Source organism: Cervus canadensis, chromosome 12, assembly GCF_019320065.1.
Source record: "Cervus canadensis isolate Bull #8, Minnesota chromosome 12, ASM1932006v1, whole genome shotgun sequence".
In the NCBI taxonomy this organism is placed as follows: Eukaryota; Metazoa; Chordata; class Mammalia; order Artiodactyla; family Cervidae; genus Cervus; species Cervus canadensis.
In genome coordinates, this window is record NC_057397.1 from 59,952,750 (window position 1) to 60,024,838 (window position 72,089).

The window sequence follows — 72,089 nt, forward strand, 5'->3', positions numbered from 1 at the left end:
AAAAAAAAAACTTATTAAAGTGCTTGTTGCTTTATTGAGTTGTGTTAGAAATGCTTACATTTCATTCCGAAGCGGGGAGTGGGAAGCATTCTCAGTGCTTCCTTAGAAAACAAAAGGAAACCTAGGTCATAGCTGTCAGGCAGGCAGGAGGGGTTTAAGAAATCAGGTAGGGCCAGTGTCTTTCCTGTCTCTGCTGTGTGCCCATGAGCATGTTGCCTGACCTCTCTGAGCCCCACTTCCTCAGAATATATAATAGTACCCTGTAGAGGTACTCTAATAATACCTTGTAGAGGTATCCTAAGTATTCAATGAGAACATGGATATAGTGTGTTTAACATGTCACTTGCCTGTTAAGTTCACAAGAAAAAGTAGCTATATTAGTAGGGTTTCCCTGGTGGCTCAGATGGTAAAGAATCTGTCTGCAGCGTGGGAGACCTGGGTTCGATTCCTGGATTGCGAAGATCCCCTGAAGTAGGAACTGGCAACCCACTCCAGTATTCTTGCTTGGAGAATCGCATGGCCAGAGAAGCCTGGTGGACCATGGGGATGCAAAGAGTCTGACAGAACTGAGCGACTAGATGATTCTTATAGTAAAGTCACAGCAGAAAAAACACAGCTGCTCTCCTCTTGCATCCATACTGCCAAGGAGTGGGCTGCATTGCTGAGGGTCTGTATGTATTTTCAGGTAAGGTCTAACCAATTTTCTCCTGGATCTTTATTTTTACACGAAGTGGCACTGAATGCAATATAAACTAGATGCCAATAAAAATGAACATCCCCTCCTGTTCACAGCCCTTTCCAAACCTAGTAGGAAAGAGAAAGCGACCACGCTCCACTCTTTTCTCTCCTGCCACCGAGGAGCCGTGATGATGTTCGCTCAGAGTACGGTTACCTGGGTGACTGAGTCATTATCCTGTTCCTCCCTCCTCTTCACACTCACCCCTTTCTCACCCCCATTATTTCCAATGAAAAAAGCTTTTAGAAGAAAAACTTCATCCACAATTTTATAATAGTCATCAATTTAAAACATTTCTTTTCTTTCCTGAATGCAATATATTTTCTAATATTTTTAAGAAAACAACTTTTCTCTAAGGCAGAGAAAGGGAATAAAACGGCACATGATAAAAGAGAAAAAAGGAAGGCCTGGGGAAACAGGAAACCCAGCAGGATTCACTGGGCCTGGTTGGACTTCCTGGGGGTGAGTTTCTGAGGGTTGAGTGACTTTGTCTGGGTGGGGACTGACCTATTAAAAAAAAAAAAAAAAAGGGATCTGCTTGGCCAAGTTGGGCACTGGATGAAATTTTGGACCCATAAGGTACACTGTAGGACTCTTAGAGTCTTTGTGCCTGTGTCATCTGAATAGATGTTATCACATATAAAACTGAACCTTGTTATTGCTATTTTTAATAAGAATTACGTGTATGTCTTATTACTTGGGTTGGGGAATTTTTACACATGGTAGATACACCATAATCCGGATTGAAGTATAGAATATTTTTTCAGTTCTCCAGAAAGTCTCTTCTTGCCCCTCTCAAGTGAATATCCCCAAGACACACCACAAAGCCATTATTCTGATTTCTGTCACCATCAATTAGTTTTGCCTATTCCTTGAACTTCATATATATATGTGTGTGTGTGTGTGTGTATTGTTTTTTAGCCACACTGCACAGCATGTAGAACTTCCCCATCCAGGAATCAAACCTGTGCCCGTGCAATGGGAGCATGGAGTCTTAACCACTAAACCACTAGCAAAGTCCAGAACTTTTTAAAACTGTAATCATATAGCAGGTACTCGTTTGGGTCTGCTTTCACTCGATGTTATGTTTGTGAGATTCATGCATGTTGTAATGGTTCTTCTCATTTGCTTCTCATCTTCTCATTTGCATTTGTTCTGTAATTGTAATTGTTCTTCTCATTTGCTTTTTTCCATCACTGTGTAGGACTCCAGTTGTGTGACACAGATCACAATGTATGTATTCTCAGTTGCTGGCATTTGGATTGTTTCCAGTTTGGGATTACTATGGATAAAGATGCTACTTGTGTCTACATGTCTTGGGTAGATTTAAGCACTCATTCCTCTTGGATTCTTGGGTGATAAAGACACACATTCAGCCTTCAGGAAATCCTGCTGAACAAGTTTTCAAAGTGTTTGTCCCATTTTATACTTACATCAGGACTCTATACTACTTCCTACCTTAACTGAATAAGGGGTAACTGTTAGTTGGGGTCTCTCTGGTGGCTAAGTGGTAAAGAGTCCACCTGCAATGCAGGAGACAGAGGTTCAATTCCTGGGAAGATCCTCTGGAGAAAGAAATGGCAACCCACTCCAATATTCTTTCTTGGGAAATCCCATGGACAGTAGAGCCTGGCAGGCTACAGTCCATGGGGTCACAAAGAGTTGGACTCAAATTAGTGGCTAAATAGCAAGAGCAACTGTTAGTTATGAAACAAAATGTTCCTTTGGTTGCTCTGCATTCTCAGCTTCATGTACACATCAAGATTCCACCAGTTACTATTAATAACAGTTTGTACCTGCTATTCCCTCTGCCTGGAACACTCTGCCACATATTCCCTGGCCAGTTCCTCCTCATATTTGGGTTGTGGCCCAAAGGACACCTCCCCAGTAAGGCCTTTGCCTGACTGCCCCATCCGTGTGAACACCTCTGCCTCCCCAACGGGTCACTCACTATTTCACCCTCTGCTTCATTTCTGGCACTTACCCCGTTTGTTCCTCAGTTTAATTATTGTCTATCTCCCCTCACTAGGAATGAAAGCTCTGTGAGGACTAGGTATTATCTAGTCCTCAGAGTTTACTACAACCAATACAACCTATGAAAGTGAAAAGTGTTAGTTGCTCAGCTATGTGTGACTCTTTGAGACCCCATGGACGGTAACCTGCCAGGCTCCTCTGTCCATGGAATTCTCCAGGCAAGAATACTGGAGTGGGTTGCCATGCCCTCTTCCAGGGGATCTTCCTGACCCAGGGATTGAACCCAGGTCTGCTGCATTGCAGGTGGAGTCTTAAACATGTGAGCTACCAGGGAAGCCCAATTCAGCCTGTACAATCAATAAAATAAAATACTGTAGAAGTGACCATGTGTAACAGTCAAGATTAGGGAATAAAGATATGGCATCTGCCTAGCTCTCTGGGGTCACCGGCTGTGAGAGAAGTCATACTGTGAGGACATTCAAGCAGCCTGGAAAAGCCTTTGTCTCCTGCCAACAGCCTGCATCATGTGAGAGAACTTAGGAGTTAACACCTCTGGCCCCAGTCAAGCCTTCAGATGACTACATCTTGGTGGATATCATGAGAGACCTGAATCAGAGCCACCCAGATAAACCATTTCCAAATTCCTGACCCACAGAAATTGTGAACATGTTCATACTGTTGTGGCTTTAAGCTGCTAAGTTTTGAAGTAATTCTTACACGGTAATAATGAACAAATACCAGCACTCAGCAAGTATTTGTTGAACAAATGAATGAATAACTGAGTGAGTGAATTAGATTAAGAGCCACACATCATTAAGAGGCCACACATCAGTGACCTCACGCCATCTGCTATTTCCTGGTCAGAATGCACCTGTCATGGGCCTCTCCACTCTCCTTAAGTTTTAGTTTAAGCTCATGGTCTTAGAGCAAGGTTTCTCAACCTGGGCACTCTTGTTATTTGGAGCCAGAAAAGTTTTGTGTGAGGGGAAGTCCTGTTCATTGCTGTAAGTTTTTTAGCAGAATGAATCTCTAGTCTCCACCCATTAGAAACTCCTTCCTCCAATGCAAATGTCACAACTAAAAATGTGTCCAGACAATGCCAAATGTGCCCTGGGATGCAAAATCACCCCCATTTAGGAACCATTGCTCTGAAGTAATCAGTGAAGGGAGGTTAGAAGTACTCACAATACTGGTTGGGTTCAGGGTTGTACCAAATTTTACAATATTTTTAAGATATTTGATTGATAAAATCTAATCAATGCATAACCCATCTTTTTCCAAAAAAAATAAATAAGAACTTAATTAAGCAAAGTACATCAATTTTACAATATTTTTAAGATATTTGATTGATAAAATCTAATCAATGCATAACCCATCTTTTTCCAAAAAATAAATAAGAACTTAATTAAGCAAAGTACATCTATACATGAAACAATTCTTCATAAGTAAATGGCCCATTAATACATACTGTTGCTAGGTATGAAAAAAACACAACACCATGACCAAGCCAAGTTCAACCTCTGGCTTTAAATAAAATATTGAGAAGGTGATTTGTCTCACGAATTTCCCTTTGGAAGAGGAATGGAAGTTACTCTTTCTCTCTCTCTCTGTTTTTTGTTTTGGAAGTACAATTGACTTACAATGTTATGTTAGTTTCAAGTATACAGCAAAGTGATTCAGATATATATATACATGTATATATGTGTACACAAATATACACACAAATATATGTGTATATATATATTCAGATGCTTTTCCCTTATAGATTATTACAAAATATTGGGTATTGTGTCCAGAAGTTACTCTTAAAGTAGAGCAGTACAGTATAAGAAACCAGTCTTCCTCAGATTCACCTATTTCCTGTTCCCTCTCACCTGGAAGCTTTCTCAAGAGAGCCAAGCAACTTGCCTGCCTACTTCCTTCAGGTATCTGCTTAACTATCTCCTTATCAGAAAGGACTTCTAAAAACCTCCCTCATGGTCCAGTGGTGAAGACTGCACTGCTCAAGGCGTGTGTTCCATCTGGATGCGGGAAGCTCCACATGCTGCAAGGTGTGTCCAAAAAAAAAAGGCCTTCCAAGACCAATCTTTTTCAACAACACCTCTCACCCACCAAAATCCCACACTCTTCATCGTGCAGAGCCATTGCCACCATCAGGTACACTGTAGATTCTGTTTTTGTCTGCCTCTGCATTGGTAAAATATCAGGTCTCCTGTATCCTTATACCTGCAAGCGGTGCCTCACATCAGGTAGGTGCTCAATAACAATTTGTGGAAGGAATGGATGTGGTGGGTCAAAGGCCATGAAGGACTCAGAATGCTCCCCTGAGATGGGACTGGGTGAGGAGGAGCGCTGCCCACATACTTTGTGTTGTACATTTTGCATTTTGAGTCATGTGAAAATAATTACTTAAAACAATCAAAAAGTGAAAGAAAAAGGTGGCCAGTTCCCTTCTTTAACCAAATGGGACAAATCAACCTTGCTCCAATGTCTCAACATTACTTTACATGACGGCCATGTGCAAAAGGTTTGTTCACCATTATCGCATTCACCCTCAGTGCAAAACTGGCTGTGCTGTCATTGTTTGCACAACAAAACCTGATGGATTGTTTTGGATTCTCATTCTTCATTTGAGAGCCTCTTGGCTTCTTTCAAGTCATGCTTTGGTGTTTCTTCAGTTCTTTCAAGTATTTTTAGCCATATAAAAGTAAAAATAAAAAGCAAACCTATCACTATGTGTCATCTACAATTTTGAAGGACAATTATTTCAAGCATATTATAGGTACTTAACTTAATAGCTACTTTCTGAGAAAAGAGAAGTAAAAATTCAAATTTTGTAAATCAATGAATTTAAATGCATCCTGCAGACATTCTAAGATGATCCCATGGTGAATATTATTATTGAAAAACTGAAAAAGAACCTGCAAAAAATGAATACAAGAACAGAAGAAAGAAAAAATTCCAATATTGAACCCAAACCTGGTGATTAGTTCCCATTTTCTTCACATGATGGTTATTCAAGTGTCAAGCCCATCTTCTGTGTTTTCCTTTACATATCTCCTCTCTAGATAAAAGTCAACAGTACTTTCCACTGTTCCCAGGGTGAAATAGCAGCATCACTGGTAGGTGAGGGATCTTAGGAGACTTTTGCAAACTCCATAGCAGATCTCACGGTGAGACCTGAAACACCTCAGGACTAGGGAAGGAAGACACGGTTATAGGTTATGTTTTCTGGGAAGCAGATGCTGAGAGAGTTGAGGGTATAAGAGGTTTATTGGAAGGTAAGATCTACAGTCCCTGGGTTGAGAAGATCCCCTGGGGAAGGGACTGGCTACCCACTCCAGTATGAATTTTTGGGGAGGGGGGAGCTGCCCAAGTGACGCTTGTGGTAAAGAACCCACCTACCAATGCAGGAGACAGAAGAGAGGCAAGTTCTATCCCTGGGTCAGGAAGATGCCCTGGAGAAGGAAATGGCAACCCACTCCAGTGTTCTTGCTTGGAGAATCCCATGGACAGAGGAGCCTGGCAGGTGACAGTTGGTAGGGTTGCAAAGAGATGGAAACGACTGAAGCAACTTCAGTTCAGTTCAGTCGCTCAGTTGTGTCCGACTCTTTGTGACCTCATTGACTGCAGCACGCCAGGCCTCCCTGTCCATCACCAACTCCCAGAGTTTACTCAAACTCATGTCTGTTGAGTCAGTGATGCCATCCAACCATCTCATCCTCTGTCATCCCCTTCTCCTTCCACCTTCAATCTTTCCCAGCATCAGGGTCTTTTCAAATGAGTCAGTTCTTCGCATCAGGTGGCCAAAGTATTGGGGTTTCAGCTTCAGCATCAGTCCTTCCAATGAACACTCAGGACTGATTTCCTTTAGGATGGACTGGTTGGATCTCCTTGCAATTCAAGGGACTCTCAAGACTCTTCTCCAAAACCACAGTTCACAAGCATCAGTACTTCGGCGCTCAGCTTTCTTTATAGTCCAACTCTTGCATCCATACATGACTACTGGAAAAACCATAGCTTTGACTAGATGGACCTTTGTTGGCAAAGTAAATATCTCTGCTTTTTAATAGGCTGTCTAGGTTGGTCATAACTTTTCTTCCAAGGAGCAAGCAGCTTTTAATTTCATGGCTGCAGTCACCATCTGCAGTGATTTTGGAGACAAAAAAAAATAAAGAAGCGTCTTAGCAGCAGTCAAGATCTATAAAAGGAAATGGGGAGAAAGCTGAATTGGGCAGGCAGAGCAGTCTGAAGGCCATCAGACTTGACTATGTCTGCCAACCCCACAAGGAGCTCAGTCACAGGGACTGCCTGCTAGAGGCGTCTCGAGTTGAGGGGACATGGCTAGGCTAGCACTGCCATCTTGCTCAGCCCTTGGCTGAGGAGCCCCCCAAGAGGACTGTGACCTTGACTCGAAGAGCTGAGGCAGGTCCTGAAGGAGCTGACAGCTGCAGGCTGTTGGACAATCACCCACCCCATGGCTGGTCAGTGAGTCATTTCTTGAAGAGGGCTCTAAGCAACACATGTCTCTGCCTCAGGAGGGAAGGGATGGGAGAATCTGACAGACGTTCTTCGAAAAGTCCTGGCAACTCTTCGTGACCAGTCAGATCTACAGAGAGAGGTTAAAGAGAATCCTGACCACTAGGAGAGCATGGCCATCAACAGAGGTGGATTGGTTGGGATAAAACCTCTTCTCACCAGACCCACAGCAGCCTTTTACTGAAAGTAGCCCTCTTATTTTCTGCCTAAGTTGCCTGTGCCCTCTATACTGAGTGACCAGCCACGCTCCTTAGCGGCAACGTACAGGGCTCACCAGGGGACTGACCCACTGTCCCCGGAGGTTACATGCAGGGTGGAGGTGGCTTGATGTGAAACGGTCCCATGTTGAATGGGGACAAACTAACTCTAGTTAGTTTCAAGGAGGGGTTGAAGCAGGTGCTCAGGCTTCATCCTGAAGGACACCGAGTGTTTTTTTCTTCTCTCCCGCTGCATGGAGCTGACCAGAGGGCAGCGGACGTCCAACCTGTTGTTGCCTAAAGAGGCACTATGTCCTTCGCTACCCAGTGTCCTGGTGAGAAACTCTGTCATCACAGGCAATCTGGAGATGTCACTTCCTTAAAGAGTCTGTCCTTTGAACTGCAAAATGACAATGGTGATGGTTATTTCTTCTTTGTAAAAGAGTGAGTTTGAAAAGATGAGATTTGACCCTGAAATTCTAACAACTGTCCCTTAGGTTTGGGTTTGAGCAACTTTTGCAAACTTTGAGCTCATCCAACTTGCTCCTCACCTCCTGTGGTGGTTTTTCCCACAGCAGGAGCTATCACGTCTCTAAATTTTGAATGTCAGGCTGATCTGCCTGCCGCATTCTTTACTTGCTGTGGGTGATACGAACAACTGACACCAACAGTTCACCATCTAATAAGCAGGACATTATCTCAAGCAGACCTTATTTAAAGTCATTCTGTATACATAAAACTGTTTACAATACTATTTTTAATACCAAGTCTCTGTAACTTCCCTGTATGTAAAGCCTTAAAAGCCTGATTTCAAACTGGAATTGAGCTACATACACACACACACACACACACATACACACACACACATACACACACAGACACACACACACACACACACGGCACTTGTATGTACAGCTTAGAATCAGGCAGATGGGTTCCGGTTTGATAATTTCTCGCCTCTCCTATAGGTTTGAGATTCTTTGGCTTTCAGGTCATGGAATAAAAATCATCTATTCCCAGGCAGAAGCCAGATCAAAATGGAAAAGGGCACCCATTAAGAGGTTGTGTTATAGGGAATTTTAATTTTTAAAACAGTAATTGAGATTGTACTTTGAAAATTAAAGTTTTAAAGAGCTTAAAGGTGAAAAAGAAAAGAAGAAATAAGAAAAAGTTATGAGTACTACCTAAACTCATTCAATTTCTTTTCAATATGTTAGTTAAAAATCAGTTATACCAACAAATACCAATATTCATTCTCTACACTAGTTCTTGGGAATTTATTTTTAATTGAATGATATAATGACTTGGAAGAATCAAGCTTGTAGATTTTAGAGCCTGTCAGGGAGAAAACTTAGAAATGCTAAACAGATCACATTTTGTTCAAGTTTATACGTGCTACCACTCCAACAACTTAGATGAAAATATTTGCAATGATATCTGCAAACATAGATGAGGGGTTTAAAGCAAGGTGAGATATAAATTATGCAAAGTGTAGAATGCAAATAAAAATAATGATGGGACATAGGGGATTGTAGGGGTTAAAATACCAGTGTCAGAATCTGGCTTTGTGTCAGAAAGTCAGAATTCAAGCTTTGCCCCTTACTTAATTTAAGGATCTTATTTTAAGAAAGGCAAACAACTTCACCTTTGTGTATCTATACTTGCTATAAAATAAGAATAAGGAGAAGATACAAGATGTCAGCCTCCAGGACTGCTCATGTGGCTAAATGCTCCCCAATAAGTCTAAAACCAGTGCCTCTATTCCCAGGGTAAGCTGCATCTTTCATATCAGACAAGTGGATTACCTACAGCAAGAGGAAAACCAGGCTATTAAAATGTTCCTGGTATAAAAGCATCCTGCTCTGGTCATTTCTTCAGTCTCCATTTTCTTGTGAAGGCTCCCACGTATAAGTAAAAATTCAATAAAATTTGTTTCCTTTTCTCCTGTTTAAAAAAAAGAATTAGGAAACCTACCTCATGTTAGTTTTGTGAGAATTCATATATAAAGCACTTGGTGCACAATTTGGTACACAGTAACTGTCCAATTAATGAAAACAATCTACAATAAAACACAACCTAAAATTAAAGTCTTATTACAAGAGTCATTTCTGATTTTTAAGTGGTTAGCTTGTAGACTAAGATCACTGAAAAATGAGAATAAGAGTTGTTATTTATTGAACCTCTACTATCAGCCTAGGAGAGTGGCAGACATTATTTGACATATCGCTAATTTTCACATTATATCTGATATTATTATCTCTATTTATAGATGAAGAAACTGAGGATCAGAAGGTCAGAGAGGTTCTAAGTGACTCTATAACCTAATCCCTATTCACTCTGCCATACTGCCTCTGAGTTAGGATGCCACCAAATAGTCTATAAATAAAGTTAATTTATTTTTAACAATGTAACCAACTGCTGACATCATTCTTGTCAGATGTGCTTGGTGGACTCTGGCATCAAATCTACTACTGGTTTTCAATCCACTGGATGGAAACAAAAAGCAAGATGGAAGACTGCACTACTCTCCATCTGTCTCCAGTGGTCTCTACCCTACTGCCATTCCTAGGAGGGGCATGCCACAAGGCACATCTTGGCATCGTTGAGAGGCTTTTCAAAGTTAGAAGAAAGAATGATTACCTTTGAGAAGGGTCAGAAAAATTACTAAGAAGAGTTATTTGCTAACATGCAGGCTAGAAGAATTTAAGTCCTTCACATTCTGTTAGCAATATGTGCTTCATCGCTCAGTTGTGTCCAACTTTTTGCAACTCCATGGACTGTAGCCCACCAGCCTCCCCTGTCCATGGGATTCCCGAGAATACTGGAATCGATTGCCATTTTCTTCTCCAGGGTACCTTCCCAACCCAGGGATTGAACCCAAGTTTCCAGCATTTCCTGCATTGCAGGTGGATTCTTTACCGATGAGTCATCAGGGAAGCCCCTTCTGTTAGCAATATGATCACCAAAATATCATTTTCACTTTAATTCAACAAAAGATGAACAGTATATATTTTTAAATTATTTTGCTGTATGTGCTTACGCTGTGTGTGTGCAAAGTTGCTTCAGTTGCGTCCGACTCTGTGCAACACTATGGACTGCAGCCTCCCAGGCTCTCCTGTCTGTGTGATTCTCCAGGCAAGAATACTGGAGTGGGTTGCCAGGCCCTCGTCCCAAGAATCAAATCCGTGTCTCTTGCATCTCCTGCATTGGCAGCAGGTCCTTTACCACTAGCATCACCTGGGAAGCCCATTCTGTTGTATATCTTCTTTAAATAACTCACTATTATACACAATAATCCAAATATATACACCAAATAAATTAGGAAAGTAGTTCTCTCTTTTTTTAAAAAAAAATGAGGAACAAATTTTGTTTTCTTAAAGACCTAATATACACTTTGAAGCTGGGAAGGACCACTTCAGCGTTCCTTTAAAGGTAACCTCCTTCAAAATACTTATTTGATTTTTTTAAATATGTACCTAAGAAGACCCAGCCTCTTAAGTCATTAGGGAAACGCATTTTAAAACTACTATGAGATAGCACTACCAGCCCACTAGGGTAGCTGTAATCAAAGAGACTGACAGTACTGTTTCCAAGGATGCAGAACAACTGAGATTTTCATACGCTGCTTGTGTATGAAAAGTTTGGCAGTTTCTTATAAAATTAAACATATACCTACCATAAGAGCCCTCAGTCCCACTCCTAGATATTAGCCCCCAAAAATGAAAGCAGATGTCCACACAAAAACTGATATATCAGTGTTCATAGAAGCTTTCTTCATAGGGGCCAAAAGCAAAAACACAACCAGATGTCAAACAATGGGTGAATGGATAAAGAGCCTGTGGACTATCCATACAATGGAATACTATTCAGTAATAACAAGGAATGAACTAAACTCTGTGTGTGTGTGTGTGTGTGTGTGTGTGTGTGTGTTAGTAGCTCAGTCCTGTCTGACTCTTTGCAACCCCACAGACTGTACCTTGTCAGGCTCCTCTGTCTGTGGATTCTCCAGGCAAGTATACTGAAGTGGGTAGCCATTCCCTTCTCCAGAGGATCTTCTCAACCCAGGGATCAAACCCCAGGTTGGAGGCCCACACAAATGTGCCCAGCTGATTTTTTCACAAAGGTGCACAAGCAATTCAATGGAGGAAGGATATCTTTCCAAAAAAGAAAAAAATGATGCTAGAGCAATTGGACATCCAATGTTGTTGTTGCTCACTCACTAAGTTGTACCTGACTCTTTGCAACCTCATGGACTGCAGCACACCAAGCGTCCCTGTCCTTCACTATCTCCCAGAGTTTGCTCAAACTCATGTCCATCAAGTTGGTGATGCCATCCAGTCATCTCATCCTCTGTCAGCCTCTTCTCCTCCTGCCCTCAATCTTTCCTAGCATCAGTCTTTTCCAATGAATCAGCTCTTTGCATCAGGTGGCCAAAGTATTGGAGCTTCCGCTTCAGCATCAGTCCTTACAATTAATATTCAGGACTGATTTCCTTCAGGATGGACTGGTTTGATCTCCTCGCTGTCCAAGGGGACTCTCAAGAGTCTTCTTCAACACCACAATTCAAAAGCATTAATTCTTCGGTGCTAAGCCTTCTTTGTGATCTGTACACAACTACTGGAAAAACCGTAGCTAGGCAAAAAAGAGAAATGAATCTCAAACTAGTGTCATAGAATTCATGACAAGCATACAAAATAGGTAACAATTTTAGAACTATTTATGCCACTACTAGAGGAGAAGGAAATGGCAACCCACTCCTGTATTCTTGACTGACGAGTCCCGTGAACAGAGGAGCCTGGTGGGCTGCTGTCCATGGGTTCACACAGAGTCGGACAGGACTGAAGCTACTTAGCAGCAGCAGCAGCAGCATGCCACTACTGGCTAGGATTACATCTGACTGCGTATGACAGACATGCTTAATCTTATTAACAAAAACAACAGAAATGCAGGTTAGGACTAGTACAGCAGTTCCAGGAAGCTGTGAGAACCCCAGGCCCCTTCTGCTTGGTTGCTCCACTTTCCTTGATATTCCACTTCGGTCCAGGCTGTCCCAGCCCTCACTGTGTCCACATTCTTGGCAGTGAGCATCCTTTCCCTTTCTGGACACTTCCCAGAACTCTCACATCAAACATCCCTTATATCTCTCAGGTGTCACTTATTTCCAAGGCCCACTTAACTGGGTGGGCAGTAAGAAATGTGGTCTTTTACTCCAGGGAGCATTGTGCCCAGGTGACTATCAGAAATTCTACTAAGTTTCTAGAAGAAAGGAAGAAGGTGTATAGGAGCAAACTTGCAAACTCTTCCACAGACCACATTTAAATTTGTTTCTTTGATGGTTCTCAAGCTTTTATCTTCTTAAAATATCTAAACAAAAAATATGATGATTTTTCTATGAAAATACAAAACACCCAATGCTCACTAACTGATTCATCACTCATTTAATACATATAACTTTACTTTCTCAAGAAACTCAAGGGGGAAAAAACCCCTAATTATTAGTAGAAAAAAAATTCTTACTTTGCCAACAAAGGTGCATATACTCAAAGCTATGGTTTTTCCAGTAGTCATGTATGAATGTGAGAACTGGACCATAAAGAAGGCTGAGCACCAAAGAATTGATGCTTTGAATTATGGTGCTGGAGAAGACTCTTGAGAGTTCCCTTGGACTGCAAGGAGATCCAACCAGTCTGTCCTAAAGGAAATCAGTCCTGAATATTCATTGGAAGTACTGATGCTGAAACTGAAGCTCCAGTATTTTGACCACCTGATGTGAACAGCCAACTCTTTGGAAAGGACCCTGATGCTGGGAAAGACAGAAGGCAAAAGGAGAAGGAGTCAGAGGATGAGACGGTTGGATGGCATCACTGACTCAGTGGACATGAGTTTGAGCAAACTCCAGGAGACAGTGAAGGACAGGGAAGCCTGGCATGCTGCAGGTGATATTTTAATTCTAATAGCCTCTTTTAAGCTTGTGTCTTGGGTCTGAATAAAGTAAATATTTCAAAAATGACAATGTCCATTTTATTTTCAATATTTATACATAAGTGGATTATCCAGGTCTTCTTTCTCTTCTCCTTTGACTCTCCTATCTCACTTTATCACTAACCAAATCTCTCTTGGGGTCCTTTGCAGAGAAATGAACATAAAGAAAATTTACTCAGTTTTTCTTAATAAAGAAATACTTCCTACTATTTCTAGGTTTAAATAAAGAGAATTTATCAGTGAATTTCATTTATTCAGGTTATTATTCATACATAGCAATATTACTAATCTCCAACATGCTATTCTCTTTAGAAACTCCATTTATTTATTTAGTTATTATTCCTCCATTCAACCAGTCTTTACCAATTACCTACAAAGAGTGGCTAATATATTTGTCTTTCCCACCAAAATGTGACTCTATTGAGGTCCAGCAGTGTCTTTTTTGTTTCCATCTTCCCCCTCTCAGCACCTGTTACATCTGGTATTTATTTAAGTAGCTACTCAACAAACATCTATTCAAGAATGAAAGAAAGAACAAATGTGGTCTTTCCAGAACCCAGATCCATTGGTGGTGTTCTGTTTTCCCAAAGACAATGAAGACCATCCATGATGATGTTGAGTGTTTCACTGACATTCCAGAATCCCCTGGTCCTTACAATATTTATTTGCCCTTCCAGAAAGGCCCTGAGATGTTTCAGCAAAGAACAGTAGGGTACCATACAAAAGCCTGTCTTAGAACTCACTCTCCATTCTCTGACTCTCTTCAATAGATATTGGGGCTTTCCCTGCATCTATCGGCCCCTCAGTTCTCAGTCAAGACCAACACCCACTTTTCCCTGACCTCTGCCACTCAACTTACTCTAATAAAGTAATCAAGTCTTCTTTGTCAGCAGCTCAGGGTTAATTGTTCTTTCTGAAGCTTGACCTTCATACTGTTTCTAATCCCTACCCTCTCATATCTACAGCTGCTGCCTAGCAGAATATTTTGACTTATTTATGCTGCTTGCATGCATAAGCTATTGCTAGCTGCACTGCTATGATAGGAAAGTCACAAAAGGAAGGTGACCTCATCTTATACATCGCTTAGCTAGATCTTTTGGCCAATGGTGATTTAGAGAAACAATTCAACACATGTGTCCTTTCCTTCTACTGGTTACTTACCAATTTAAATATTCTTACAGTTGTTGCTTGGGCTTCTTACAGTTGTTGCTTATTCATTTTTTAATTGACCAAGTCTGAAGTCTTCTGACTATATTAGCCTTTTAAAAAAATCAATGTTTAACAAACAAGTGAGGCATTAACTGTACAGAAGTTAGTCATGTTAAAAACACACAACTGACTGACCCCAAACAACCATCTCCTGTCCCATAGAGTGGGTTTGGTTTAAATTTCCTGTCAAATTGCTGAAATATTAAAATGTTTCAGGGATTCTTTAGAATTTCATGGTTAAGAAAGTGTGTAAACTACTCCTAAAAATAATTTCAAGTTGAGAGAGATTGCCCCAGTCCAAGAAAACTAGAATATAGAAACTCTGCTCTTAGGTCCTGAAAAACTTTATATCAGGTCCTGGGAAAACTGCCAGAAATTCACATTGCCCTTGATTCCTTTTCCAGATGCCTAAAGATTCAGGGGCAGGCAGGGGGAGAGGAGGGAGGGAGAGGATTTTTAAGACTTCTAATATATATGCATTATTCTATTTTCAACCCTTAATGAATCCCAAATGTTCCCTTCACTTATTCTTGGGTCCTCAGGGCTGAAATACAGTCCAGAAAGGGACAAATTCTTCTTCTAACCTTTTCACTCTATGATTACTTTTGAATTGTAAATCATGCACTTTTGAAACTGTGAATTCCCAGCTGCTTTCACCTGCCTCAAATGATTGTCAAATGATGGAAAGCTCCAAGGGATAATTAGATATGGCAGTACCTGTACTATTTTTCATTTTGCTTTGTATGTATGAGGATCTCTCATACAAAATGATTTTTGAATTCAGAAAATATTTCTGGTAAGCATCATAAACCAGTACCTTCATTTCTGCACCACTAATCTCAATGGTACCTTCCAAAAGTTATTTTAATGCTTAACAGCAAATTAAAGTTTTTACCTTTGCTTACAAAATATGAAAACATATTAAAAATATAATTGATCAAGAGGATGGGAAGACAAGCCACAGACTGGGAGAAAATAATTGCAACAGACTAACAAAGGACTGCTTTCCAAATTACACAAAGAACTCTTAAAACTCAGCAATAAGAAGACAACTGGATTAAAAAGTTGGTCAAAGACCTCAAAAGGCACCTCTTCAAAGAAGATATACAGATGGCAAATAAGCATATGAAAAATGCTCCACATCATTTGTCATTGGCAAAATGCAAGTTCAAACAACGAGATAACACTACTCATCTACTACAATGGCCAAAATCCAGAACACTGACAACATCAAATGCTGACAAGGATGTAGAACAGTAGGAACTATCATTCACTTCTGGTAAGAAAGCAAAATGATACAGTCACTGTGAAAGACAGTTTTGTGGTTTCCTACAAAACTAAACATACTCTGACCATGCGATCCAGCAATGGCACTCCTTGGTGTTTGCTCAAAGGAGTTGAAGACTAATGTGCATATACAAAAACCTGCATGTGGATGTTTACAGCAGCATTACTCATAATTGCCCAAACTTGGATGCAACCAAAGATGTCCTATGGTAGATGAATGGGTGTATCATAGTTTTGTGGTACATCCAGACAATGGCATATTACTCAATCCTTAAAAAAAACCAAAACAACAAAACAACAAATCATGGAGGAATCTTAAATGCAAATTACTAAGTGAAACAAGCCAATGTGAACAGCTGCTATTTTATGATTCCAACTATATGGCATTCTGGAAAAGAGAAAATTATGGAGTCAGTAAAATGATCAGTGGTTACCATGGGTTAGGGGGAGAGACGAATAGGTGGACAAGAGAATTTTTAGCACAATTTTTAGGAAATTACCTTGTATGACACTATAATGATGGATATATGTTATAATTTGCTGTTGTTGTTTAGCTGCTAAGTCATATCTGACTCTTTTGTGACCCATGAATTGTAGCCTGCCAGTTTCCTATGTCCTTGGGATTTCCCAGGTGAGAAGAGTGGAATGGGTTGTCGTTTTCTTCTCCAGGGGATATTCCTGACCCAGGGATCCAACCCAGGTCTCCTGCATTGGCAAGCAGATTCTTTACCGTTGAGCCAGCGGAGAAGCCCATATGTCATCACACATTTGTCCAAACCTGTAGAATGTACAATACTCAGAGTGAACCTAAAGGTAAATGTTGAACTTTGGGTGATAATGACTGTAAATGTATTTTAAGAAAATACCACTCAATTTTATTAATTTTAACAAATATCCCACTCTGTGGGAGATGTCAAAAATAGGGGAAGCTATGCATAAGTGGGTGCTAGAACTATATGAAGCTCTGTATCTTCCTCTCAATTTTGCTACGAATCTAAAATAAATCCTATGATACTGGAGACTGCAACTGGAGACTTAAGGGTTAAGATATTAAAATAGTGCCAAGTTACAATCTTTGCTATAATCTTTCCCATTTTCCCATTAAAGTTTCATGAAAAAGTTTTTGAAAATTAAGAATCAATCATTTGCAAGAGGTATTTCCACTAATTACAGTACAGAGGGAACCAAATCAAGAAACTTTATCATGAAAACTTTATCCTCAAGAAAGAAGAGCAAAATTGGTAGGAAGAAGTTAAGCCTTCACACTGTTATTCAATCAGAATCTCCAGATCCCAGGAGAAGGCCCAGGAGAATTACAGAGAACCAGGGAGGCAGGGGTGGCTGGCTACAGAATGTGATGGATAGACCCCTGGCATAAGGAGCTGCAGATAAAGCATTGTGGGGAAGCACCCTGACAGCCCACAGTATTCAAGACTGCAGTTTTTCCATTTATCATAGCTGATTAAAGACAAACCCCAGATAGCCTCTGATTCTTGACAACATAAATTCCCCTCCTTGCAGACAACTGGACAATGGGTCAGGGGAAGATCCTGTCATGGAGGCTGCTCCACAAGTGATAAATGTAAATATCTGCTGGATTCCAGCATTTGGGTAGGTGAGTGTGTTCCTGTACTCTCCTACAACTTTAGATCTATCTATCTTTTCAAGGGGGTGGCAAAAAGAAGCAGAGGAAATTTCATCTGCCAGTTGGCCAACTCTGAGACTGGAAGGAATTTCTTTTGTTGATATGTAACAGGAAAACAATCACCACCTCAACACAGGAATGAAAAAAACTCTCTAGTGCAAGGAAATAGAGACCTATCTGAAGACTCCAAAGAAGAGCATACAACTGAAGATGATTTACTACAGGAAAAGAAGACTTTAGAAAATGTATCTCTGTACTTAATGGAAGGCGGGGGAGATAGTGTCTTTTGATTAGTAAATTAAAAATATAAGGCAACTAAAATTTCACTGTGGAATTAAAAATGCCATTGGAGGCAAAAAAGCAAAACTGACTCTGCTGATAGTCAAACAAGAAATTTGTAGGATGAATATGAGGTTTTGTTTTTCAGGGAACCTTTCTCACTCCTCCATGGACAGTGCTCACAGCTCAGATTTCTCAAAACACAATCTGCTTACCTTTATGAGCCCTTACTTCGCTGTGCTTCTCTGTAATTGCATTTGGTGTTTGGGTCTGTCCCTTGATCGTGTATTGCTTCAGGGAGGGAGTATGACTCATGTATTTCTATCCCTCCAAAGCAGCATAATCTCTGACCAGTGGGCCCTCGTTAAGGGCCTGGTGAAGGTATGAAATGAGAGCTCACAGTCGACTTGGGGTTCTTATTGGTTTACATTTTTAATTTTTTAATCAGCATGAGAAAAACCCAGTCTACGACCAAAGTATCACAGGACACCGTTTAGAGACTGGGATGTCAGGATAGAGTTAAAAGATATGGATTGAAAAACAAGTTTTTTTTTTTTCTTTTTTTTTTAAGAAAAACAATGTTAAAACAGTAGATAAAAGAATAAGGATGGCATCAAGTAAATAGTAAATTAAAAAGCAGTTAGACTATTAGATTGACTAAATTGAGAAAACGTTACTTTCCTAAAGTCATTCTAGGAGTCAATAGATTAGTTGAGAATACATAAAATACATCTTATCACAAGAGCAGGGGCCCTTACTCTCACTTCTTTTCCCTCCCTGTGCCTTTTTTCTTTCACATTTCCTCTTAAAAAAAAAACAACAAACCTTTACCATGCTTTGGATTTGCCAATGACATCGACAGACATTACAGTGCGAGCTGTTATAACAGATAAAACCTAAAATTCAGTGGCTTAAAAAAGAAAAGGTATCCCTGGATAAAGTCCTAAAGGATCAAGGCTGACCTTTAAAGGCCTTCAGGGACTCAGACTGCTTTTATCTTATGTTCCCCCTCCTCTAAAGCCTTGGAATCCTCTCTATTTCAGCTGGCATATAGAGGTCCATTAACGGATAGAACAGAGGTTAAAACAAGGAGGTTTTTACAGACCAAAACCACAAGTGGAGAACATGGCTTTGGATATGTCCTATTAGTGCCCAGTCACACGCATGCACGTTAAGTCGCTTCAGTCATGTCCAGTTCTTTGCGACCCTATAGACTGTAGCCCTCCAGGCTCCTCTGTCCTTGGGATTCTCCAGGCAAGAATACTGGCGTGGGTTACCATGCCCTTCTTCAGGGGATCTTCCCAACTCAGGGATTGAACCTGCATCTCTTATGTCTCATATACATATATGTATATCTTCATTTAATCTTCAATATCATTTAATGAGTTAAGTGTTTTTATTACCAGTACTTTATTGACAGTAATGTCAAGACACAGAAGGTTAAGCAACTTGACTGAGCCAACAGGGTTGAACAGTGAAGAAAATAAAACAAATCAGACTACTAGTGTAGTGAAAGTTTCTAGTAAATGTCCTGAAGTTCAAGTTCATAGGTTCTATTTCTTTGTTTTCAATTATCCTTGCCATATGTTATTCCTATTCCTCAAAGTACTTATCACTTGGGGCTTCCATGATATTCCCTATTCTTGCTTCCCTGCAACCTCATTACACTTTATTACATGAACACATTGATCTGAGTTTGTAAAACCTAATAGTTCCTGTCCTTTCACCACAAAAGCCTTGCTATTTAAAGCAGGAGGCAAAAATCTAATTTAGCTGTTTCCTAAGCTGTTTCCACAACTTATTTATGCAGCGAAATCCCTAAACTTCCTCTAAAACAAAGGGCATATTTTCTATCTATATATATACTTGAGATATTAAACAACCTCACTTTTTTTGATGGAGTGCGGATTATGAGAAATCTGTTTCATCCCACAGACAGAATCCAGGTCATGGCAGTGAAAGCCTGGAATCCTAACCATTAGGCCACCAGGGAACTCCCATCCCTTTCCTTTTAGGAAAGATTTTTTTAAACTTAGTATCTTCTGTCTTTCTGGTGCTGAAATCTGGTATAAAACAAGAATTTCTTTTAAAGAGACAAGAATTTCTTTTAAAGAAAGCTTTTCAAATATTAGTCATTTTAAGTGAGTCACTCCCTAAAAGAATTTGCTTGGGAGTCAAAGAAAGGTGACTTTAATATCCCAGAAACAAAACTCTGATCAATTCGTTCATCCATTTTGTCTACTATTAATCTGTTCCGACTGGGAAAATAAAACACTGAAATTGAACTGGTCAGTAGAAAACCCTCTTTCTGGTTTATATTTTACTATCTGCCAGTTGGAACTTCAGGCCAAATGTGGTTTGTAGAACAGTCTTGTGGCACAGACACTGTATCCATCATACAGAACAGACAAGGCGCTCTGAAGCGCCAGGCGCTGGAAGAGTGAGGAAACATTTTACGTGACAGTTACCGATAAATTCAATCCTCTAGGGAACTTGAGGCTGAACTCCTGGAAGGCTCTTTTGTCAGCTGTGCCTAAAGCAGGGCCCTAGTATGTGTTCAGGGTTGTAGGTCAGTTGGTAAAGAATCTGCCTACAATGCAGGAGACCCAGTTCGATTCCCCGGTCGGGAAGATCCCCTGGAGAAGGAAACGGCAACCCACTCCAGTATTCTTGCCTGGAGGATGCCTTGGACAGAGGAGCCTGGCAGGCTACAATTCATGGGTCACAAAAGAGTCGGACACGACCCAGTGACCAAACCACCACAGTAGATGCTTAATAAAGTGATGTTGGAAAAGTCAATGAGGCCAAGATGGAGCTCACACATGGATAGCAGAAAGAGTTCTGAGTTCTAGAAACTCTCAATGACTTTTACAATTGGTTTGGTAGGTCATCCAGGCACTAATCTTTTCTAACACTTACCTAAAGGAAGACGGATCAAAGACATTTCACACAGTGAATGCATGTCTTTGAACTTCCTGAAGTTGACTGGGTGGAGGCCCTACCGTTTTAGGTTGGCACGTAAACGCGGCACCTGCAATTTCCGCCCTTCTCTTTCCGCTCTTCCCGGCTCCTGGTCCCTGCTCCTCGCCCCGCCCGCGGCCCACCGCCCGCTGGGTCAACCCGGGCCCTGGAAACAGCATGTCCCTCCCTCAGGAGAAAACAGGTAATCATCACGTTTTAAACCACGGAAGCATGAGGTCTCTAAGTGAAAGCTTTATTTTGGACAGAAAAAAATTCAACCTACGAAAAACGAGGGAATACAGTCAAACCTCTATGCCTCCTGTCTTGTTACGGCCTCCAGGGCCCCCTCAAAGCCTCCACCTAAGGACGCCGGCTTTCCTTCTCAGAGGCTGAAGGCCTTGTAAGAGCCTCCTCCCAGGCCTCACCTCCCGCCAGCTCCGCCCGCCACACCTCACTCCCACTTGGTGCCCACCCATTGTCTCCTCGCAGCTGTCACTGCGCACTGATGTCCCAGCCCCGATTGGAAAAACCAACTGGTCGCTCAGTCCACATACTGGGACCGGACGCCTCCCTCTCTGCCGAGCCTTAAAAGGCCTCCGGCCGCCGTCCCTGAGGTAGCAGGTAAAGCGGCGGCAGCGGAAAGGAGAAAGGGAGGGGCCGCGCGCCCCGATCGCCCCGCCCGGCGTGTGTGTCAGGGGAAGCTGGGGGTCTAGCGCGCCACATCGCCCCTCCCTGACTCTTTGACCGTGCCCCGCATCCCCAAGTCCCAGATCATAATGCCCGCGCCGTGGAGCCGCTCAAGTAATCTAGCCCCCTTCCCGCCGCCCGGATGCCCCCGGGGGGCAGTTACCGCCGCGAAACACGGGGGGCGGGGCGGGCCAGGCGGATGGGAGGGGGCGGGGGTGCGAAAGGTCCCGGATGTTGCCGAAGGGGCGCCCCTTCTTGAGGGAGTAACTGGCGCAGGCGCAGAAGGGTCGCACGAACCCTAAGGTGGGGGTGGGGAAAAATTGCCTCCCGGCTGATTTTGGGGGAGCGAGCCGGAGAAGAGTTGCGGGGGATCCGAGGGAAACGGTGGGGATACTGGTGACCAGAGGAAGAAAAAAAGAGCTTTCTGTTCGGGCACCCTCAGGACAGGAGTAGAGAAGTTGGAAGCCGAGAGAGCTGGGGAGGAGAGTTGGGAGCCGAGGGGACGCGCGCGCTCCTCCGCTCGCCCTCTAGCGCGGGCGGGCAGGGCGGCCGCGAGCTGGGGAGCGGCGGTTGCTCTGGGCCCCCAGAGCTGTGGGCACCAATCAACGGTTGCCATAGCAGCGTTTGACGTCATCGTGCGTGTGGTGCCCCTGCTGCCGGGGCTGGTGATTGGAGGAAACCCCGTGTCTGCGGAGCGGCTGTAGCCTGTGAGCTGCGAGATCCAGGGACAGAGTCTCAGCCTCGCCGTTGCCGCCCAGAGACTGCTGATCCCCGTCCGTCCGTCGCCACCTACTCCGGACACAGGTAAGGGACCCAGCCGCCGCCGCCGCCTCGCCCCGCTCCTTCCTGTCCCAGGCCAAGCATTCGAAAGCGCGGGAGTAGTCCCCGCTCCGCATCCCCTCAAGCCCTGCTCGCCCGCGGTTGGGAGCGGCCCTGGGCTGAGGCGGAGTCTCCTCAGGCGGAGACGGGCGGCGGCTTCTCTTCCGCTGGGTTCTGGCGGGCGGCTCGCGGCCGCCTCCAGCTACTTGCTTCCGCATCGACGCTTCGGGCCGGAGGGGCGCCCGGTCTGACCCGGTCCCCGGGGATGGGGGGTGGTGGGTAGGGCGCCCGCACGCCAGGTTTCCCCCAGGGACCCGCCCGGTCGCAGGCCTCCCGAGGGTGACCGAGGCAGCGCCGGCCGCGATCCGTTCCTTTTTCGCGGCCCCCACCCACCCCCCCGGCAGCCCCCTCCTCCGCGCCGCCCCGCTGCTCGCTTCCGCCCGAGAGAGAATGACTCGGCGGTCGCGGGCATTGCAGTGGCGCAGGTGAGGCCGCCCCCTCCCCGCCGCCCCCCGTCCCCTCCCCCCGCCTCTCCCGCCCTCTCGGCGGCGCAGCCTCCGCGCCGGGCGCTGCGGCGGCACGCAGCCCTCCTCCCCAACCTGGGCGGCGGCGGCGGCGGGAGTGTCGGCCCTGGCCACGGGGCTGCGAGCTAAGGCGGTCCGGAAGCGCCCGCCAGGTAGAGCGGGGCGAGGCCGTGCTTCTGTCGAGCCGGTCCCGGGGTGGGGCTCGCCCGAGACCTCGAGCCGAATTTCCCGGGTTCCGCGGGGGTGGTGGTGGGGGGGCGGGGAGTACTTGAATATTCCCGGCGCGGTGGGGGGGGGGGAATGAGGCTGGCTTTCTGTCTCCGCGTGGGGGGGGGGGCGGTGTTCGGAGCCCAGGTAGGGGATAGCGTTGAGGGTGGGAAAGACGGGGGACCACAGGACTCGCTCGTCCTCCCGGGGGTGGGGGGGCCTGGTAGACCTGAAGGTCCCTGCGTGGGTGTGTGTCGACCGGGACCCCGCTCGGCGGCGCGGGTGAGCCCGCGCGTAACAGCCGGCGGCGGCCGGGCTCGCCTGGGTGTGGCTCGCCCCCTCCCCCACCGGTTGCAGCTGTCGGGCCCCCGGAGACTAAAGGAGCACCAGCGGCGGCCGGTGGAGGACGGACGCCCGACTGGAGAGTGGGGTGTGTCCGCGGCCGGTCGCTCGTGGTTCCGCTTCTGCGGGCGGGCGGCCCCGGCGTCCGTGCCCCAGAGGCGAGCGGGCGGCTCCCGATTCCCAGCGCAGGCGGGGGCGCGCGTCTCTTCCCCGCGCCTCCCCCGCCCCGGCCCCGGTGGGGGAATTAACACTAGGCAGTAGGTTGGGCTCCTTGACACAGATCCGCCATGACAAAGAGGGAGAAGCGGGGACTCGCGCGGAGGCACCAGCCTGGGCGGAGCCAAGTAGGGGGGGTTGCGGCTGGCGCGGACGGAAGGGTTTGCCCTTTAAAGTCACAGACGGCCCGTTGTCGTTTCACCCACCTCGAAGTCTTCCGCCGGTGAAGGGTTAAATGGGTGCGGCGAGTCCTGGGAGCGCTGCTTATTCTTTGAGAAACCTAGTCCACTTCCCCTCGTTACCGAGGGGTTTGGGAGAGGAACCTTTGTACTGGTTGTAGATAATTTTCTTTTGAAGTAGCATTAGCCGGAGAGCCTTTTTTAATTTTTAGGGGGGGAGAATTGGTAATTGCAAGAAAGGGGTGGGGAGGTTATGCGATAATAGATTTGGGGTTTGACATTGAAAACAGTATACTTCCTATTTAAGCTAGCTAGCTAGTTGTTTAAATACAAAGGATTGGTTCCGATTTGGTTTTTTAAAAAGAATGTTTTGTGGGATTTCCCTGGGAAGGTAAAGAAAGGGAGTCAGTTCCCATAGTGAGTGACAGTGATTCCTGTTTTCATCGTAAGTCATGTACCCTTTGGGACCACTGTAGGGGCTAATATCTTTCTGTGCTGCCTTAGGATCTTTCTGAAGGATGTCTTAAGGAATAGCATAACGGGGGAAATTGAAAAGTCCAGAAATTTAAAATGAGAAAGAATTGGGAAGGCTTGATAAGGGCAGCTTGAGTGATAATGTATTCAATTAATTTTTGACTACTAGAAACGAGGCAGTAAGTCTGCATTTAAACAGAACAGTGACATCAGAAACATTGATCACACTGGGAAGCATTTAGTATCTATCTTAGTGCTCATAGATAGTAAGAATTGAAGTTCCAAGACTCATGGATTTTTTTTTTTTTTTTTAAGCCCATGTGCGTATAACAAGGTACAGATGAATGAAGCCTTAGGGTTAGTTACTGGTCCTTGGTGGTGGTTTTACATTCACAACATTAAAATAAGCAATGTGGTCATTTCTCCCAGGAAATTTGCATGCTATGATCAGCTCTTGCGAAGATCAGTGGACTTGGGGTGGGAGTGTTTTCAGCTAAAATTTAAACACTTGACAAGAGCAGATATTAACAGTAATGGATATGAATTACATTAAACTGACAGGAGTCATGATTCTGAAAGTATGGTAGTATTCTTCATAGGTGTTATTTTCACTAAAGAAAAACTGCTTAATTTTGGATTACCCAGTGATATTTGAAACCAGAGTTGAGATTTTGACCAAGTAAGATAAGGGTTGGTTTTTAAGGCAGCCTTTTTGGTCAAGTGTGCTTCAATTTTATGTGAAATTAAGGATCTTGTGAACAAAGATGAGATAATGTAATTTTAGATTTTGCTAAACCGATTTTAATGGCTTTTAAGTGTACACTGTGCACGCTGAGTATGCTATTTTTTTTTTTTTCCACTTATTCTGAGCACCCTTTTGTGAAGTTTCATTGAATTCCACATGTAGAGAATCTTCCATCGGTGATTAGGTTTGAAGTGTTAACATGTTTACAAAGGGTATGATTTTTAGTCTGTTTGTTTTACTGGAAAAAATATCTAAATGCTGCTTTTTTCCCCCTGCAGAACATCCAGTCATGGATAAAAACGAGCTGGTACAGAAGGCCAAACTGGCTGAGCAGGCTGAGCGATATGATGACATGGCAGCCTGCATGAAGTCTGTAACTGAGCAAGGAGCTGAATTATCCAATGAGGAGAGGAATCTTCTCTCAGTTGCTTATAAAAATGTTGTAGGAGCCCGTAGGTCATCTTGGAGGGTCGTCTCCAGTATTGAGCAAAAGACAGAAGGTGCTGAGAAAAAACAGCAGATGGCTCGAGAATACAGAGAGAAAATAGAGACCGAGCTAAGAGATATCTGCAATGATGTACTGGTGAGAAACCGCTCAGTCTAGTGTCATTGTAATACAGGGTTTCTGTAATGATTATCAGTTCCATTACTCTCAACTTTTTATTTCTTTGCTTTCTCTTTTCCTTTTAAAAATAGGGTGTTCTAAATTTCCAAGTCTTTCAGGGTGTCATTACTAAAATGTTAGAACAATTGTGGTTAGATTTGTATAAAATGAATTTTGATGATTATCAGTCAGCTCAGATAGTATATTTTGTTCTAATTGAAAAGATAAAGGAATTGAATTATCATTTCAGTTGTGGTTAGAATATTTGTAGTAGTTCTAGAGCTGATTTTCTTAAAAGTATATAGATGCAGAAATTTTACTATCTTGCTTTATGTAAGATGTAGTAGAAATTGTAGACCTAGTAGCCTTCCCTGGGTTAGCCACTGAAATGTTAATGTAATGAGTCAGCCGTGCAGAAAACTGGCTTGACAGTTGTTTTTGCCTTTCTGCATTTAAGTATTGGAAGTCAACTTTGAACATTGACAACCACATTAAAAGATAATGAAAAACTCAAAGCTTGATTTTCCAGGTTCAGTCAAGAAGTATTTTAAGTATTCAGTGTCTACTCCGTTGAAGCACTGCTTCTCTAAATAGCTTAAAAGACTTGAACATTACATTTTGGTTAATTTGAAAATTTTCATACAAATGGTGACTTTCTGTGTCAGAAAAGTTGAAATAAAAGGACAAGTTGGCGAACAGTGCAACCTTTTAGCATAGAACAGCCTGTGTACTCTAGCACTTTCATTTTTTAATGAACTGGGAGTTCGTGGAATAATATTTAAAGTGGGTTTAACTAAATGATTACTCTTACATTGCAGATGGGTACTCTTAGATACACATGGGTCTCTGACAGGGCTCCGGTATATAGAGAGAGGCTGAATCCCACTTCCTCTGAAAATCCAGCTGCACTTACTATTTGAATCTTGTTCATGGAAGAACTACTGTAACAAGCTATATAGAATTATTTCTGATGGGGGTTTGGAGTTTTTGTTAAAATTGTAATGGTATTATGATTCCTTTACAGTAGTCTAACGCTAATGGAATAGCTTCAGTTCCTAAATTATGAGTATTTTTTTTCAAATGATAATTTACTTTAGATTGTCCTTTTAAAGGAGAATAACATTTTCTATCTTAATGTGGGCTATAGTCTTTTCATGTGGTATCTATCTTGTAGGTAGTTTGTTTTTGATTGCTTACTTGAAATCTTTATATTGATAGCTATCATTCATTTCTAAAATGAGAAGGGAGTTCCATGCTTTTCTTGAGACTAAATGACAAATGTTTATCTTATGCTTTGCTAATGTAATAAGAATATTTAAAATTTGGAAATATGTTTCCCTATAATAAAAAAAGTGCTGTTGGACTTTGTCCCCACCTTCTTTGCTCTGTTTACTGGTAAGAACCTGAGTGTGTAATTTTGTTCACTCTAATGTTTTTCCCCCAGTTATTATACCTGATAGATTAAATAATTAAGAGTTTTGTTATTTTCCTTAAGACAAAAGTCAGTTTTAGGAATAAGAGGGGAAATGGTAACATTCATCCTCTACTAACAGCTTATTTGCAATTCCAGGTAGGTATTTGCATGTTTTCCACACAAAAAGTATAAAAGCTCCCGTCATTGTGAGACTTTTCCTAGGAAAAGACTGTAGCAATTTTAGCTTTACTTTCCTTTGCTTTCTTTATCAAGGAAAAAAAATACTGCATTGGATCAGTGGGTGAGAATATCTGGATTAATCTCTGAATAGCTTCTCCTTTTGAAATGATTATTAAGAGAGTCTGATACTGGTTGCTGATCACTATGTTGTTCTCCTTCAGAATTGCACACTGGTTTTGCACCAAATCTAAATGAAATTTCCAGTTCGAAAGTAAAAATGAAATTTCCACTTTGAAAGTATAGATAAATGAAAGTTTAAATCCTTTAATATATAAAAGGCTCAGAGAATTCTAAACAAGCTTTTGCTTCCAACCTTAAGTCTTTTCAGAAGTGAAGCTCCATTAGTGATCTTTGCATGGCTCATCCTTCCTAATATATAGTAGATACTCAAATTATTTGTTAAGTAAATGAGTTTTTGGCTTCTTTTGGAAAAGGTGGAACTAGGTCAGCAGTACGGCTAATTTTCCAAGGCCTTTTCTGTTTCAACTTGGGGAAACTTGGATATATACAGAGACTGTGATTCTTTACAGGCAAGCTTCTTTTCCCGATCACCTTTCTTCAAACAGGTCCTGTTGACTCAGGAAACATCTTGCATAAAATTCCTTTCCTCCTTTTAAGTAAAATGGAAGAATAAAATATAGCAGAACTGTTATTTCTCCTAGAGAAAAAATGATTTGACCTGATTTGCTTGATAATTAGTGAACGTGTGCCTAATTATATCTCAATATCTTATATAATAAAAATGTAACCAGTTGTAATTTTTATTGCTCTAGTTTTTTTTCTTTGACGTCTAATTTGAGAAAAATAAGCAGATAATTGCTTTTCAGAATTAATGTTATTGGCTGATAGCATCATTGATGAACCAGACTTCGTTGTTCTATACTGCCTAAGAAAATATTCTTTGTCATCCTATTAGTAGGAACTAACCTCCATGGTTCAAAGTTTCTCTGAAGAGTTCTTTACTCTTATTAGGTTACTGCCATTCTGGTTACATGTACTTATCAAGTGTTTGTTTAATTTATACTATTTACTAAGCAGTGAAAGCAGGGACCGTGGTACTTGGTACAGAGTTTTAGGGCATTGCTGTAGAACAGGCTCACTGACCTTATTCCTCACAACATGAACTTCTCTTTATGCGAAATTATGGTTCTTCTCTTCCTTGTGTTGTTAAATTGGAAATTATAGTATGTGAACTAATGCAGTCAGCCTTTTCTAGCAGATCTTAGACCAAATGTTCTTGTCCTAGTGGGGGAAGGGGTTGATACCTCTTCTGCCTAAACTCACAAGCCAAAAATTAGGTAGTTTTATCTTGAACATGATGAAATGTAAAATGAAATGAGCATGTGCATACTAGATTGTACCTAATTCAAACTCAATAATATAACAGCCTAAAAAGAGCAGGTTTTGAATCGTAACCAGTGTTCCCTTTAAATGGCTGGATGGCCTGAAGATATTGTTCATCAGAGAAAACTGAGCTCAGTTAAATGGGAGTAATACCTACCCCATAGGACTGCTGTGGAGTAAATCAGGTAGAGCTCTTAGTGCCCCATTTATCTCAGTTTGGGGCTTCTCTTTAAAGCTGCCTATAAGTTAATAGAGGTCTCTCTAACTTGGGAATCTAAGAATGAAATTTAAAAGGTCCAAGAAACTTTAAAAATTGTGTATCTTTCAAGGACAGAGGGCCTATACCGGCCAGCAAGTTTTCAAAGGTTTCATTTAAGAATTGAAAGCCACTGGAATAAGTTAAAGAATGGCTTCCTTATTAGGACATGAATTAGTAAAGTCCTGAGTCTGTCATTTGTAACAGTTAGCAACAATATTTGTTGTGTGATTCAGTTAACTTGACTGAGTTCCATTTTATTATGCGTCTCTACATTTTTAAGGTGTGGTTGCTGGGCACTGGTTTTTATCTCCATAGAACTGCCATTAAGCAGGAGCAAGCTGGCAAGTGCCTTGGGCTTTAAAAACTGCTATATAAGAGTTTTAAGTTGAAAATCACAGACAGTTCATTTATTGGAATAAGGGCTTTTCAAAAGAATTGTGCAGTGTTATATTCATTTTCTTGACTGTATATTTACATGTTTTTGTCAAATAACTGCTTTTGGTATGTTTCAAAGTACAAAGACCTTATGTGACATAGGAGATAGCAGCAATCCTTCCAGGAAGAAGTACATTGGACAGTCTTGGTAATAAAATTCAGCAGTCTTTTTAAGAGTTTTCTTGATAACTGTTAACTATTGTACCTGGTGAGGTAGTTTGTATATTTGGGAAGTCTGAGGTGTATGAAATGTAAAGGAAAGAAACAGTGGAAAGATACGTGTTTACTATTTGGTGGGAAGGGGAAGACTAATAGCTTGGTCAAGAGCAACAGGTTACCTGTCCTTTTTCAGCATAGCAACACTTAATATAAGAATGAAGTCTTTCCTGCCTGTTCCAGAAAGAGATACAGATGACCTGGAGAAGTTTAGTGATTAGGTGAGCTGTGGAGATAGTTAAAAGTGAACTAAGGAATAGATTACAGGATTAAAAATTGAAATTCAAGCAGAAAAACCTAAGAAAGATCTTAAAGTATAGGAGGAACATGTATACTTTGAACTCTTCAACTCTTCTGACCTGTCGAAGAAAGAAGAAGAAATTGTATTCGACCCCAGCAGAGGCATTTGAATTAGACAGGTCGGGAGATAAAGATACTCTAGAGTATCTTTATAGTTTACCAAGAGTAATTTTGCTTTTCAGTTTTTCTTTTAAAAACACCCAATTTGGGGACTTCTCTGGTGGTCCAATGGTTAAGACTTGGCCCTTCAAATGCAGGGGGTGAAGGTTCACGCCCTTGTTGGGGAACTAAGATCCCACATGTTTTGCAGGATGTGGCCAAAAACTAAATGCCCAGCTTTGTGAGTAAAACTTATGGTAACATCTCAGTAGTAGTACAGTAGAAGATCCTAGTTAGTTGGTTAATTGAAAAGTAGTTCAAATGTGTCCTACTTGTTCTAAACATTTTCAGTTAAAACAAATGTGTATGTTCATTTGCCCATTTCTAGTTTGGAGCTAAGACCTTTTCTTTGAATGTGCATAGACCTACAGTTTGAAAATAACTTACTAGCCACCCCGAAAAGAGATGCAACCTTTATAAAATTGAGCTTACATGGTAGAGTAAGAACTTAGAAGCTAAAAGAAAATAATCAGAATTTTTCTAATCTTTCAGTTGGGTTATCTTTGAATAACCCAAGTGATAAGTGTGTGTGTCTCCTTTAAAAATGGTCATTTCAAAACTTTCAGTGTAATTGCATTAGAAATGCTTCTTTTCATACTTAAATTTGATAACAAAAATAGCATAGCATTTTAGTAATTATATCCAAGTATAATGCGTAGCTTGGGGAACAAATACAGGACTCAATAATGGTATAACCGCTGATAGAAACTAAATGGGGTTTCAGGGAGTAGCTGAAAAATGTATCTGAAGTTATTTAGCCCAAAGATAAAACGATGACATGGGCATTATTGGTGTTTGCCTAGGAATGAAAAAGGCCTGGTGTAAAGCCAGTCTGTTAAGTGAGGTTTGGTTAATCCAGCAAATTAAGTGATGGTTCATTCTATCAGAACATTAGGTGGGAAGAGTTGGTTTATTCAAAAGCGTTTTGCAGTAATTTCACAAGAGATGAGATTAGGAAGAGAGAGAGTGTGCTGGTTAGAGCATGAAGGGGTCAATTATGTTATTAATTAATGAATGTGGGACTTAATGGCCTTGTGAAAACTTTACCCAGAGGAAATGATGCCAGATTTTACCTCTTCCAAGAAATGCAAAAATAGTTCTGCTTTTATAAAGAAAATCAGAGGTAACTTTATCCCGCTAATATCAGAAGTATATTTTCAGTGCCCTCCATCATAGCTTATAATCATTTAAGTATTAACTTTGGGTTTTTTGGAATTGGGGCTTTAACCTATGAAAGACATGCCCCCCCGCCAGTGAATATAATTTGTTGTTGACTAGTCTTTCAGTTGTGTCCAACTATTTTGCGACCCATGGACTGTATAGCCTGCCAGGCTCCTTTATTGGATTTCTCAGGCAAGAATACTGGAGTGGGTTGCCATTTCCCCCTCAAGTGGATCTTCCCAACACAGGGATTGAACCCGCATTGCCTACATTGCAAGAGGAAATCAAAATTATGGGTGTTCTGATGTCAGCTAAGCTCCGAAAAACTTAATGTAGTCCTCTGAAATGCTAATAGGCCTTAGAATTTTTAAAAAAAAAAATTTTGAGATAATCCCTATTGTGATTTCATCCTGATTTCCATCCCTTTTTATTATGGTTGTGCATTGAATATAAACACTGCTCTTTAGGGATTTTTTGTCCTTTTTTTTTTTTAAAGTATTTATTTCCTGGGTTGCCTCAGGTTTTCAGTTGTGTGGGATCTTGGTTGCAGAGTGCAGGATATGTCATTGTGGCGTATGGGCGACTCTCCAGCAGTGGTGTGCGGGCTTTAGAGTGTGGAGCTTAGTTGTCTGTTGAAAGGTGGGCTCTTAGTTCCCTGACTAGGGATCAAACCAACTTCCCCTGCATTGGAAGACAGGTTCTTAAGCGCTGAACTACTGCTGTCAATCTCAGTGTGCTGCAAGCAGGAGTTCCTCCTCCTTTTGAAACTACCTATTCTTTCTAACCTCTTAAATTTTAGCACATTTTCTAGACTTAACTGACATCTTGGACTCAACTTGGAGTTCTTTTTCTAATTGTAAGTTAATTGCTGTGTTGGCTGCATCATTGGTTCTCAACTCTTTACATTCATGTTGATACTCATTTGTATGATATATTTCCTGTGGGTAGTACCCAGGATTATTTGCCACTCCCATTCTACTAGTAGTAGTTCTATCCCTTACTCTCCCACTCAGAAGCATATTGGCAAGAAAGTGATGTAAGAATAAACTTGACCTATTTTTAATGGAAAGACGCTAAGTTATAAACTTTATATTGCTAGTGGTGGTCCTTCACTTGGATTTGCTATCTTTACTGTTCTTTTCCCAGTTCTGTGCTGAATACAGATAGCTCTTAGTCTTATCTTTTTATAAAGCAATGCTTTCCTTCTGTGCCTTTGGCTCTTGTTTGGTCGTCTTCTTGTCCCTGATAACAAGCCATTGCCAATTTCCATCTTTATGGCCTGAGGGTTTCTTTACTCTGATTTATATTAGTTGGTACAAAAGTAATTGTGGTTTCAGACAGTGAATTTTAAATAACTATAACTAGGCTCAAACACATCTTTATTAATCAAAATAGTAACCATTACAATCAACACATTTTTGCCAACAGAGAAAAGTTTTTGTTTATTCCTGTAGCATAAAAATCTATGCTTCATTATTCGATGAACTCTTAGAAAGCATTTTCTGCCTCCTGTTAGGTGTGGAAATGTTTTGCCTGCAAAAAGTTGTCAAGATGCTTTGAAGAAATGATAGTTGGTGAGAGTTCAGGTGAATATGGTGGATGAGGCAAAACGTTGTAGTCATATCATAGCCCAGTGTGTTCAGCTTTTGAAGTGTTGGGTGTGTGACATACCCATTCTATTGATCAGTGCCGCTGCAGGCGTGGCAGTTTTTGATGCATCTCATCGATTTCCTGAGCATACTTCTCAGATATAATGGTTTTGCCGGGATTCAGAGAGCTGTAGTGGATCACACCAGTAGCAGACCACCAAACATTGACCATGATGTTTTTTGGTGCAAATTTGTCTTTGGAAGGTGCTTTGAAGCTTTTTCTCGCTCTAGCCACTGATCTGGTAGTCATTGGTTGTCATAAAAGCTACTTTTTGTCGCACGTCACAATCTGATTGAAAAATGATTCATTTAGAATAAGCGAAGACAACGCTTCAAAACAATGATTTTTTTATTTTCGGTCAGCTCATGAGGCACCCACTTACTGAGCTTTTCACCTTTCCAATTTGCTTCAAATACCGAACGACTGTAGAATGGTGAATGTTGAGTTCTTCAGCAACTTCCTGTGTAGTTGTGACGGGATCAGCACCAATGGCTGGCCATTACCCTCCTCATCTTCAAGGCTCTCCCCTCTGTAAAGTTTCTTGAACCACCGATGCACTGTACCTTTGTTAGCAGTTTCTGGGCCAGATGCCTTGTGGGTTGTCTCTGCTCCTTTACCACCCATTTTGAACTTGAATTTAAAAATCGCTGTAATTTGCTTTTTGTCTTAACATTTCTGCAGTCTAAGATAAATAGCAAGTAATGTCATTAGCAAAAAAACATAAAGCAGGAAATGCACATTAAAATAATGTATAACATAACCACATTTACTTTAAGAATGTATTCCAATACCAAAAGCAAAGTTACAACAAGGCAAAGCTGCAACTATTTTTGCACCAATCTAATAACTTTCTTTAATCTTGATGTCTAAGTTGTTTTTGAGTTTAGGATTGGCTCTATTCCTACATTCCCCTTAAAAACAGGACCGTTGACATTTGTATTTAATTTGTAAAACACACTGCGGGAATATGATACGCTTAATATTTAGATGGCACAAGTTTGAATTTGGCTTGGGAAAAATGGCATGCTTAGCCACCACATTCCTATCAGTTACCATTGTACTAAGTACATTTCTTGCAACAAACAGGTCGTTCTCCATTTTATTCTCTAGTGAGCATTTCCCTATAATAATGAAAAACTTGTATCTATAAAAATTGCTATGCAATTGCAATTTGTCATTGATGACAGTTTTGCATTTTCTGTTAACATATAATATGACATAAGTAGTAGTGTGGTATAAAATAGCTTTATATCTTGGCAGATTTCACTAATTTTATTCTGTTGACATTCTTTTGCTATAATATGGGTCTTGGGGACAGCAGAGCATGGATGAATATAGCTGACTTGTTAGCAGTATGGTCCTGTTGATGACACATTCATGTTTGTTTTTATTGGAATAAGTTAGTAAAAGAGTTCAGCATATAATCTTTTTCTTAGTTTCTTGCAACAGAATTTGTGAGCTTTCTTCTGTTCTCCTCCAAATAAAAATATGGTTATAACAGATGACAAAGAACATAAAGATAGTCCAAATGTTAATTTATAGAGTTAAGTAAGTCAAGCTAAGACTTTGTCCAATGGATTGACTTGTATGCATGTTCATTCTTTTAAAACCAGGAGTCCCGGGAATGCCCCATTTTTGTAGTACAGGGATTTGACTGACTTGAATTGCTTAATAAGTTGGACAACATTAGAGAAGTTAGAAATGTTTTACTGGAAGTTAACTTCTGTCTTGCAAACGAGTTGGGGTATCTAGGAGTTCTTTCAAATTAGCAGTATTACCAAGGAACCCAGTGTTAAGTTGAATGTTTCTCATCCAAATGATTAAATATAAATGTGTTTCTGAGATAGATCTTTCTCTTGTTGATTCAAGACTTATGAATTGTCAGCTCATAGTTATTTTTGCTTCTTAAAACTTGCATTAAAAATCGTTGCCCAGAATTTCGAAGGCATACCTGAACTACATTTAACCCAGGGGCACTTGGTAAAAATCCTACTCAAAACACATTACCTTCAAAATGTTATTCTGGGAAATGGACAGTTGAGGACTTTGATTTATGTAGGTAAGTTGTAGTATACTTAGAACAAGCAAGTTCTCAAGTCAGTAATTTGATGAGTATTTTTCTGCTGTGTTTAGATAGAGGTTTATGACATCAGAAGAATCATGCTCTTATAATGACCTTTCCTTTCGGTTTCCTCTTTGATAGTTTCCACCTGATCAGAGAGTATTATCATCAGACTTAATTGGATTGTAGGGATAAGACTTGAAGAATAATCTTATGTAACATTTCTAAAAAAGTAAACTTTCACTTTAAAAGGGTGGCATAACCTAGCACAGTCTACGTAGACTTTAGTGGTTTGAATTTTCTTTGATTCATTTTTTATGACCTTGGGCAAGTATTTCATCTCTGACTCTTGTTTCCACATATTCAAAATGGAAATGGTAATAATAGCATCTACCTGTAGGGTATTTTATGTAGAGTTAATACATCTCTGTGTTGATATTAAATAGCAAATACACTGCTTACCGTCTTTGATATCACTTCTGTGCTTCTTTGATGTCACTGCACTGAGGCTTAGTTTATTGGATATTAAATTTAAGAAAATGTTAGCAAGTTTAATATTTACTGATTACCTGCTATTTTATAAGCTGTGTGCTATAAACAAAAGCATAATAAATATAAAAAGTATTCAACACTATCAGATAGTGGGATGTTGCTGTATGACACAGGGAGCCCAGCCCGCACTCTGCTGACCTGGGGGTGGGATGAGGGAGGGGATGTATGTATGGTTGTGGCTGATTGATGTCGCCCTGCGGCAGAAACCAACAAACATTGTAAAAAGTAAAATTAAAAAATAATAACTAACAGAGGGGAAGAAAGCCTCTGTTCATACAAAATCTCAGCAACCTAGAGGGGAAAGTGCTGTGTTGGTCAAATTCAAAAAAACTGGTCTTCAGCCTTCTATTTTAAAAGTGGCTGATAAAATCTGGTCCCACTGGGGAGCTGTACGTAATATGCAATGTGCTTGTGCAAGTTTTAAAAATGCTATTAAAAAATGAGGTTTTTTTTTAAACAAAACATCCTTTGATGGAAATACTGGGAAATGGAGCTTTGATTGGTGAGAAACTTCAGCCCACGTTAACATTAATGCCAGCTCTGAAAAGGCTTTTGGGGAATGGGAGAAGGAAAAACCCCCTAGTGTCAGTTTTAGCAGTTACCAATCAATACTAAGTTCTTTTTGGTATGTTTCACCATCTTAATTTTTAGGAGATACATTTTGAATCTTGGCTTTATCAGATTTCTTGTTGATAAAACTTACTTGGTGCAGATTTACCAGTTCTTACTAATGGAACATGCATTCAGTTAAGTGACTGGTCAGAGTCCTATATGATTCCATCCTTGAAGTTAAGCAACTCTGCCCATTTATAGCAATGTGACCTTAATCATTCATAGAACACCTAAAATCTTCCTCTGTGCCAACATTGCACAGAAAGTCAAAAAGTACAAATCCCAACCAAATCAGTTCATGTGTGTGCGTGTGTGTATATGTGTTAGTTGCTCCATCATATCTGACTCTCTGCAACTCCATGGTCTATCCAAGAATTCTCCAGGCAAGATTACTGGAGTGGGTTGCCATTCCCTTCTCCAGGGGAATCTTCCTGACCCAGAGATCAAATCTGGGTCTTCTGCATTGCAGGCACATTCTTTACCAGCTGAGCTACCAGGGGAGCCCAAAATCAGTTCTTGACACCACCTAATTCTCTAGCAGTTTTGGTGGAGCACTTTTGGAAGCAACTGATGAAGTTGTAATTGAAAAGAAAGCAATCCAGCCACAAGAGGGAGTAAGAGAATAATTTCCAAACTGAGGAGCCTTTTATCTCAGCGAAAATAGCCACCTTCTTGTTACAATTTTAGGGGCTGTGCAGAATACAGGGAAAATTGGGGGAAGGTCTCTGTGCAGGAGGGAGTCGTGCAGTACCGGCATTCTGACCGCTACGTTGTGCTGTTGAAATAGATTTCACATTGAGGACATGCAAAATGACGTTTGTGGGGCTTCTGAGTTTCTAAATTGAATAGTAAATTGGGAGGTGAATTTTATTTAATCAGTGGGTTTTAGGCTTAAAGGAGCATCTGCCCTACCTGGTTTTTTCATCTTCATGGATGAAGATGCTGAAGCACAACAAGATTTTGTCTAGTTGCTTGACTTGTGTTAATTGTGTCTTAATCTAGGAGAGATCTGATTTCATTTAATTTGCAAAGAGTGACCACTTTTAGTTATATTGGAATTTCATGTATTTGAATTGTTTGATAAGTTGGATATTAGAGAAGTCAGAAGTGTGTTTTTAGTGAAGGTTAAATCCCATCTTGCAAGCTGGGAAGAATAATACTTTCATTAAAAGTGATGGCTTTAGTTTTAGACTGTATTTTTAGAGTTTTATACTTGAAAATAACAGGAATCACACTTGAACGCCTTGTGCTTCAAGTTCTTGGCACCTTTTAACCATCGACATTTTTTATGCTTGATTGGTATAAACGTGTGATATCTATATCCTGACCTCTTTTTCTTTGTTAGGTTCGTGGAAAGGGGCTGTGATAGTACAGTCTAAAAGAGGAATGGGTTGTGGAGGCTTGGTCTTTTCAATATACACATATCTAGTGAGGTCAAGTCAAAGGAGATGCTTCCCCAGCTGTTTTCAAATTGTAGTCCATAAATGTCTCATTAGTTTTGCTTTGATATTCTGGGACTATTTACTACTTGCTTAGTGATTTTTTTTTTTTTAAGGTATATTTACGTTAATGGAAATTAAAGTGTGACAAATTGGTGGAATATAGTCTGAAACAAAGTGGGAACCTCGTCTCCACGCCTCATATTTTTATTTACAAATACATCACTCGTTTTCATATTACCTCCTATACACAAGTTTTACCAATCTAATAAGGAAATTTGAAAAACCCAGATGAGCATGAAAACGGTCTAAGGTTGGAGAGCAGACAGAACTCAATGATAATGTTCCAGAAAAAGAATCCTAGTAGGAAGATTTCCTCTTTAAAACTTTTATGTAATAATTGTAATATTAAACAACCGAAAGGGAAAGTACCCTCTTCTACATACAGCGATTAAACGGTCTTTTCTAGCCTGTTATTTTTTGACTTTTTATTTTGAAATAATTTCAAATGTTCCCATATATCCTTTACCTGGTTCTCTAATGATCAAAATCAATAAATTAATAAAATAATGGATAAAATAAACTTATGTAACCCATAGCATTTACAAAGTGTACCACCATAATTGCCTAATTCTGGTCCAGAATTCAGTCCAGGATCACAGTTTGTCTTGTCTCCTTACTCTTCTTTAATATGGATTAGTTTTCCAGTTTTTGCCTTTTTACGTATTTGCCACTTTTTTCAAGAGTTCTGGCCAGTTTCTTTTTTTGGTAAACTGTTCCTCGGTTTAGATTAGTCTGGTGATTTCAGCAGTAAATTCAGATTGTGCATTTTGGGGAAAAATTCCTGGGAATGACACTGTGCCTTCCTTGGTGTATCATATTAGGATACACATGCTGTTGTTCTGTTACCAAACCATTATTTTTAGGACATTATATTTTAAAATTTAAACAGCAGTGAGACTTTATTCTAAAAACACCCTGTAGTATAAAAGTACCAGTTAAGATTTTTTTAAGATAGATGTGCCCCATAAGTATGATTTTCTTAATCAGTGAAGAATGAAAGTGAAGTTGCTCAGTTGTGTCCGACTCTTTGGGATCCCATGGACTGCAGCCTGCCAGGGTCCCCTGTCCATGGGGATTCTCCAGGCAAGAATACTGGAGTGGGTTGCCATTTCCTTCTCCGGGAGATCTTCCTGACCCGGGGATTGAACCTGGGTCTTCCGCATTGTAGGCAGATGCTTTTAGATAGAATTAAATATAGTTTGCCAAAGTGATAATGTCATTTTATAATGAATGAATTACTTTTTTGAAAGGGGAAGATATCCCAGCTCTGTAACTTGTAATTTGCCTTTGAAATTTATTTTCGGTAATTGGCTTCATGTATTCTAATTGACAGGCTTCCCTTGTGGCTAAGCTGGTAAATCCTCCTGCAGTGCAGGAGACCTGAGTTCAGTCCCTGGGTTGGGAAGCTCCCCTGGAGAAGGGAAAGACTACCCACTCCAGTATTCTGACCTGGAGAATTCCATGGACTGTATAGGGTCTCAACGAGTCGTACACGACTGAGCGACTTTCACTTCACTTCACTTCATTCCATTCTAATTGACAAGCCAAATCATAGCCTATAGCCCAGTGATGTGAGTGCATCATAGCAGGTGGTCATTCTTCAGAGCTGTAGTAAAAACTTCAAAAAATTAGTAAATACCCATTATAGTCTCTATAATGTCTGATTCTTATTTAATAAAGAAAGGAAGAATGGTGGGTTGGAAAGTGTTCAGTGCATTAGAGAAGCTTTCCTGGGATGAAATTTGGAAAGAAGGTTTTGAAAAGAATGCTGTTATAAAATACAGTAGATTGAATGAGGGGGTGTATCACGGTCTTCTACCTGAAACTCCTATTTGCTCTTGGTGGCAGAGTTTTACTACCAAAATCTAGGCGTTCTGGCTTCCAAACAGATTCACTTCACCTTACTGCCTCAGACTATTCTCCCACCCTTTCTCTGGTGAATTTTTGTTGTTTTGTCTTGGTTGCCCCCTCTAGAGTCATTACATAGGCCCTAGAGCTTATCCAAGGGTCCTGAAAGCATATTAGGATGTACCTAGCTTGCCCTTTGGCTGCTATTTATGAATATATATGCTTAGAACAGCAACCAGACACCTGTCATTTTTGAACAATTCTAGGTCTTTAATGGAAAAGGAAATGGCAGCCCACTCCAGTACTCTCGCTGGAAAATTCCATGGACTGAGGAGACTGATAGGCTACAGTCCGTGGGGTCGCAAAGAGTCGGACACAACTGAGCGACTTGACTTTTTTGGCTTTAGGTCTTTAAAGAAACAGAACGTTTTTCCTCTTGGAGCAAAATATTCATTATTTAATCTTCAATATCAACTTCAGTAATTTCCATCACATTTTGTGTAAACTATTTAGAAGTTTGGGAAGATAATGAGTTCTTGATAGTCAAGATTGTTCTAAGTTTCCTCTTATATTTAAATGAGGCTGTTAAAGTAGCATGTTAATTTGGCCTTGGGATTTGATATTTGAGTGCCTAATATGTGCAAAACATGCTTCTTTAAGGAGCCTATAAGCAGGTTAAGAATACATGCACGAAAAGTCGAAGGTGCAAAATCATAATTAAATTTTACTTTATATTATACTTGTTCTGAATAACAGATGTTGTAGAGCATAGGATATAAAGTTAAAAAATTAAGCTTTCCCTACATCATCCCAGTTCTTCAGGTAATCTCTTAACAGTCTCTCTCTCTTTTTTTTTTTTTTTGGTATCCTGGGAACTTACAGTGACTGTGCAAATAGTTCTGTCCTTGAAGAATATATACAAGTAGGATCATATAGAAACTGTTCTGTAAGTTGTATCCACACACCCAACACTTTCATTATGTTCTATGCTTCATTCCATATTGGCACACAACTTCTTTTTAATGTCAGTATAGTGTTTTATGAGTGTAACATAATTTATTTAGCTAGTCCATTGTTGATATTGGCAGAAATTAGTGTATTGCTGAGAATTAGCTTGAGGGAGAACATACCTTTAGAGCTCGGTATATTGAAAGGTGGATGGTTCAGATTGCTTTAAGTCAGTCAGCAGTTCTTAAAAGTGATCTGTGGACCCTGGGAGTTCTGTTAGGGGAGATTCATGAAGTCGCACCTATTTTTCAGTATCTCTTTTACAGATGAGAAACCTGAGGTCCAAAGAAATTCCAGAACTTTGTCAAGTTGACATAGCTAGTAAGCAGTGTTTCTATAGCTTGTGCCCTTGACATATTTGCTGAAAAAGAATAAGTACTAATGGAAAATGTTTCTTTTATCTTTTGTACTTTGATATAATTTAATCCTGTGTTTTAAATGAAAGGTTTTTTTGTGCATTATTTCACCACTCTTACTAGATAAACTTTTGATGATTGAACCCAAAGTAGAGTACTAAAATTGAGAGTACAAGCACACTAAAGCAGATTTTTGAATGTCAGGGTCCCCAGGTCTTAAATTTACTTCTGAGTAGAGTGTGCCTACTCTGTCAGGAGCTGTGACTGGTGCTTTCCTGTTTATATTAATACTCATTTAGACCTCATAGCTGCTTTTTGAAGTAGATTTTCATTTTAATCAATTTGTATGTTTTTTTTATTAAAAGATAAATCATTGTATAAAATTAAATTTCATTTAATTCTTTTATAGATGAGAAAATTAAGGCTCTGAGAGATTAACTTGCCTGAGATCTCAAAATTAATGGTGAGACAGGGATATAAGTCTGCCTGAGTTTAGTTTATATTGTTTCTATTACCCCAAACTGTTGCTCCAAGAAATGCTTGAATGCCCAGAAATTAGGGCCTTGCCACCACCAGGTCAGCAGCAGTTTTGGTGTTTTAGGGTATTCTCTAGTCTTGATTGTTCCTAAAGAGTTGATATTTTACTCTTAATTTCAATCTGTCGTCAGATTGAAGGACAGTGAGAGAGAGAGGTATATCATTAGAATAGAGGTGGATTTTCAGTTTACAAACCTTTTATTAGAAATATTTGACCATGGTTAGGATTAAATGTTTATTGTAGTGGGGACAGGTTGAGCCTTAAGAAGGGCAGTCAAAACTAGATGACCTGTCAGTTTATGAGGTTCCTTAGTATTAATACACTCCCAAAGTCAAAGCATTGACCATCTTTTGATCAAGATTGTTAGAAACTATTGTTTATATATTCTGCCTTGGGTAGTTTAACTTGGGGGCAGAAATCATTACTTCGCCCCATATATCTTAAGTGTTTTTATAACCTAAGAAGTTAATTGTACTTGATGCTGTAAAGAAAAAATATATATTTTAACTCTAAAATCTCAAATCCTACGTAATTTGTCTGTTGATGAGATTAAGGTTCAGCACCCTCTCCAGAATTACATCATGTATTTAGCTTGGATTATGAACCATTTACAGAGACATTTCAGATGTGGGTTTTATGCTTCCAATCCCGTTATTAAGATGACTTACTGCATAAAGTCAGAACATGCATTAACTCTAATTCAGCGAATTGATTTTAGATATTTTTTAAATGACCATGATTATCTTTAAAAGACAGTAGCTATCATCAAAAACAGATTTTTTTTAAGTGCTTGAGAAACTGCTGTGAATCTAAATCAAATTCTATTTCAGCAAGGTCCATATGTGTTAACAGGGTAGCCTCAGTTAAGTGTATGAGTGTACGATATTAAAGTGTGTGTTTGACATGAAAATCCTTTTCTGTTATAAATTAGATTTAGATTAGAAAGTCAGTGTACTGTGTTATATGGAGAATTTTACAAGTGAGAGGAGCATTAGCTGTCAGCCCGACCTTCGTCTTTATGAGTAGAGGTTGTGGCGCCTTGTTTGCTGTGTGATGCTGTGTCTCCTTTTAAATTCAGATTGTCACAGTGTCCTAGTTGTCATCACCTTCATTGCACTACTGTACATGAATGAAACACAGGAGGTTGTATTGTATACCTAGCACAGGGTATTCTGGTTTAGGTATGTTTTGAAAATAGCTGTTAGTTCTTTACTCTTTGTTTTCTGTTCTCCAATGCTTTCTAAGAAGTGCAGCTTCCTTTTTTTTCCCTTTCTGTTTTTATTCCCATCATGGTCTTGTCCCGTCCATCATGCCTTTCTCCTCTGGCTTTTAAATCTGGAAAATTGAACGTTTATTTCTCTTTGTTCAGTCTGATAAATTAACATACTTAAATCACCTCTAGTTAACTTAATTCAGTGAATTCTGCATCTTCCATATCTCAGAGTTGAATGAAACCACATCTGATTTATGAATCTCTGAAAAATAGTGATTTGCTTAAAATTTCTGTAAGAGGAGAACTTGCTATCTAATGAGGTGATCTATTCCAAATTTGTTTCATAAGTTTTCTCATACTGAGTAGAAATCTGTCTCTGCCTAAATTTAGTCTTCCAGAGCTTTTCATGTCATATTTTTTTCAGTTTTCATGACACTTTCTAGTTACTTCAACATTCTTGCTTGCTTTCCCGGATACCCTCCAGTTTGTCAAAGCCTGTCTAGATATTTTGAGGTGGAGCATTTGATATCTTAGTTCCCCCACCAAGGATCAAATCCTTGTCCCCTGCAGTGGAAGAGCGGAGTCTTAACCACTGGACTGGCAGTGAAGTCTCTATTTTTAAAAGGAGCAGTATACTCTAGATTTGGTCTCAGTGTAGAGCTAAAATATCATCCTTAACTTTGATTTCTAATTACTATCTCTGAATCATGTTCTGCTTTTTAGTAGGCAGAGAAAATGTGGAATAATGTAGAACGGGTCATATTGCCTAGCTGGAGTTGTACCTTTACAGTTGTAGTTTTGAGTGAGTACACTGCTGGGCCCTGTTTGTTGTATTCTATGAGATGGGGCTAACTGTAGTTTGTACCTCAGAGGTAAGGTTATGGAAGGATCAATTAGTCCATATAAAGTGCTTAATTTACATGTTAAAAATGACATTTATTACTGAAGTGTGATGTTTTTATTACATTTCTCAGTTGTCTCGCTGCATAACAAACCGATAAAAACTAAAAAACAGTGATTTAGTTCTTTTTCATGACTCTGTGGCTTGTCTGGATTCTTCTGGACATTTTTTCACATGGTGTTGGCTGTAGTCATTCATTGCTGTCTTCAGCTGGGTCTGAAGTACCCGTGTGGCTTCACTAAACATGTCTCATGACTGCGGCTGACTTGACCTTTGTAGGAGGATAATTTTTGTTGTTGTTTTTTTTTAACGCTGGCTTAGGGCTCAAAGAGAGCAATAGGGGAAACTGCTAGTCCTCATAAGGGTTAGGTCTGGAACTGGAATAGGAGTCCTCTTTATCACATTCTGTTTCGTTAAAGCTAATCAACAAAGTTAACCCTGACTCAGGAGCATGATGGAGGCCATCTCTGGAGTCAGTCTACCACAATTCTGTTCTTTCACAGTTAGCCTTTTGAACCAAATTTAATCTTTAATCCAGTCTGTCTTGCCTTTTTTTTTTTGTTTAAATCTTAATTTTTTACCTTTATGTCATCAAAAGATTTTAAGTTTGTCATGTATCCCTTTCTCAACTTTTTATTTTGAACAGCTTTACTGAGGTATAGTTGACACAAAGAACTGCATGTATTTATTTAATGGGTACAGAGTGATGAGTTGCTTTTTCAACTTTTTGTAGTCAGCATTTTATCAGAAACATTGACCACTGTGTTGACACTTGGTCCTTTTGGTCTATCATTAGGCCAGTAAGCAGCCTGACTTTTGCCTTTTGTTACTTGTAGGTTCCGGTTCAGTTCAGTTGCTCAGTCGAGTCCGACTCTTTGCGATCCCATGGACTGTGCAGCATGCCAGGCCTCCCTGTCCATCGCCAACTCCCAGAGTCTACCCAAACTCATGTCCATTGAGTCAGTGATACCATCCAACCATCTTTATCCTCTGTCGTCCCCTTCTCCTACCTTCGGTCTTTCCCAGCATCAGGGTCTTTTCAAATGAGTCAACTCTTCACATCAGGTGGCCAAAGTATTGGAGTTTCAGCTTCACCATCAGTCCTTCCAATAAACACTCAGGACTGATCTCCTTTAGGATGGACTGGTTGAATCTTCTTGCAATCCAAGGGACTCTCAAGAGTCTTCTCCAACAACACCACAGTTCAAAAGCATCAGTTCTTCTGTGCTCAGATTTCTTTATAATCCAGCTCTAACATCCACACATGACCACTGGAAAAACCATAGCCTTGACTCAATGGACCTTTGTTGGCAAAGTAATGTCTCTGCTTTTTTTTTTTTTTTGGTCTCTGCTTTTTAATATGCTGTCTAGGTTGGTCATAACTTTTCTTCCAAGGAGTGAGTGTCTTTTAATTTCATGGCTGCAGTCACCATCTGCAGTGATTTTGGAGCCCCAAAAAATAAAGTCTGCCACTGTTGGCCATGAAGTGATGGGACTGGATGCCATGGTCTTAGTTTTCTGAATATTGAGTTTTAAACCAACTTTTTCACTCTCCTTTCACTTTCATCAAGAAACTCTTTAGTTTTTCACTTTCTGCCGTAAGGGTGGTGTCATCTGCATATCTGAGGTTATTGCTATTTCTCCCAGCAATCTTGATTGCAGCTTGTGCTTCATCCAGCCCAGCGTTTCTCATGATGTACTCTGCATATAAGTTAAATAAGCAGGGTGACAATATACAGCCTTGACGTACTCCTTTCCCTATTTGGAACCAGTCTGTTATTCCATGTCTAGTTCTAACTGTTGCTTCCTGACCTGCAAGTTTCTCAAGACGCAAGTCAGATGGTCTGGTATTCCCATCTCTTTCAGAATTTTCCACAGTTTATTATGATCCACACAGTCAAAGACTTTGGCATAGTCAATAAAACAAATAGATGTTTTTCTGGAACTCTCTTGCTTTTTCAATGATCCAGCAGATGTTGGCAATTTGACCCCTGGTTCCTCTGCCTTTTCTAAAGCCTGCTTGAACATCTGGAATTTCATGGTTCACGTATTGTTGAAGCCTGGCTTGGAGAGTTTTGAGCATTACTTTATTAGTGTGTGAGATAAGTGCATCAGGTTAATAAATAGCTTTAAAAAGTAGTTTTTTTTGTGATTATTTTAATCAGATATTATGGATAAATTCAGTGTTCACCTTGGAGGAAGAGGTACTTAATTGCTAATTGAAAAATTCTCAATGTGAGTTACCCTAATGTAAAACAGTAGTTTTTAGAGAGAGAGAAGCTACCACTCATAAAAGATGGGTTACAAATTCTCATGGCATTTATTGACACCCAGCCTAAGTAACTTCTCCAAGTTTGTATACTTATTTTAAATGATTTACCCTTAGCTAACTGCACATGTTTGTGCCCTTCATCTTTACAATGGGTTAGATAAAAGTCGTTGAAAAGTGGAAGGACATGACCAGGCTGTGTTAATCCTTAGTTTCTATAGTCCCTTCCCTGCTTGACATTTTTTCCTTGTTCTGTCTTGCTCACTGTTTTCAGTGCCTCACACAGTGACATTTATGTTTTGGAGAATAAGTCAGTGTTAAAAAAAAAAAAAATACGTGAAGCAGTAAAATGTGACTTAGAAATACCTAGATAGGGAACTGATTTCATGGTTAGGCTTTTACGTGTCACTCTTTCATTTGGAGATATTCTTCATATAATCTTAAATGTACATAAATGAGCCAAAGAGCAGTTTAATTAATCTAAAGTTATTTGTGAATTCTGGTTAATTGCAATACACTTTTTCTTTAGTTAGACTTCATAGCATAACCTTTAGCCTAGCCAGTCAAGTGGAATTGATCCTTCCAGGTATGGAGTGCCATAGTCTAAACCTCGACAGACTCCAAAGCCATGCTATACGGTCTCCTGGGTGTTCATTGGAAGGACTGATGCTGAAGCTGAAACTCCAATACTTTGGCCACCTGATGTGAAGAGCTGACTCATTTGAAAAGACCCTGATGCTGGGAAAGATTGAGGGCAGGAGGAAAAGGGGACGACAGAGGATGAGATGGTTGGATGGCATCACCGACTCAATGGACATGGGTTTGGGTGGACTCTGGGAGTTGGTGATGGACAGGGAGGCCTGGTGTGCTGCAGTTCATGGGATCGCAAAGAGTCAGACACAACCCAGCAACTGAACTGAACTCCCATAGTTGAATGAATAATGCATTTTGTGTTAAGATACAAAACTTGAAAAGGCCTGGGCATTTAATTTTAAAAACAAAACACTATATTAATTGGAACGCTCTTACACTGTTGAGGCAGATCCTCAAAGACCAACCCTAGTGTTCACAGTGTTCATGCCTCAAAAGAGGGTGATAGTGTCTAAGGGACAAAACGGCAGGAAGTTTGAATTCTGCTGAGTCTTCGGTTGTAGGCATTCCTCCTTCAGAGAAGGCAGTGGTGTTTCAAACCCAGAGGGTTACTTTATTTCTAGTCTGGTTGAGGTTCCACCCTTGTGTGTGTATGTGTGTACGTTCGGTTGTGTCCAACTCTTTGTGGCTCCATGGGCTAAAGTCCGCCAGGCTTCTCTATCCTTGAGATTTTCCAGGGAAGAATACTGGAGTGGGTTGCTATTTCCTACTCCAGGGGATCTTCTCCACCCAAGGATCAAACCCACATCTCCTGCATTGATTGGCAGGTGCGTTCTTTACCGTTAGCACCACCTAGGAATCCTTAAAATTTAACTCAGTGAAGGAATGAATGACAGAACACTTTTGCAGCTGAAAGATGACAGCTTGGGTGTCATGTAATAAGAATTTTGTTACCTAACCAAAGTGCTCTTCTGATTTCAGGCCAGCTAATAATCACAGGAAACATTATTTCAGGTTGAATTCTGTCACCTCCAACCTTTTTCTGTAGTGCATTGCAACCTGTTCCTACTACCAACTTGGAACTAACCAGTTCATTTGAGTATATGTAGTTTTAAGTTGTAGGAAGGGGAGAGAAGCCAGATTAAAGCTTACTCACCCACTTACCATTTGGAACTTGATAATGGGATAAACAAAAAGTTAGAGTTACTGTTTAAAAGCATTTTTCAAACTGTTTGGCATATAAGTAAGTGCTGTATAGACTGAACTACTGGGCAACTACAAGAATAGAAACCAAGAATTAAATACCCTTTTTCCTTGTTAAAATTGAGACTTGTTTGGGACTAAGCCCAGTTGAAAATTGACTTTTGATTCATAGAGTATATTTAGTAGGAAGTGGAGAATTTTTAAAAACAGTAAACATTTTTCCTAATTGTACTAATGAAATACTACCTTTCTCTTCCTTAAAGAAAATCATTATTTTATTGTGCCTTAATCCCCCTAATACAGTGAAGTCATGTTTTTCTGAAATCATTTGTAGAATTTAATTATTAGCATGTTTGGATTTAATTAGATTGTTACAGTTTTGAACAGAATTACGTAGGGTGAAGTTTTACTTGTTGTTTGGGGTGATTGGTAAACATATATCTTATTAGCTGAGAATCACTTTAATGAACTAACAGTTTACTCTTCAGATCTTTAATTCTCATACTCCTACCAGTGTTTTAATTTAGATAGGAAAAATAGAACTTTTACTTTGAATAGCTTTTTACCTTAGAAGGTATTACTTTAATTGTAGTCTTATAGATGAAGTTTTGTTCTGCTTCCTCTGTCATGGACTGTGGTAGTGTCTATTATAGTAACGGTTTCTGCTTAAGTCATATACCGTCACAGTCTCAAAAGGTTAATGTCTACCTTCTTTCCATTTTAGTGTCATGACTACCTTGAAACTGAAAAGTTTGCCAGTTTGTTAAATATATATTAATAAAACATAATACATAATAACAAAGTTTTATCAACTTTCATGCTTTCACATTCATTGAAACATGCAGTCTTTATCAGCATGTAAATTAATACGCACTATGATGGAAAGGCCAATATTCAAATTAGCCTTAAATAGTAAGCTGAACACTAATTTCAAATTTTAAGTATTGCTGTCCAAATTGCTTCTGCTTTTAAACTACAAATTTATGACCCTACTACATTAAAAAGTAATATTATTGGCAATGACTGAGTATTAAAATTTTATAACTTAAGTTGTGTGTGTTTTGGAAATGCAGATTCTTTCAATTTTGTAAGTATTTTAGTCTTAATTATGACTGTTTCTTTTCTCCCCAAGTCTCTTTTGGAAAAGTTCTTGATCCCCAATGCTTCACAAGCAGAGAGCAAAGTCTTCTATTTGAAAATGAAAGGAGACTACTACCGCTACTTGGCTGAGGTTGCGGCTGGTGATGACAAGAAAGGTATGCTGCCTCAGCCTGTTTGCTAGACGTTATAAAGTAACAGAGGCCGGAGGTGGTCTCTTCTGTAGTGTACACAATGGTTCTGTGATTTTTTAATTGCCTAGAAGGACAGATGAAGAGCAGCAAATGGACTCTGCTCACTCTTCCTTGCTCTATTTTCTCCCTCTCCCTCTCTGTTTCTCTCTCTTCCCCCAGTCCCTCTCCCTCCCTTCTTTTTTTCCTTTTTCCTGAGACTGTATAGTTGACTCTTGAAGAACACAGATTGAACTGCACAGATCCATTTACACAGATTTTTTTTTTCTGTAAATGTTATAGTACTATGTTATACAAGGTTGGACGTGAAGGGCCAGCTGTAAAATTATACTCAGATCGGCTGCATGAACAGTTGGCACCCATCCCTGAGCCCCATGGTGTTCAAGGGTCAGCTGTATACCTCCTGCCTAGTAATTGGTTTCGTAAAATGTATGATTGCTCACAAGTCAATTTTATGTATAGGAATGTTTCCTCACAATGTTAAGACATAGTAATTACAGCATAACTGTAGAGCAGTACAGACTAATTAAAAATTATACTGAGATGGTTACAGAGTTATTTTTGTCTTGACATTGATCAGTGACTAGGGTAGGTTTCTAGGAGAAGCTAATTTTTTTAAATTTAGGAGCCAGTTAAAGTTGCTGCAGCTTAGTATTTTAGAATTTATTACTGGATGAGTAAAGGTTTGGTTTGAGGGATGAAAGCAAAGTACTTTTCATTGATACATTTTGGTGCCTTTTATTATCCAGGGATTGTGGATCAGTCACAGCAAGCATACCAAGAAGCTTTTGAAATCAGCAAAAAGGAAATGCAACCAACACATCCTATCAGACTGGGTCTGGCCCTTAACTTCTCTGTGTTCTATTATGAGATTCTGAACTCCCCTGAGAAAGCCTGCTCTCTTGCAAAGACAGTATGTATTTTTTACCTGTTACGTGGAAATTGAATAGTTGTCATTATTTGAGCACTGAAATGTGACTTTTTTTGGTCATAGGCATTTGATGAAGCCATTGCTGAACTTGATACATTAAGTGAAGAGTCATACAAAGACAGCACGCTAATAATGCAGTTACTGAGAGATAATTTGACAGTAAGTAGCTAACAGCACTGTGAATGGTTAATTAATAATGAAGAGATTATAGGCGCATTTCTGTTTTATTGTACTTCCAGATATTGTGGTTTTTACAAATGAAGGCTTGTTGAAACTCTGTTGAGCAGGATTCTCGCAAAAGCATTTGCTCATCTCATGTCTCTGTCACATTTTGGTAATTTTCAGTGATTCAAATCCTCCAACAAAGATTTCAGTGGCTAAAGGCTCAATTGATGATAAACTTTTTTTTAGCAATAAAGTATTTTCTAATCTATGTACATTGGTTTTTTTAAACACATAATACATGCTTAATAGACTGCAGTATGGTATAAATATAAAAGATCCTATCTGCTTTAAAAACTGAAGAAAACCATCTTACAGAAGCTGAAATACTAGACCAAGGACTAAAAATGTGCCCTTTTACTAGTTACATATTTATTAAAATTCAGGTTTTTAGAATAATTTTGTAATTCATGATTTTGAACTTTCAGTTATATAGGCCATTTTATTTTTCATTTCAATGCAAATAATTCTGTTCTTCCATTTTAGTCACAGGAGAGTTTTGCTTTTAGTTTCAAAAGTATGCTTAAGTTGTCTTTGAAGTCTATTAAAAATGGTGACCATAAAGTTGCCTGTATATTCATGTAGGGCTTCTCTGGTGTGGATCAGAGGTAAAGAATCTGCCTGCCAGTGCAGGAGACTCACAGGTTCAATCCCTGGAGAAGGAAATGGCAACCCACTCCAGTATTCTTACATGGGAAATACCAAACTCATGTCCATTGAGTCAATGATGCCATCTAACCATCTCACCCTCTGTCGTCCCCTTCTCCTGCCTTCAGTCTTTCCCAACATCAGGGTCTTTTCAAATGAGTCAGTTCTTCGCATCAGGTGGCCAAAATATTGAAGTTTCAGCTTCAACATCAGTCCTTCCAATCAACACCCAGGACTGACTTCCTTTAGGATGGCCTGGTTGGATCTCCTTGCAGTCCAAGGGACTGAAGAGTCCTTTCCAACACCACAGTTCAAAAGCATCAATTCTTCTGCGCTCAGCTTTTTCTTAATAGTCCAACTCTCACATCCATACATGACTACTAGAAAAACCATAGCCTTGACTAGACGAACTTTTGTTGACAAAGTAATGTCTCAGCTTTTTAATATGCTGTCTAGATTCTCATAGGAGCGCAATAAATGTAATACACTTAAATCTTCCCCAGAACATCTCTTGCCCCTCGTCCATGGAGAAATTGTCTTCCACTAAACTTATCCTTGGTGCCAAAAAGGTTGAGGCCTGCTGCTCTAGACTGAAAAACATTAAAACCGCAATGCCAATATCACACTGAGAAAGTACACAGTTAATTCCTTAATAGTAAATTTCTTTCATTCAGTTATCACTTGTTTTTTTGTATTGTCTTTGTGTTGTATATTGTCTTTTTTTTTCCCCCAATAGTTTTTTTTTTTTTACTTGCATTGAGATCCAAATAGTCTATATATTGCAGTTGGTTGATACGTCTCTTTGGGCCCATGGGTTTTCACATTCTTCACATAGATAATAAATTTGAAGTTAGGAGGCTTGAGTGAGAAAAGTGTTTAAGTATCTGTTATGTGCCAGATAAAGAGTTAGGAGTGAAGATTATAGTTAAGTGCTACTTTTTTTTTTAATTAACTTTAGGTCCTTTTCCTTTGGGGACTGTACGTCATTTATATACATTTCACTTTTCTCAGCTTTATTTTATCTAGTCCATTGCCAATTTTCTGAACCAATTATATATTCTAGTGTTGAATGTTCTCAGCAGTTTTTTGAACAATATTGTATACTTGTTTGTTATTAAACACTGAAAATTATTTTAGAAAGTGTAATTGGGGGCTTCCTATACACTTGGAACATTATTGTTTTCAAGAGGGTATGGTATAGTCCATTATAAAGAGGGAGTAATTTTATGTACATTTAAATGAAAGAAGTACTTCAGTTTGTTAGCTCATTTTTCATATTTTTCTGGTTTGAAATGATGAGATACTTCTAAAAGGTAGAATTTGAGATCCAATCACTACTGAATTGCATTGTCCGCATTTTTTGAGAAGGCCTGATCTGAAATATATACTTGCTGAATTTTGATATCGGTATAGCTTGAAGAGCATACTACAACAGCTGAGTCAGAAGAAAACCCAAGGTTCAGATTCTGATTTTGTCACTATTATGTGCCTTCTCTGAGCCCTAGTTGTATCGCCTGTTATCATTATAGGGTTGATCGTCCAATCACTTATATGTCAAGCAAAGAAATTTTTTGTAGAAACTAATATTTGAGTCTGTGTCCAGTTGACAAATACTGTAAACACATAACCCTGGGAAGAGAAACACCTTTTATCCAGTTTTTCATGTTTATGTGGAAAATGCAAGGATCCTTGAAAGTTAAAAGTGGAAAGATAATGTTGAAGGATAATTTTATCTTGTCTTACAAGACTCCCAGTTTAATAAAAGCATACAGACTTTTAGAGATCATTCGGCTAACTGTATAATTGTTCAAAGAGTCTCCTTTCCAGGCCAGAAATATACTTGATTAATAAAACTAATGGGTAATTTGGGGGATAGAAAAACATTAATAAGGTTCCCCTTCCTTCATTTTCCAGTGTGAAGCAATGTAGAATTTCAAGGTCATCTTGAAATAGTCCTTCTATAATTACCTCTAAAAATCATTGTAGGGTGGTAAGACTTAGAAAAACTGTTAATATTTGAAGCAGCTGAGATAATTTTAAAAATCATCTTTTTAACCTGATGAAAAGCTGTAACATTAATCTAAAAATCAGTAGGATTTATAGTCCTGCCACTTTGAGACAGTTCACTTTTTACGTCTTGTAAGATTTGGTTCTGACCATACTGTTTTGTGTTTAACTATATATTTTGAATCAGACAAATTCATAAAAGGTATGTTTTCCTAAACTAAAAATGTTAGTAAAGTTAAACTGTATTTTAGTCCAGACTTGCTCCTGACTCTTGATTGAATGTCATAGACTGTGGTACTCTCTTTAGAATGGGAGTCTAAAGCTACGAGGTGGAAGTAGTCAGCCTGAGCTCCTTGAGCATGGGCCAAGTTGAGGGTTCTGGTTTAGTTGCACTGAACTTACACAGTGCAGCTTTTGAAGACAGTCTATATCTGATAGCTATTGATGTTTAGAATTGGCATTTCTATGATTTCATCTACTTATTCTTTACCTTCTATGAATAGCCAAGAATTTTCTTAATTTGATTTTGTTATTTAAAGACAACTCTGGTATGTAGTCACTGTGCTTACAGAATTATTAGGTAGGAAATAAATGAGTTATATTGAGGTGTTTTTAAAATTTATTAAAGTATAGTTGATTTATGATGTGTCAATTTCTGCTGTACAGCAAAGTGATTCAGCTACACGTATGTACATTCTTTTTCATATTACTTTCCATTATGGTTTAATCACAGGATATTAGATAGTTTCCTGGAGGTGTTTTATATCTTCAGGCTATTTTCAGTGCTGCTATTTTTTAAGCCTTCCAATAATTGTGCTTACATTCTTGTACCTTGGCGTATATAATAAAAAATTTTCAAGCTGAAATATACTAAAATTTCTTTGTTTCTCTTTTAACTAGTTGTGGACATCGGATACCCAAGGAGACGAAGCTGAAGCAGGAGAAGGAGGGGAAAATTAACCGGCCTTCCAACTTTTGTCTGCCTCATTCTAAAATTTACACAGTAGACCATTTGTCATCCATGCTGTCCCACAAATAGTTTTTTGTTTACGATTTATGACAGGTTTATGTTACTTCTATTTGAATTTCTATATTTCCCATGTGGTTTTTATGTTTAATATTAGGGGAGTAGAGCCAGTTAACATTTAGGGAGTTATCTGTTTTCATCTTGAGGTGGCCAATATGGGGATGTGGAATTTTTATACAAGTTATAAATGTTTGGCATAGTACTTTTGGTACATTGTGGCTTCACAAGGGCCAGTGTTAAAACTGCTTCCATGTCTAAGCAAAGAAAACTGCCTGCATATTGGTATGTCCTGGTGGGGAATAAAAGGGATAATTGGTTCCAGTCACAGGTGGTGTTGTGGGTACTTCTTAGGTTTGGAGCACTTACAAAGCTGTAGTAGAAATGGATATCCCATGGATATTGCATGTTAAACCATGTGTTATCTGTGGAATACTCAGACGCAGTGTGCACACTGTTGACTGCAGCTACAGAAGTGTTCCTTTAGTTGTGACCCAATTTACTCTGGATAAGGGCAGAAACGGTTCACATTCCATTATTTGTAAAGTTACCTGCTGTTTGCTTTCATTATTTTTGCTACACTCATTTTATTTGTATTTAAATGTTTTAGGCAACCTAAGAACAAATGTACAAGTAAAGATGCAGTAAAAATGAATTGCTTGATATTCATTACTTCATGTATATCAAGCACAGCAGTAAAACAAAAACCCATGTATTTAACTTTTTTTAGTTTTTTTTTTTTGCTTTTGTGATTTTTTTTTTGATACTTGCCTAACATGCATGTGCTGTAAAAAATAGTTAACAGGGAAATAACTTGAGATGATGGCTAGCTTTGTTTAATGTCTTATGAGATTTTCATGAACAATCCAAGCATAATTGTTAAGAACACGTGTATTAAGTTCATGTAAGTGGAATAAAAGTTTTATGAATGGACTTTTCAACTACTTTCTCTACAGCTTTTCATGTAAATTAGTCTTTTGGTTCTGAAACTTCTCTAAAGAAAATTGTACATTTTTGGAAATTTATTCCTTATTCCCTCTTGGCAGCTAATGGGCTTTTACCAAGTTTGAATACAAAGTTTATCATAACAGTAAAATACTACTAAGATAACTACTACTGTTCCCAACCATGTCCTGTACTCCCCCCTCCCCCTGAAAATTTTTTTCAGAGACGGGGAGTTGATTGAAAAAAGTAATGTTGTTCCATTTAAAATTTTGGTATATGGCATTTTCTAACTTAGGAAGCCACAATGTTCTTGGCCCATCATGACATTGGGTAGCATTAACTGTAAGTTTCGTGCTTCCAAATCACTTTTGTTTTTAAGAATTTCTTGATATTCTTAATAGCCTGCCTTCAATTTTGATCCTTTCTTCTATTTGTCAGGTGCACAGGATTACCTTTTTTAGCCTCTGTCTTGTCACCAACCATTCCTACTTGGTGGCCATGTACTTGGGGGAAAAGGCCGCATGATCTTTCTGGCTCCACTCGATGTCTAAGGACACCCTGCTTCCTTTGCTTGCATCCCACAGACTATTTCCCTCTTCCTGTTCACTGCAGCGAATCTCTCCTGAGTTGATGAGATTGTGTTATCTCCCTATACACCCTACCTATCCTGAATGGTCTGTCATTGTCTTTGCCTTTAAATTCCTTCCCCTTCCTCTCTTTAAATAATGATGGGGCTAAGTAATACCCAAAGCTCACCCTACCAACTATTTCCTCAGTACCTTGCAGAAAACACCAAACAAAAATAACCATTTTAAAAGAGGTGTATTTTTTTTTTTCTTCTAGAATGTAAGCTCCTCAAGAGCAGGGACAATGTTTTCTGTATGTTCTATTGTGCCTAGTACACTGTAAATGCTCAATAAATACTGATGATGGGAGGCAGTGAGTCTTGATGATAAGGGTGAGAAACTGAAATCCCAAATACTGTTTTGTTGTTTGTTTTATTATGACCTCAGATTAAATTGGGAATTAGCCCTCTGGGACAACTGTCCCAAATATTACATTCAAATAAAAGTGCAATGGAGGCCTTGGGGTCTTTCTTTCAAGGAGAAAAAGATTTCTTATGCATTTGGGACAACATGATAATGCATCTTCACTCACAGCTCTTTTCTTTTTCTGTTAATTTCTCCTGACCGCCAGGCCAAGGACATGAAATAATCTTTTTATAGCTACAGGGAATGAAGCTAGACTGAGGAGATGGATCTTATTCACGTAAATTACAAATAAAATCTAAAGCTTGTCTCATTTGCCTACTCACGTGCCTCAGTCATCTGCTAAGCTAGTTTGATTCTGAAATTGTGATAACATTTCATTAATATTAGCTGTTAATATGTTTCTGCATAGTAGTGCCCAGTAGATAAAGGAAGATTTCAACCTGAGATTTTTTTTTTTTGCCTTGAGACCTGAATAATAAGTTTTTTATAACATGTCTTAAATTGCCCCCAATTCAGGCTTCATGACTGTTCCTGTCAACAGTCCCAGAAATTTGGGAGACCTCAGCAGTGTAACTATAGGAGCTAAATTCTTTTTCCTTCTTGTCTTCCCTAAAAAGAGTCACCAATCTCGCCATGGCCCAGAGCATATTTTTTTTTTTTTTTTCTTTCAGAGCATATTTTAAAAACTAGTTAAAGCCAGTTTGTCATCTGCAAAGATTTACTTGTGGTCAGGTCTTAACTTTACTGGGCTTCCTTTGTGGCTCAGATGGTAAAGCGTCTGCCTGCGATGCGGGAGACCCCAGTTCGATCCCTGGATTGGAAAGATCCCCTGAAGAAGGAAATGGCAGCCCACTTCAGTATTCTTGCCTGGAGAATTCCATGGACTGAGGAGACTGGTAGGCTACAGTCCATGGGGTCTCAAAGAGTCGGACACGACTGAGTGACTTGGCTTTATTAATCGATGGTGAGGTTTAAAAGTATTTAGTTGACTGAGTGCAGCTTTAAGAATTTGAGACTTCTAGTGGTGGTGGTGTCATTTTAAGTGGTTTATATTGACAGTAGGAGAGGGTGGCATTTTATTTGGATGCAGGAACATGTAGTCTGTTCCCTGAGAGGAGAGCCTGAAATATGCAAGAACTTTAAGTGTCCCTATGTGCTCAGAGATACATTCCTGTAGAAAAAAAGTTCAAGAAATAAGCCACTTTGTCACATACCATATAGGAAATTATAGTGGTGGAATCAAAATATGTGCAGTCTTAAAATGGTGGCTTAGACGAGGTACCTGTGAAATGGCTGGACTTGGATCCTTTCCTGAGTGTGAAATTGCATCTATAAAGTACTTTTCTGTTAATCCTGATGTGACTGAACAATCACAATCTTAATTCTAGCTCCTTTAAAAATACAAGAGACCTAAACATAGGATTTGCTTACTGGGTCTTCATAGGTCTGTTTTGTGTTTTTTTTTTTAAGTTTGGGAAACTACAACATGCCACTAAGGAAACTGATACTTTTGGTATCAAGAAATGGCATTCAAAAACCCATCACAGTGGTTAAGTCTGCTTTTTAAAAGTCTGAAAACTAAAAAAGTTGCTTGTGTACATCCAAGTCTGGTTATACTACTCACCTGGTCCTTTGACGTCTGTGTTTGACTGTCAACCCCCAAGTATCAAGGACATCTGCTTCTGACCTGTGTACCCATAGTATGAATATCCAACCATCGTGCTGGTCAAGCAAATATGTGTGTCCTTCGGATGCAGAAACCAAGATAAATGGATATACTTAGGCACAGCTGTTATCAATCCTAGGTGATGTCAGGGATTCAGTTGAGTATTTCATGTAAGTACTCATAAGTACCATAAAATTTCTGAAAACCCAAACTTACTAAAAATTGAGTCATTAGTAAAATTACTTCCAATTAAATTTCAAACATCATTTCAGTAGATACTTAAATTTTTTAATATTAGAGATTGGTTAGGGTCAGCCACTGTTCTGATTGTTTAAGGTGGACTTTAATTAGAGATTTTATGTCAGAGTCAGGCGTGGAGAATGGGTGGGGTATGATGGAGGTTACAGTTTGTACAAAGGCATCAAGATAGGAGAACTTAGACTTCCCTGCACTCGTGTGAGGAGCTCTGTGTGAGTGTAGGAAGAAATAGGCTCTGCTTTCTTAACACCTGTGACTTTTCCCTTGTAATGCTTTTGATCACATCAGGGGAGCTTGTCTAAAATGCTTATACCAGCACCCAGTCTCAGGGATTCTAATTTAAATTAAAACCCAGGGATATGTGTTTACTTCATGAGCTATAATAACTTGGTGTCCACATTGCTGAAGTCTAGGTGGAGAGGGAATATGTAATGTTTGGGTATTTGAGAAAACAAGGGTGTGTTAAACATTTCAGCAACCACCTCCCCTGAGATCAGCTTCAGTCTGCAAAGCAAAAGTCTGGGTCTGCTTAAGCAGATCATGTTTCCTAAGCAGAGATTAATGATGTTTTACCTGTCACAACAGGTTTTTCACCTTACTGTTTATGAATTAGTTTGGGAGCAGGTAGTTTAAAACTTCTGTCAGGAGAGAGGTAACATAATTTTGTGTGTGTTTTTTAATGCAAGTTCTACTGGTTTTCCTAAGTCCTGTCATGCACAAAAATCAAATCCAGGGAGTACCCTAGCGGTCCAGTGTTCAGGACTTAACACTGACTGCAGAGGCTGCAGGTTCAATTGCTTGTTGGGGAATTAAGAGCCCGCAAGCCAGGCAGCAAAATTCAAACCAGAAGAATGAAAGGTTAAAAAGCAAATTTTGGAATGGTCATAAGATGTAAGTGAGTAACTTGCTGACCTTGAAGTTTGTAAGGAAAAATCTCTAGTAAAGGTGGACCCAAAGAACTTGAAACATACATTAAAGCACAGTGAATATATAAACATTAATATAAATTCAACTGTATAGGAATTTTTATATCTGGAAGTGGAAGGAAATAACTGAGGAAAGACAATGGGCAAAAAGCTAGTATAAATATGTAAAGGATAATAAAACTAGGAAAATGGACAAAGATTCAGAACAGGCATTTTTATAGAAAAAAATATCATTAAATACGTGAAAAGAGGCTTAACACCGAGAAATGCAAACTAAGACCACAATTTAAATTACTACCATTTTACTCCATTTGATAACAGTTTGAAAGTCTGGCCATACCAGACATTGGAGATGATGTGGATGGAAATGTCTCATATGATGTTGATTGGAATTTAAATCACTGCATCCCTTTGGACAACAATTTGGCATTATCTTGTAAAGTTGAACATTAATATCCCTACAACTGAGCAATTCTCTCTCAAGCACATCTCTTAAAATACTTGCATGTGTGCCCCAGGAAATTGAAATAGAGTATTCAGAGCCAAACTATTCAAATTGGGGGGAAAAAGAAAAAGAGATGATCCAAACATTCATTGAAAGGAAATGGATAAATATTTTCCCAATGAGATAGTCTTCATTTGTGAAAATAAGTCAACTACAGTCCTGTCAATAACATGGTTGAATTTTAATAACATTGAGTGCAAAAAACAGCCTCAGTAAACTACATAATACAGTACAATATGAAGTTCAAAAATGAGCAGATCCTTGCCTGGGCATATGTGGTAAAACTTTATGTATCAAGGACTCGTATGACAAGTACAAAATATAAAACAGAGGTTAACTATGGGGAGGGATAGGCTAGGATGGGAAGACAAGGTAAATAGTTACTGGTTATCTGCTTGGGAGCAGGGCAGTGGGTTAACAAATAACTCAATAGAGATCCATTCAAGAACAGGGATGAAACAAGGATTATGATTAATCCAGTTATGGGCATTGAAAGTCAAAGAAGAACTAAACTGAAAGTACAGAGGGCCAACAAATGAGTTAAAATCTTGCTTGAATGGTAAAATGATTGGCACAGAGTTAAAAACACAGAAAATAGCAAGATTCGTGAAGCTGTCAATACTTCAAAAGCGCCACCCCATGCATTACACCCTAGAACTCTCCTACCATCCTTTCCATTTAATTGTGCAGGAGCAGCAAGCAAGAACCAGAGGTTGGTCAAAAGGGCATCTGAGCCGATAAGGTGTGTTAGGAAATGCTGAAACAGGTGAGAAATGAAGGGTCTCTTAACATGAAAGAGGAAAGTCTTCAGGAACTTTTGATAGCACATTCTGGGTCTATCCTGAAGAATTTGGAGTCTGAAGAATTTTGTCATACCAGCCAAACGACTTCAGCTAATTCAGCCTAAGGTTCCTCACTCCTTAACATTTAAAGGAAACATGTTGCATTCAGTCCTAAATCACTGAGGCGTCTTTCGCACCCTATGTATAGCCAAGTCTTAAATTTTTCAATATTTTTTCCTCATCTCTTGGATTCTTCAGGAGTTCTTAATTGGTTTCTGTAGGGAAAGTCTATTGACGAATTTAAAGTACAAAACCTACTTATTTGTGATCCGTACACAGAAGTACTTTGGTCAAATAGAAATACAGCTGTTGGTCGTTTGTTTTCTTTCCCAAGATTTGCAAGAGAGATATCCAGATAATCATTTTTGGAGACTTTAGTCCATACTTGGTCTTAACAAAGTTGAAGAGCCAGAAAAACTGAAAATGAGACAGTTTCTTCAGAGAATGCTTTAGTGTGCTGGGCATGTCCCTTCACCACCACCTGCCTGCTCAGTGGAAGAAAGGAGGGAGCACTTCATAAACTTCTGGAATCTCCTGTGTGATGCTCTGTGAAGCTAGGCTCACTGGAAATTCTCAAGTTGAGACAGTGTCCAGCTGGTGATGCTGATAGCAGGTGGGGAGAAGTAATGGCATTAGAAATGATCTGCACTCTCAGGATTTGTGAAGGCAAAGAATGTGAACATGCTTCCAGGAGGCCAGGATCAAGACCAGGAACTTGGTCTAAAAGGGTCGCATGACTGGGATCCCCTGAAGGGCAGAGCAGCAGCAGCCGATGGTGAGAGAGCTCAAGACTTAATCTGTGACTGGTCTCCAAAGAATCGATGAATGGCTGGGAAAGTTGGTTATAACGTGGCCTGGTCAGAGGAGAGCGCTGCCGCTTTTCTTCAGTCTCGTCCTGTGAAAGCTGCCCACACGGTCAGTGCAGCGGGCCGCCGAAGGAGGAGTGGGCCAGGTGAGGACGTGGAGAACGAAGCCGGCCACACGTCCCTCCCACCAGTGGACCACGGAGGAAAGAAACTAACCGGATGTGCAATTGCATCTTCATCTCCACTTTTAAAACAATCTCAGCTCAGTGAAAAATGACAAGGGTGAGACTGCAAAAGAATGGAAGGATTAGCACTCTAAAGAGCTTGAGTGAAAGAGCCATCTGAAAGAAACTGGGAAAAAATGGTTTTTGATATGATTAAGAAGGTGAAAAAGAATAGAAACCAAAATGAAAAAAAATAAGGAAGACACTGAAAAAAACTGAACAGGTAATTGAATAATCTGGCAGGTAATCTAAAGAAACTCAGCTCAGTAAACTGAGAAAGCGTGTTCCTACTTGATTATTTTTTCTTTCAAGGAATAAGCAAAAACACTTACCAGTGAGGAATTTTACTTTTCCCAGGAAATCAAATTTTTCTGCCTAATGACACAAAACTGCAACTACTTTTTCCTGACAAGAAAGCCTTATAATCTTACTATTAAAGTCTTTTATTAAGAAAAAACTGTTACATATTAATATAGTCTGTGTATCTTACTTTTAAAACTTTGATTAATATAGTCTGTGTATCTTACTTTTAAAACATATAGCAAAATTTGAGTGTCCTCTAATCAAAGAAATAGGTTCAACGTTGTGGAACTTTAGGTGATTTAGAGTTAAAAACCTTTTTTGATTGCATATTCTTAACAAGAGGAGCAAACATGAAATAGTCTTTTGTAAAATTTTAGACTTAGAGAAAAGTTGTAAAAATAATATGAAGAATTTTTATGTACCTTTCCTAGCTCATTAGACTCTCCAGTCTCAAGCCTGGAAAAAAATACCTAGTCCAACAACTATCTGATGAAAGAATCACGTATTTATTTATTCATTGCTTTATCCACTGGTGAAATGTTTGATAGATTCATGCATGAATTCAGCATCTAGTGAGTAGCTGCTCTGGACCAGATAATGTGCCGGTCACTGGAGAAGCTGAAATAAAAGGCATAGGACCCACGTGTGGTCAATAATTCAAGCACAACTATTATTAAACAATATAAGGTGATTTAAATGGGAGCACAGAGGACAGGTCCTAAGCCTCTGCGTGAAACATTTCTCCTGGTAGACTTTGCCTGGAACCTCCAAGGCCTGTATCTCCCAGCCTTCAGAGGCTGTCCATTGATTCATAGGAAGTGCCCATCTTCAGACAGTCACAATACCTACAGACAGACACTGACCTCCCTGAGCCTCTGTCCCATAGGCCCTCAGTCTGGGCACCAGCAGGTGAGGCATCTCCCTGTTATTTAGTTGTTGGATCCTCACAGAATACACATCTTGTTGGATTGGGGGAAGGCATATCCATTTGGCTTCCCCTCATTGATTTACGTAAGAACATCTACAGCCTAATCCCTGGTCTTTAATCTTAAAGCTCCAGAGAATTTCACCTACAGAAATCGACACTTAGTTAACAGCTCCTAAAGTGAGCCATCAGCCTGGAGTTTCTCTTTCTTTTTTGTTACATCCTGGCTCCTAATTTCCTTCACAGTCTCTTGGAATCCTAGGAAGGGAATTAACTTCCTTCATCTTCTGTTGCAGAAGATTGACTGTAGAACTCCATGAAGCAAGAGATCCTACGGCCCAAAGGGAGCAGCCTCTTCTGGGTTGAGCGGGCAGCTCCATATCCATTTCCCAGCCTCCCAGCCTCTTGTCAAGAGATGACAAGAACAAGAGGAAGACTCAGAAGTACCCAGAAGTTTCCAAGAGTAAGCGGCTGACTTCCCCGGAGGGTGCTCTCAAGGAGGAGTTCAGAGAATGATGGCACATCCGTGACAAAAGGGACTGCAGAGAACTTCATCCCCTCCGCATTACAGACACATTACAGACTTCCCCAGAAGATGTTCCCAAGGAGGAGTTCAGAGGATGATGGCACATCAGTGACAAAAGGGACCACAGAGAACTTCATCCCCTCCACATTACAGACAGGAAACCGGGAAACCCAGGTGGCGCCAGCGGTAAAGAACCCGCCTGCCAATGCAGGAGACACAGGTTAGATTCCAGAGTCAGGAAGATCCCCTGAAGGAGGAAATGACAACCCACTCCACTGTTCTTGCCTGGAGAATCCCCATGGACAGAGGAACCTGGCGGGCTACAGTCCATAGGGTCGCAAAGAGTCAGACACAACTGAGGCGACTTAGCACGCACTCGTGAGAGAAACCCAAAAGAGAGGTGATTTTCTTCAGGTGGACCCAGCTGGTGGGTGGACAGGATGCTCATCCCAAAGGTGGGATGAGCATCTCCTGAGCCCTGGGGCACTCTCATCAGGTACAGCTCTACTCTGCCCCGGGGCCTCTGGTTGTCTTTGTAGACAATCGCCTTCCAGCTCACATGTGGACCCTGGATGTCTTGAGCTGACTTTATTTGTTGGTCATATTCCTTTACTTCTAAGTTTAGAGCCTAAACCTGCACTGTCCAATGTAAGATCCACTCGCGTGACTATTAGGAACTTGAAATGTGTCTGGTCCAGGCTGAGATGGGCCAGATTTCTGAGGGTTAGTATGAAAAAAAAATGTAAAATAAACTTGATAATGTTTTTATGTTGATTATAGGTAGAAAGGATAATATTTGGCACATACAGAATTAAAAGGTATATATTTTTTTAATTAATTTTTACTTTTTAATGTGACTACAAGAAAATTTTAAATGACATATATTACTCATTACATTAATAGCATAATTACATGCTATTAGTGATAGTCTAAAAAGTAAAAATCACTTATTTAAAAAAAACACTTTTAAAAAGTTAATAAAAAACTCTTAAATGTAAAATGAACATGTGTCAAGGAATTTTAAAAACTCATTAATTAATTAGGGAACCAACACGATGTTATGACCAGTACAAAGAACACATGAAAAGCCAAGATGTTAGGAATTAACAGTGATTGAATAATGAAATGTTAGGACACAATTGCTGGGTTAGATATAAAACCAATGAAATCTTAAGGGTTATTTGTTCCACTCAACAGAAATTATCTGCATCTCTACTGGAAAAAAAAGTTTATAAATTAACAAGTAACTTCATTACATCTAGAACTTTTAATCAATAGGAAACAATGAGATGTACTAAGTACATTCCACTGGACCAGACCTCCCAATAGAAATAAAATGCAAATCACAGACATAATTTAAAATTTTTTATTAGCCATATTTAAAAAGGAGCTGAAATTAACTTTAGTAATAAATTTTTTATTTAACCCAATATATCTGAAATAGTATCACTTCAACATGGAATCAACATGAAAATTTTTAATAAGCTATGTTACAATTTTTTTCCATGCTGAGTCTATGAATCCAGTGTAGTTTCCACTTAACAGCACATCTCAATCCAGAGGCCACCATTCAAAAGCTCACAGGCAGAGTGGCTAGTGGGTACTGCATTGGGCAGGGCAATTCTAGACACTCTTGGGTGCTCTTTTACCTGCTGTGATATGAAAAGGATATGCCATTTTCACCTTCTCTGCCTTATATCCAAATGGTGGTTTTTACGGAGAGTACCCAGAGCTCCATATGAAATAGGTGGGCTCTGAGGATGTTTGGGATGGAAAAGCTTGTGCAGTGAATCTGAGCATGGACTATGGATGATTGAATACAATGATACATGTCATATTTATCTCAGTGCCTAGCACATAGGAGATGCCCCATAAGAACCAGTGGCCCCTCTGGCAAGGGAAGGAGTCATTCAGATGAGTCACCTGTACACAAAGCGTGGCAGAGACTCACCCCAGCCAGGGCTAAAGTACTGCTGGCTGAGAAACGCTTTTCAGAAACTTTCCCCATTTTTAGCTGCATCCAGAATTCTCTGCAGCCTCCATGGGGCTCAAACATGTTCAGCTCAGTCGCTCAGTCGTGTCCGACTCTTTGCGACCCCATGAACCACAGCACGCCAGGCCTCCCTGTCCATCACCAACTCCTGGAGTTTACTCAAACTCATGTCCATTGAGTCGGTGATGCCATCCAACCACGTTAGCTTCCTCCTTCTCCTTATCCCCGAAAGGCTGAAAAGGGGAAATGCAGCTTCAAAACTCTTGCAGGCAAGTCAAGTCCCCTCAGACCCAAGAAGCAGCCAGGAGGAACAGTGTGCTGTGCACTCCACAGATGGCCTGGAGGTGAAAACCAGCCCGGACCCAGCCCGCAGAGCCGGCTCTTATTCTCACTCTGAGAACCATTCACTTGGTAAAGGAGGAAGTGAGGGCAGGGGAGCCTGATCAGAGAGGGCCACAACCTTCAGTAAAAATGCAGATGCGTGATAAGCTTTCATAATAGTTAAAGACAGGCGTGATATTCAGCCTTGAATGCAGGATTCAAGCATCAAATTCAAGCACCAGTCCAGCTGTTGACAGCCACTGCCTGTTCTAATAGGCTGGCAGCCAGGCCTTTCCAATTAAGATGCTATTATTCAAATAGTACCTCTGGATGGAGGCGCCCTTTACTGAACCTCTCAAGATACTTCATGATGCCAAAAGGAACTTACAGTCCTTTGCTCATACTACTTACTTCCTTGCCCTTTCCATCTCTCTTTTCCTCTCTTCTCCATGAGATTCAACATCAACAAACAAGCCAGCTACTCCCCTGTAGCTTGCCTGGCCCTTGGAAGAGAGACTTCCCAATACCATGCACTCTGTTGATTGGACCAGAGATGGTCAGCTGAGCCCCAAACAGTTGACCAGTGATTGGCTAGTGATCTGGGTGTCCTGGATTGGACAGCTGAGCTGGATCAATCATTCTAGAATTCAAATGAATTTCGTACCTTGTGGTCAGGTAGTGACAAAGCAAATAAAAACAAAGCAAATCAGAAACAGTAGTAGAAGTTTATCTGGATTCTGGGCTTGGAGCCTATGGCAGCAATTTGGGGGATCATTTACAGGCTGATGAGCTGACAGAGAAGCTGATCTACAGAGAAAAAGGAAGAGACGTGCAGAGGGAATCAGAAATGAGAGAGAGTGAGGAATGGAGAAAGGGAGGGAAGGTAGGAGTAGGAGAGAGAATGAAAAAGAGGCGGGCTTTTCTGGTGGTTCAGAGGGTGGTTTCTGGGTGGTTCCTGCCAATGCAGGAGACACGGGTTTGAAGGGAGGGAAAGGAGCATCTGTGTCTCCTCTGTTCTTTCCAGTGTCCTATTTCAGATCGGTGACTCTCAGCTACATAACTCATTTCCTGGCTTGGGTTCCAGGAGATCTCTCAACCCCTCCTTTGAAGAGATTTCTCTTCCTTGAAGTCAAATGTGCCTTGGATAGAACATTATTCTTTGAGACTCAGATTGAGTGCCACCTCATGCAAGGACCATCCCCCTCCCAACTCTCACTGTCCTTGAATGTTTTTTCCGCTCTAGGTCCTAGGCTCCTCCAGATCAGGGGCTTATTCTATGTTTCTTTGTATTCTCAGCACCCAGCACTGAGCTCACTAAATATCTGTTGCCCCATGGATGACTGAGAGAATTTAGCATATCTTAATGTTTCCCATCTCCAGTAAAAAATTCTTACCTTTGCATGGCTTTTGTAGCTTATAGAACCCATTCATCCCCAGGCTTCTAGCTCATAGATGACCTGGTCAACCTGACTGTTTGTATTCTCTAGAATGACGCAGACTTAGTTAGAGCTGACTGCTGGAGAGGGCTTCCAGGGCCCCTCTGGTGGGCAATGGAACAGCTCAGCGACCTGCCTGGCGTCACACAGCTGGTGACATGACTGCGACTGGAAGCCTGGTCTCCTGACCTCGAATCGAGGGATTTTCTGGACTTGTCATCTGAATCCTTGCATTTGTCTCCACCTTAATGAAATTTAGGCTGTGATGATGACCCTGAAATGCTAGGACAATCCCTGAAGAAGGCTTTTTCACTCCCACCTCTGAGTGCTCTCACCTTGCTCTGAGGACACTGCTTAGCAAATCTAGGGCAAGGCTTTAAAGGACATCAGCTCTCTAGGAATAGGGCGGCTCTGCCCTCTCAAAGCAGCACTTGGCTCCCTGGTTGCTCTCCCCAGCTATAACCCTGCACAAAATCATAACAATCAGGCCTCTGAGCTCCACGCTCTCCCCATTCCCCAGAATCCCTCCTCAGCTCATCCACTTCAGTACCAAAGCAGCCCCCATGATTCCCACGTCTTGGTACCACAGAGAATGCTGAATGAAGCATCCAAGCTCCAGAAGCAAGCTTCATCCTTCCTTGCTTCTATTAGCCACTCCTCCTCACCTCCCAGCAGTAACACGTGGGATGTCAGTTCTCAAAATGTTACCCTTTAGTCAATATGCTCTTGATAAAAGAACAGTTCTCTACAGCATTTTAAGTGGAATCTCCAAATTCTAGATGCTTTACATTAGTGGATTTTCCCCTGCATAAAAGACATTTACGATACTAGGAATATATATACTAAACCAGTAGTCTGAGTACATCCCATTAACTGATGTGATTAAAACCATTTTAGCATTTTGGAAACACTATCAAGTTTGTCAAAGAAAATGGTTTATTCTCTTATTCTACACTCTGTCCTCCATGACAGGCCAGTATGTGTCATTTCTGACAAAGGCAAAATATTCTTTGAAGCTCTCTACAAGGGGAAAAAAAAAATCCTCAAATTATGAGAAACACTTCTTTATGCTCCACAAAAACAACCACCTCTATCTTTTTCATTGATGTGAATTCATGTTACACAACGTTAATCATTTCAAAGTGAACAATTCACTGTCACTTAGCACATTCACAAGGCTGTCTAAATATCACCCCTGTCTAGTTCCAAACCATTTTCATCCCTCCAAAAGGAAATGGAATGTCCATTGAGCACCTGCTCCCTTCCGCCCCTGGCAACCACCAATCTGCTTTCTGTCTCCATGGGTTTACCAATTCTGGACACTTCATATATTGAATCACAACACCTTCGATTGTATATCCCCCATCATTTCACAGAAGAGACCTGAGAGCTTAAGGGACTGTTGGGCCAGGGAGCACCAACCGCCAAGCCCCTGGCTCCACCACCTTGCTCTGGCGCTTCTGAAGCTGACTCTCTTCTTGGCTCCCTCCTTTGTCCATTCAGGTTATAGAAACAAAATAGCAGAGCCTGGGTAGCGTATAAACAACAGGAGCTTATTTATCAGGGTCTGGACTGAGACCAGGTGCAGGCATGGCAGGGGAGGGCCCTCTTCCAGGATCAGGCTCCCATGTCCTCACGTGGCAGAAGGGGCCACAGAGCTGGTGGGGTCTCTTCTGGGTCAGTATCACTCCGGAGGGCTCCAGCCTCATACCCTAAGCACCTCTCAAAGCACCGCCTCCTGATACCACCATCTTAGGGGTTGCTGCTAATGCTGCTGCTGCTAAGTCACATCAGTCATGTCCGACTCTGTGTGACCCCATAGACGGCAGCCCACCAGGCTCCCCCATCCCTGGGATTCTCCAGGCAAGAACACTAGAGTAGGTTGCCATTTCCTTCTCCAGTGCATGAAAGTGAAAAGTGAAAGTGAAGTCGCTCAGTCATGTCCAACTCTTAGCGACCCCATGGACTGCAGCCCACCAAGCTCCTCAGTCCATGGGATTTTCCAGGCAAGAGTACTGGAGTGGGGTGCCATTGCCTTCTCTGACCTTAGGGGTTAGGAGTCAACAAATGAGTGTGGGGACACGCAAATATTCAAACCGTAGCAATGCCTCTTCCTGGTCACCTGACCTCAGGTCATGCTCTAGCTAGATCGAGGATCTCACAGGTCCATTCCTGTCTCCTCCTTCAGCACCTAAGCAACAGTTCCCAGCTTTCAGCCTGACCCTGCCTTCTGCTCCCTCCTACCTTGAGGTGTGCCCTCCAGCACAACTTAACTGCTTCTAGTGACAGAACATTCCAGCTCCCATCACTGCTTGGTGCCTTTACACATGCTGGTCCTTTGATGGGAACGCCCTCCTTGTTTTTCTCCTTGGCAAACACATATTCCTCCTTGGCTTCCCTTGTGGCTCAGATGGTAAAGAATCTGCCTACAATGCAGGAGACACAGGTTTGATCCTTGGGTCAGGAAGATCTCCTGGAGAAGGGAATGGCAACCCACTCCAGTATTATTGCCTGGAAAATCCCATGGAGAGAGGAGCTTGGCGGGCTACAGTCCATGGGGTCACAAAGAGTCAGACACAACTGCATGACTAGCAACACAACACAATATCTGTCTCAGTACCCAGATCTCAGCTCCTCCGCGAAGGCTCCCTGATGCCCCCATGTAAAATTAAGAGCTGGTTCCTGTGGGTCCCCGGGGTGCCTGCTGGTCCTCTGCTGTAGCCTTTGCCATCCCATCTGAGCATCTCCAAGACGCAGCCCCCATGCGTGCATGCGTGCTCAGTCATGTCCAACTCTTTGCGACTCCAGGGACTGTAGTCACCAGACTCCTCTGTTCATGGAGTTTTCCAGGCAAGAATATTGGAGTGGGTTGTGAGTTAGATCTTCCTGACCTGGCCCTTAGCCTGCAGTACCTGCCCCAAGGCAGCTGCACCCTCACCCCAGCCCCTCGGTCCAGCTCCCCGGACAGTGTTCCAGATACGCAGCAAGTCATGGGGCCCCGGGCCAGAGGAGACGGTTCTGAAAGGCACGCTGTGCAGGGGGTTGATGGAGGGGGCTAGAGTTCTCCAGTCTCTCTTGCTGAGCTGCTGGTAGTACAGTCTCCTTTCTCTGGTGAGGACCAAAGTCTCTCTGGAACTTTGTACATCCTTTTTCAGTCCATTCCTTTTCCTTTGCTCCTGTTTTCCCTGCATGTCTTTTCCTTCCCCTGGGTGGGGGAAGGGTCCAGATTAGAGTGAGGAAAGGGACAGTGAGATGAAGGGGCAGAAAGAGGAAAAAAATTGTGCACTTTTTATTTATTTATTTTGGTCGTGCTGGATCTTCATTGCTGCGCAGGCTTTCCTTGGTTGCAGAGAGCAGGGGCTCCTCGAATTGTGGTCCTCGGGCTTCTCACTGCAGTGGCTTCTCTTGTTGTAGGGCGCAGGACCTAGAGCGTGCGGGCTTCAGTAGTTGTGGCGCATGGCCTCACTTGCTCCGTGGTATGTGGAATCCTTCCATACCAGGGACTGAACTTGTGTCCCCTGCATTGGAAGGCAGATCCTTATCCGCGGTGCCACCAGGGAGGTCCGAAATTGTACATTTTTTTATGCTGAGGGAATTTTTGTTTGTTTTCTTGCATTCCCCTCGACAAACAAGTGCCCTGAAGCCACCATTTCTGTTTTGTTCAAAGCTTTCCCACTTTTCCAGAATTTTCCTGAGGTGGGGGCATTGGTTAAATGCCAGAGTTTCAGGTGGATAAGCTACTGAATCAATGCCAAATAAGACAGCAGGAGCTGAGGAAAGAATACTTTAGAAACTTGCAGACAAAATTTGTTTCAAAAAAGCCATTCACCACTGGTCTCTTTACTGGGGCTCCTGCTCCCTGTCAGGGGACCACTCAGCCCCTCTAATGCCAGAGCTGCTCTGATCTAGTTAGGGGACCCAAAATGACTTCAACAAGTCCTATTCCTCAAGCTTGTCTCAGACAAGATGAGAAGAATGGAGCTTCTGAAAAACATTGCATTTCTGTGGCATTCCTTCATTAACTGATTCTTACATTTATTCAACAAATATCAATTGAGCACCTTACCCACCCCAGAGAGTATGCTGGGCCCTAAAGTTTCACCAATGGACCACAGAGACTTTATCTGCCCTGTGTAGCTTCCAGGAAAAATAGATATCCCCATGTATCACATGTACTTCCTGCCAGATCTCCGCCTGTCCTCCTTGAATCACAGAGCTGAAGAACTTGGAAATACCTAGTTCAGTGCATGTCCATTCCAGGTGAGAGAAGAAAGTGCCAGAGAGCTAAGTGATTTGCTCAAAGCCACTCTGATGGTATGTGGGGGCTGGGCTGGTACACGGATTCTTTGAGAGCTAGTTTTGTGCTCTGGTGGTGACCCTAGAGACTGAGAAAATCCAGGGTTTTCTTTTTTTTCTCTTAACTTCTGAGATAACAAGAGCTTTGTAGCAAATACACTTTCTTGATGTTGATTATCCCCCTAATTGATGCTCTGTGCAATTCAGCAGTTTAGCTGGGCTGGTGCCTGTACACGCTAGAGGATCAGAAGTGATCTGGGCTGTGTAGAAGCTGATGAGACTAGCAACAGTGACCCAGGGCGCTATATTGTTCAAAAACCCTAGCTTTCAGGGTTGGGATGCCAACCTGAGAGTACTCTGGAGCCAGGTGGGATAGGCATGGAGCTCTGGGAATGAGCTGGGATGCCCCTGGGGTGGGCCAAGGAAGCAAACAGAATACAGAGTCTGCTATCTGAAGAGGGACCTGAGTCAGTGCAGAGATCTGGTGTAAAGGGTTCTGTTACAGGTTGAATTGTGTCCCTCAAGAACGTGTTGAAGTTACAAGCCCCCACCCCTGTGAATGGAGCCTTGTTTGGTAATAGAGTCTTTTTTTTTTTTGGCTGCTTCCCTCCCCCCCCCCCCAGTTTTATTGAGATATAATTGACATATAACATCGTGTAAATTTAAGGTGTACAACAAACACAGACACTTTGCCGACAAAGGTCCATCTAGTCAAAGCTATGGTTTTTCCAGTAGTCATGTACGAATGTGGGAGTTGGACCTTAAAGAAGACTGAGCGCCAAAGACCTGATGCTTTTGAACTGTAGTGCTAGAGAAGACTCTTGAGAGGCCCTTGGACAGCAAGGAGATCCACCCAGTCCATCCTAAAGGAAATCAGTCCTGAATATTCATTGGAAGGACTGAAGCAGGAGTGGAAGCTCCAATACTTTGGCCACCTGCTGTGAAGAGCTTATTCATTGGAAATGATGCTGGGAAAGATTGAAGGCAGGAAGGATGAGATGGTTGGATGGCATCACTGACACAGTGGACTTGAGTTTGAGCAAACCCTGAGAGATGGTGTTAGACAGGGAAGCCTGGTGTGCCGCAGTCCACGGGGTCACAGAGAGTTGGACACGATTGAGCGACTGAACAACAAACACCAAGGTGTACAATGTGTCGATTTGATAGACTTCTATATTGCAAACTGAGGTAATAAGACATTTTTGACCCTTATTTGTACAATTATTTGGAAATAGAATCATCAAATGGATAATCAAGATGCATTCATTGCAGGACACCCAAATGACTGGTGTCCTTATAAAAAGGGGAAATCTGGGTGTGGAGAAAGACCCACTTCCACGGAGAACACCAGGTGAAATAAAGGTAGATATTGGGATGGCACGGGAAATGCCCAAGAGATGCCAAAGAATGCCAGCAAACCACCCCCAACAAGGAGAGCATCCTGCAACAGAGCCTCCCTCAGAATCCTCAGACAGAGCCACCTCCCTGACACCTTGATCATGGACTACTAGCCTCCAGAACTGAGGCAACAGACCTCTGTCATTTAAGTTACCCAGATTGTGGTA

The 72,089-nt window shown here is 40.6% G+C and overlaps 2 protein-coding genes across 4 annotated transcripts; both read left to right on the top strand.

Moving 5' to 3' along the window:
* Positions 1 to 22,164: 22,164 nt before the first annotated feature.
* On the top strand, positions 22,165 to 55,587 carry YWHAZ (tyrosine 3-monooxygenase/tryptophan 5-monooxygenase activation protein zeta). Of its 3 annotated transcripts, none has more exons than XM_043483246.1 (6): positions 22,165 to 22,300; positions 25,281 to 25,585; positions 48,572 to 48,695; positions 49,478 to 49,641; positions 49,723 to 49,818; positions 53,437 to 55,587. In XM_043483246.1, the coding sequence occupies exons 2-6, from the start codon at positions 25,292 to 25,294 to the stop codon at positions 53,494 to 53,496; spliced, it is 738 nt and encodes a 245-aa protein (XP_043339181.1). In that variant the 5' UTR covers positions 22,165 to 22,300; positions 25,281 to 25,291; the 3' UTR covers positions 53,497 to 55,587. The 3 variants fall into 3 exon arrangements, with proteins under 3 accessions (XP_043339181.1, XP_043339183.1, XP_043339182.1); XM_043483248.1 differs by lacking the exon at positions 22,165 to 22,300 and adding an exon at positions 22,651 to 22,800; XM_043483247.1 differs by lacking the exon at positions 22,165 to 22,300 and adding an exon at positions 22,875 to 22,991.
* Positions 23,040 to 24,592, top strand: LOC122450885 (translation initiation factor IF-2-like). The gene is made up of 2 exons (XM_043483249.1): positions 23,040 to 23,732; positions 24,573 to 24,592. The coding sequence occupies exon 1, from the start codon at positions 23,140 to 23,142 to the stop codon at positions 23,647 to 23,649; it is 510 nt and encodes a 169-aa protein (XP_043339184.1). The 5' UTR covers positions 23,040 to 23,139; the 3' UTR covers positions 23,650 to 23,732; positions 24,573 to 24,592.
* Positions 55,588 to 72,089: the final 16,502 nt, after the last annotated feature.

Coding starts and splice junctions, on each gene's coding strand:
- LOC122450885 (XM_043483249.1), top strand. CDS start 23,140: ATGAGGCTGGCTTTCTGTCTCCGCGTGGGGGGGGGGGCGGTGTTCGGA.
- YWHAZ (XM_043483246.1), top strand. CDS start 25,292: ATGGATAAAAACGAGCTGGTACAGAAGGCCAAACTGGCTGAGCAGGCT. Junction 48,696..49,477: donor GGCTGGTGATGACAAGAAAG/GTATGCTGCCTC, acceptor TTTATTATCCAG/GGATTGTGGATCAGTCACAG. Junction 49,642..49,722: donor CCTGCTCTCTTGCAAAGACA/GTATGTATTTTT, acceptor TTTTGGTCATAG/GCATTTGATGAAGCCATTGC.